General features: G+C 32.5%; 5 protein-coding genes across 12 annotated transcripts; 3 read left to right on the top strand and 2 right to left on the bottom strand.

Moving 5' to 3' along the window:
* Nucleotides 1–495: 495 nt before the first annotated feature.
* LOC108318814 (GATA transcription factor 8) lies at nucleotides 496–4,289 on the top strand. 2 transcript variants are annotated; one of them, XM_017556400.2, is made up of 3 exons: nucleotides 496–662; nucleotides 1,885–2,159; nucleotides 3,035–4,289. In XM_017556400.2, the coding sequence occupies exons 2-3, from the start codon at nucleotides 1,908–1,910 to the stop codon at nucleotides 3,842–3,844; spliced, it is 1,062 nt and encodes a 353-aa protein (XP_017411889.1). In that variant the 5' UTR covers nucleotides 496–662; nucleotides 1,885–1,907; the 3' UTR covers nucleotides 3,845–4,289. The 2 variants fall into 2 exon arrangements, with proteins under 2 accessions (XP_017411889.1, XP_017411888.1); XM_017556399.2 differs by lacking the exon at nucleotides 496–662 and adding an exon at nucleotides 766–1,226.
* Nucleotides 4,290–23,053: 18,764 nt separating this feature from the next.
* Nucleotides 23,054–26,460, top strand: LOC108324080 (auxin response factor 18). Its single transcript, XM_017556890.2, has 2 exons — nucleotides 23,054–24,564; nucleotides 25,330–26,460. The coding sequence occupies exons 1-2, from the start codon at nucleotides 23,494–23,496 to the stop codon at nucleotides 26,077–26,079; spliced, it is 1,821 nt and encodes a 606-aa protein (XP_017412379.1). The 5' UTR covers nucleotides 23,054–23,493; the 3' UTR covers nucleotides 26,080–26,460.
* A 5,579-nt stretch (nucleotides 26,461–32,039) lies between these two features.
* On the top strand, nucleotides 32,040–41,474 carry LOC108325908 (uncharacterized). 3 transcript variants are annotated; one of them, XM_017559042.2, is made up of 18 exons: nucleotides 32,040–32,340; nucleotides 32,656–32,892; nucleotides 33,158–33,230; nucleotides 34,403–34,586; nucleotides 34,705–34,757; nucleotides 36,260–36,348; nucleotides 37,037–37,273; nucleotides 37,485–37,549; nucleotides 38,879–38,939; nucleotides 39,023–39,140; nucleotides 39,222–39,303; nucleotides 39,408–39,480; nucleotides 39,633–39,694; nucleotides 40,011–40,106; nucleotides 40,473–40,627; nucleotides 40,710–40,806; nucleotides 41,007–41,084; nucleotides 41,172–41,474. In XM_017559042.2, the coding sequence occupies exons 1-18, from the start codon at nucleotides 32,334–32,336 to the stop codon at nucleotides 41,280–41,282; spliced, it is 1,878 nt and encodes a 625-aa protein (XP_017414531.1). In that variant the 5' UTR covers nucleotides 32,040–32,333; the 3' UTR covers nucleotides 41,283–41,474. The 3 variants fall into 3 exon arrangements, with proteins under 3 accessions (XP_017414531.1, XP_017414533.1, XP_017414532.1); XM_017559043.2 differs by lacking the exon at nucleotides 32,656–32,892 and having other exon boundaries at nucleotides 32,041–32,340; XM_017559044.2 differs by lacking the exons at nucleotides 34,403–34,586; nucleotides 34,705–34,757.
* Nucleotides 41,475–41,800: 326 nt separating this feature from the next.
* Nucleotides 41,801–46,679, bottom strand: LOC108325909 (uncharacterized). The gene is made up of 3 exons (XM_017559045.2): nucleotides 46,326–46,679; nucleotides 42,708–43,104; nucleotides 41,801–42,330 (listed from the first exon to the last, which is right to left on the bottom strand). Exons 1-3 carry the CDS (start codon nucleotides 46,471–46,473, stop codon nucleotides 42,054–42,056), a joined length of 822 nt encoding a protein of 273 aa, XP_017414534.1. The 5' UTR covers nucleotides 46,474–46,679; the 3' UTR covers nucleotides 41,801–42,053.
* A 1,495-nt stretch (nucleotides 46,680–48,174) lies between these two features.
* LOC108326028 (uncharacterized) lies at nucleotides 48,175–70,661 on the bottom strand. 5 transcript variants are annotated; one of them, XM_017559256.2, is made up of 14 exons: nucleotides 70,567–70,661; nucleotides 69,806–70,177; nucleotides 68,860–69,098; nucleotides 66,506–66,662; nucleotides 63,462–63,539; nucleotides 61,845–61,919; nucleotides 61,629–61,748; nucleotides 60,926–61,090; nucleotides 60,230–60,752; nucleotides 59,990–60,146; nucleotides 59,152–59,261; nucleotides 57,473–57,585; nucleotides 53,970–54,327; nucleotides 48,175–48,591 (listed from the first exon to the last, which is right to left on the bottom strand). In XM_017559256.2, the coding sequence occupies exons 2-14, from the start codon at nucleotides 70,139–70,141 to the stop codon at nucleotides 48,290–48,292; spliced, it is 2,733 nt and encodes a 910-aa protein (XP_017414745.1). In that variant the 5' UTR covers nucleotides 70,142–70,177; nucleotides 70,567–70,661; the 3' UTR covers nucleotides 48,175–48,289. The 5 variants fall into 5 exon arrangements, with proteins under 5 accessions (XP_017414745.1, XP_017414746.1, XP_017414744.1 ...); XM_017559257.1 differs by having other exon boundaries at nucleotides 69,806–70,168; nucleotides 70,567–70,641; XM_017559255.2 differs by lacking the exon at nucleotides 70,567–70,661 and having other exon boundaries at nucleotides 69,806–70,507.
* Between the last annotated feature and the right edge of the window lie 1,428 nt (nucleotides 70,662–72,089).

The raw sequence follows: 72,089 nt of genomic DNA, 5'->3' as shown, positions 1-72,089 counted from the left end.
TATTCAAAGTTGGAATTTCAAAAACTCTTCCCACACTCGCACTATTCAAATTTGTCCTGCAAGTAATTCCATCGGAATTGTCTTTTTCTTATTTTTGAAAGAATAAAAATTTCCACAAACGCAAACTTACGATTTGTCAATCATATGGTGGCAGGAATTAGGTAAACTTCAAACTTGGTAAAAACGGTAATTAATGGAAAAAAGAAGGGGATAATAGTACTGTAGTAATTTATGTTTTGAGTGGCAACGCGTAATAAATATAATTAAAATAATAAATGAGGCTATCCAAAGTGACCATATCCAGCGTGGAATACAAAAGAATCATCGGTTTCCGAACCCGTAACAAACACTTGTACAGGTCGTAATAACGCTTTCAGTGTGTCTCACGCGCTTCGAGGAAGCTCCTAAACTCTGACTTTTCAGCTTTACTACTGCAAACCCACGCAGTAATTTTCTTTTGTTTTATTTAAGAAATCAGAGACTAAGCAGAAACAAACAGTGTTTGAAACAACGGCGGTTAAAAAAAGGCTGACAAAACACAAGCTTCTCTTGTTCTATTTATGTAAAGCCTGCACCTTCTTGGTTTCTCACTTTTTTTTCCTCTCTCCGAAAGGAAGCATTGCAAATCAGAGAAACTGAGACCCAGCAGCGAAGAAGAAAAGGTAAAGAGCATGGTGTTGTATTTTGTGGTTATTGAAAATGAAAAGGCATTTACGTTTGGTGTTAATTATTTTTGAAATTTTGGTTGGGGGGTGGTATGGGAAATGGGACTGGGTAGATGGATTGAAATTGAAATGAAGATGGTTTGTGTGGGGTGGGGTGGAAGTCCGTGAATGGAGGAAAGGAGAGAGAAGGGTGGGACCCATGGTTAATCTGAGGAGAGAGATGAATGGAAAAAGGAAGAAGAGAGAAAGAAGTCTTCAACATCACGACAGTGGAGGTAGTAAAAGACAGCTAGCAATGATGAAGGAGCCTCACCTACCAGTGCCCATCACATTCTCTTTCTCTCTTCTTCTTTCTCCCTTCTTCATAACCTCCTCTTTCCATTTAAACCTTCTTCACTCTCCTCTCTCTCTTTCTCCTTTCAAAAACCCCAAACACCTCTCCACCCCCCTCACTCACTTCTTCCTCCTTGCCTCTGCTGTCCAGCTTTTCCACCTTTAAAGATTGCACCTTTTTCTTCAGTTTCATCTCAAACATACAAACATACCACTTTTACCCTTCAGGTTTGCTTTCTTTTCCTTCCCACCTTCTAATTTTCAACCTTACCATTCCAGGGAATTCAATTTCAACACTTCGCCTTTCTCTTAAACTGTTTTCAAACATTACATGATTTTGTCTTTCCCTCTTGTTTATTTCGTTTTTTCTTTCTCTGCCTGAACTTGAATTCTCAACCTGCTCTTCAATTTTCCTTAGTTGAACGAGGTTAGCTTGCTGGCCTTCTTCAACTTTACCTCAATTTTCAAAATGTTAACACTCTGTTTAATTTGGAAAAAAGAGGTAGCCGAAATAAGGTTTCGTATCTTCGATTACTTCAAAGGAAATAGAAAATACAGAGTGAAGGTTTTTCTGGATAAAATCAAAATGCCATACTGGTAACAGCTCATACTAACATGCGCCGCAGCACTCATTGCACTCACATGCTAAAATCTTCAATTTCGGATTTTCATTTCATCAAAATAAGTAATTAATAATAACAACGCATGTCAGTTACCTTTTGTTAACTTTTTTTCCCTTTCTCTCTCTAATGATTCCAAAGAAAAATATTAATTTTGATTTACGCAACAATGGCTACAATGGGCCACTATCACCCCCCTGTGATATTTTCTTTTCCATTTTCTCCTTTCACACTCTGATTTTCTATTCATTTTTTAATTTTCTCAGGGAATTTTCCACCTGCCGAGAAAATGGTTGGACCTAACTTCATGGATGAGATAGACTGCGGTAGCTTCTTTGACCACATCGACGACCTTCTCGATTTTCCTGTGGAGGAAGTTGAGGGAATCACCCCAACCTTGCCCGCCGCCGCCGCCGCCGCCGCCGGAAACTGCAACTCGTTGGCAAGCATCTGGCCCGCCGGGGCGGATTCGTTTCCCGGTTCTGACTCGGTGTTCTCCGGCAACAGCGCTTCGGACCTCTCCGCCGAGCTCTCAGTTCCGGTTAGTTGTTAGAAAAAGCTGCAGTTTTTATCCAATTTGTTGTTTTGTTGAATTTTTTGGCGCGTTCACATGAATTCCGTGAACTGCTCTGTAATTATATGTCCTTGCGTCACTGGCTTCCCATGTTGCCGTTGGATTACTTAGATTATGACATCACAGTTTCATGTACGGATCTGATTGTGTGTTTGCCGTTGCCAGCCTGACACCACGCGTATTTGATAGCATGAAATTTTGGTTCTAGTTGTGGGGAGCATTGTTAAGTGATTGTCTTCATTCCATAAATGGCGCATAATTTTTTTAAAAATAAAATCATAATTGGTAGACACTATAAAGATAATAAATTTCAAAATATCTAGACACTTGACGGAATAAAATTTTTTTGTATATATAATTTAAATTTCAATTTTTTTTAGTTTAAATTCAAGCTGGGGAGACATTATTAACTCACCATTATTATATTGTAATTTTTTAAAAAGTAATTTTAGTATTTTAAAATGACACTTAATTTTGTCGGTGACATGTGGCACAGCACATCCCCATACCTCTCCATTATTTGAACATCATTATTGGATATCATGTGATTTTGCATGTGACAATCACATGATGCAACAACAAAACACAAATAATTAGAAAAGTTGGATGATACCCTTTTCATGTTTGATGATACCCTTTTCACAGTGAGCACAAATTCGTATTCCTCATTCAATTTGAAGAGCTTGCATGTTGTTCTGTGGAATATGCTAAACATAGCACAACACGCTTTTCACGAATAGTAGTATTAATTGTATAAGAGAAAAGAAAAAAGATAGAGTAAATGCATTTGAATTTGACAAGGCAAAGATATGATTCTGATGATTGTGATGATTGCATTGCAGTATGAAGACATTGTGCAATTGGAATGGCTGTCGAACTTTGTGGAGGATTCGTTTTGTGGGGGGAGCTTGACCATGAAAAAAGTGGAAGAGCCATCGTGCATCACAAAGGAGGACTCAGTGCACAACCAATTCCACACATCAAGCCCAGTTTCTGTCCTTGAGAGCAGCAGTTCCTGCTCCGGGGGAAAGACGGTGCCGCCGCCGCCACGAAGTCCGGAGGTTTACATCCCTGTGCCATGTGGACGCGCACGCAGCAAGCGTCCACGTCCTGCTACCTTCAATCCTCGGCCAGCCATGAACCTCATTTCCCCTGCCTCGTCCTTTGTCGGGGAGAACATACAACCAAATGTAATTTCGCCGAAGACCTCTTCAGACTCTGAGAATTTTGCCGAGTCTCAACTTGTAGCAAAGATGCCAAAGCAAGTGTGTGGGGAGCCTAAGAAAAAGAAGAAAGTGAAGGTGACAGTTCCTGCAGGTGGCGGTGATAGCAATCAGAATGGATTGCAAGCGGTTAGGAAATGCATGCATTGTGAAATAACGAAGACACCACAGTGGAGAGCAGGGCCAATGGGGCCAAAAACACTGTGCAATGCATGTGGTGTTCGTTTCAAGTCTGGGAGGCTCTACCCGGAGTATCGCCCAGCTGCAAGCCCAACCTTTTGTCCATCTTTGCACTCGAATTCCCACAAGAAGGTGCTGGAAATGAGATGCAGGGGCATTGAGAAATCTGGTTTTGCGATGAATAATGTAGCTGCCTCTCCCGAACTCATTCCAAACACTAACAGCAGCCTTAGCCTGGAGTACATTTGATGTCATGTGAAGGAGCCATGATCCTTTGTTGGGACTCTCTTTCGTTGCCGTCCTCTACAGTCTTCTTGTCTTATGTTATTTCTTATTGATATTTCATTTCTTTGGTTCATTGGTTTTTGTACAGGGTTGAACTCCGGGAATAGTAGCAATAGGTGATCATCATCATCATCATATTTTTAGCTGTTAGGGGAAGATTGTAATCAGAACTGCGGAAAAAAGGGTAGACATATGCAAGTCAAAAAGGGTAGGGTCTTAGTTCTAGTTATTGTAGGTCCCTTAAGGTCATTTAGGAGTCGCTGTCTCGCTTGTTTCTTTTTTTTTTGTTCGAATTCTTTTCATTTTTTTCCCCTTTCTATATATATCCCTGTTTCTGGGAATTCTTTTTGCAGTTCATTTGTAGCAAAAACTTCGAGTTGAGTAAGAAAGTTTTCAATTTGTAATGGTACCTTGCTTTCTTCTAACCTCTAACTCCTTCTATATGAACATCTCATACGTGTGTGTGTGTGTTTGGGTGAGAGAGATATAGGTATGTTTTCAAGTAAAACTTGCAGATGAAGTTTTCTTTTGAAAGTTGGAGAGTTTCTTTATGAGATCTAAAGATGGTAGCATTGCCATATTGCTGATATTTTGTGCTTCGCAATAAAATGTTACATAAATAGGCATTGACACCAACTATTTTCCTCGAAGGACAATTTGCTCCTTCTACAAATTAGGAACTTAAAAATAGTGATGCGGAGAAGTTTTCTAGTTGAGTAAAAATTTTCTCTGTAGTGATTGCACATGCGAAGTTCGGCTGAAAAAAGAATGGGTGGTTTAAGAAAAAAGGAAAGTGGAGATTAGTTATCTTTGGTTATAAATTACTTAAGTTGGTAGATATGGTCCAAAAGTAAAAAGGTGTAGAGGGTGAAGAAATGATGATTGGTTCGTGTTTTGAAAGGAAAGGAAAATGCTTATATATAAATCTAACTACTACTTTGAGGCTCATTCTATAGGATTTGGCAACATGTCATTATCTCTCACAACTTCACAACTAACAACAAATTAAATGATAGTAATCTCGGTTGATGAATCATTTAAATTTCACTTGCTTCAACCCCTCTGGCTCATGTCTTTTTCTTTCAAAATCATATTTTTAAGATACGTTTAACTGCTAATTTCTTCATATTAATAAAAGGACCAACTTCTCCATCTTAGTTTTTTAAGCCTACTCTAACGTGACCCGTGACTGCTCTGCCTCACTCAACCCTTCATCACACACACACACACACACATTTATCTATATGAATGAAATCAATTTCAATACCAACCCCTTAGGTCTAACGAATCTATTCTAATAAAAGTTTGTTTGAAGTTCTCTATCAGATTTGGGTGGCTCTCACAAGACTGAGAGCAACTTCTTCCAACTCTTTCAATAGAAAATTGTATCTGTCCGGAGATACATACAAAGAGAGAGAGAGAGAGAGAGAGAGAGAGAGAGAGAGAGAGAGAATATTTTTAAAGTTATTGAGTCATGATTTTAACAATAATGTGGAAAAAATAATATATGAATATAATTCGTGTATTTAGGTGATGAGTCTTGCTCTAAAATCAAGAGAAATGCATAGAGCTACTAAAAAGTTAGGCATGAAGAGAAGAAATCGTGAGGAATAGCATAAATAGAAACAATCTTGTCACTCTCGAATTGTTACACCACAAATGAGTTGGTTTTGTTCAATTCATGCATCAATATAAAGATTATGAGAATCACATGCTTCTGGTTGGACAATTTACAGTCACTTATTGAAAAGGCCAATCATAACATGTCTCACACAAAGCGATGCTTCTCGCTCACCATTTAAATTAAAAGCAAATTGAAGTTAAGAATGCTTTTTTTGGGAGAAAAAGAACCATAAGTTCTAATAATAATCACAACTAAAATGAAAGGGAATAAATAAGATGAGTCTGCTAGTGTTTTTGGTTTCATTTTAAATTACTTAATTTTAAAATTTGTTAAGAAAGTTTTAGATACGTAAATTTTGCAATTATTAAAAACGTAGATACGACCTTTGAAGGAAAAATTTCATGTTGTCATTTGATTTGGCCTAAAGACTCTTGCGAGACATTTGATTAGAATCTTAAAAACATATATACCTCGGCAGATGGAAAAACATAAACTAAACAAGACACAATGGATCACGTGATAAAAATGGGCAACTACTTTTACTTGTCGTACTTCTATAGCTTCTTCATGCACCCCTATGAGTGTCATGTGCTTTCTTCATACTCATCTATGAATATATGGGAAAAATCCGATCTTCACGGCAAGAAGTCACGTGTAAGGATAACAAAAATAGACATTTTTAAAAAATATTAGGTAAAAAAATTATAAAGATACATAGGTTAATGGAGGTTGAATGTTATTATTAAATAAAAAAAGGAGGTAAAAGAAAAAGTCATGAAGAACTCGTGGAGCACCAAACTTTATCACCCCAAATTGATATAGAAGCCCATAAAAATATAAACTCTAATGCAATTAAATTAGGGGTGTTGCTCCCTCCATCACCCAAAGTGTTTTTCCACCTCCCCATTATTTTCTTTTATTCCAAAAATACTCTACATCTTTTCACTATTTTCTTTTATTCCAAAAATACCCTATACCTCCCAAATATCTTTAACAATCTTTCTCTTTCTCTCTCTGCATTAATGGAGCATATTCATATGACTTAGATTTAAACTTGTGATATATTGCAAAATATAAAATTCAGAGTAAACTTCAATATTAGTGTTTCTACCACTTTCATTTTATAAACTTAAAAGTTAGATGCAAATACAAAATAATAAACATAATAATATTAATAATAAATAATATATTATTATTATTATATACTAACTTTATAATGACGAAAGAACTAAATAAATTCCAAATCTTTAACAAATAACTTTTCTTTTATATTTTAAGTATTTAATAATATTTTTATATTATTTATCTAATAAATTAAATACTTTATTCAAGTTATTTGAATCAAACATATCAGTAAGTTAAAACATAATATAATGTTAAAAATTATAGATATTAAATGTAAAAAAAAACACACATATATAAACATTTTTCTAGAAATTTAGAACAAAATTTTACCATTTATTAAGTAATTTGAAGGAAAAAAAATATATTGAACAGTGAAAATAAGATTGAATCAAACTTATTTAAGGGAAAATGTAAATAAAATTTTACAATATATTACAAGTTTAAATCTGAGCCATGTGAATGCTCCAATTAATGTGGAGAGAGAAAAAGAAAGATTGTTGAATATAATTGGGAAGTGTAAGATATTTTTAAAATAAAAGAATTTAGTGGGGAGGTGTAAAATATTTTTAAAATAAAAGAAAATAATGGAGAGGTGCAAGAACACTTGGGGTGGTGGAGGGAGCAACACCCTTAGATTAGATTTTGGACACGAATTTAACAGGAAAGTTGATATGGTTTGTGTTGTACTTTGTTATTGCTGTAGTAGCAGTTAGGCTTCCATGACAATTAATATTAAACTGTTGCTTTCTACACCCTATCAAATTTCTCTCTCTACCCCATTAAATAATTGTCAGAAAATTTTTTCCCTATCAAGAAGAGTGATTACTTTCCATAAAAAAATTTCTAGAATTATTTATTGTATTCTGAATAAGAAATCCAGAATTAATATGATATTAGAAGAAATTTGATAGAATGTGGAAAGCAATAGATAGTCTTAATATTGCAAAGGGAACGTTAGACCTCACGAATTGGGCAATTTTGTAAGAGTGGTTGTGGGCCACTTACAATGTTTTGGGCTGGACGTCTCCTATGGCTAACAAGCGTTGGATAATTGAGGCTTATCAATTAGGTGATCTAATAAGTTTGCTATATTAATTAAGATAAAAGAGAGAATAAAAATAAATAAATACAAGGTTTTCTGATTCAATATCTAACCCGAATTTGAGTTTTAAGTACGATTTTTTGTTAAATGTTTAGAAGGAAATTTTGACTACTCGTGTTAATCTTATCCGAGTTAAGTATGATTATCTTCAAAGAAAAACTCACAGTTTCTATTACAAAATGTATGGTATACAATATGGATCGTTCGGTCCATCCAGTCAAGGTCGCTCGGTTCATCCATTTAGAGTCGTTCGGTCCATCCGTTACAACAAATGTTGGGTCATAATTGAGCCAACGTTTAAATTATTATTGGACCAATAGTCCAACAGACGATATCTGATTAGAGATATTGGTGAGCTGTTTATCAGTAACTAACCGAATTTAAAGGTAAATCTGTTTTTGTTTTATTGGATCTGTGCTAGTTTAGGATCCATGAGACACTTATAAATATAAGGTCAAGACCAAAAGGTACGTTCTACTTACGTTTGATTAGAACTCAAATACTCAAGTGTGCATTAAACTGCTTAAAACATGAGAGTCAAAACGTCTTTTGCAGGTATCTCTCCCGATCAAGAGTACAACCGATCAGAGGTACGTTTCTCGGTCCTACAAATTCCTACCGAAACACAAAATATTAAGATTTTCTTTTGAAAAAAAAGTGAGAAAATTTAAATATATAGCGAAATTTTAAAACCAAATAAATTTAGGAGAAAGTTTTTATCAAAATGTAAATACAACTATCATATTCTAATAAAACCTAACACTAATCCAAATACATTTCAAATATAATCAAATAAATTAACTTATACATAGTTTTGTTTATCATATTTTTATTTAAGAAAAATAAGCCCATAACTATAACATTTTCATTGTAAAGATGTTAAATTACTAAATACATGTGTAAAAATGAAATCTCATTATAAGATACAAATCTTATGTCAGATATTTTTATCAAAGAGTTAGTTTTCATTATCAATTGATCAATAACCTATTATATTTCTTTTGTTAAAAATATTATTCCTCATAGTTTATCTAAAAAAATAATTTAATATTAAAAATTAATTATACCAAATACAACCTAAATTAATAATCAACTTTCACTTCAAATAATTTGGTGTTTTACTCAATAAAAAAAAATACCCGATAGGAATATTATAAAAGAAAAAGTAGTTAGTTTTTCCAACTATATTAAGTAAAGTATATCACAAAATGTGTATATATTATGTAAACAGTTTATTCCTGTTTAACCTTTTGTATTTGTAGTAACTTTTCAGTTTGGTCAACCTTGTTATTTATATCCACAAAGCTAATTTAAATAGTAAACATTAAATAATCTAGTATTTGAGAGATATCCATAAATAGTTTGCAAGGCACATACATGATTCGTTAAAAAAATGGTATTATAGAATCACATCATTAATACCTCACATGCCATTGGTCCCAACCTTAAAGATGAAGGTTCTTTTGTTTTTTTTTTTTCCATTTTTTCATATATTTTATTTTTTTAAAAACTCGAAACACGACCTGTTATATTTTATATATTTTACAATAACATATACGTGAGACTTTAATTTTTATTAATAAAAAACAATTAAGAATAAAAAATCATCTATTAGTAATTAGCCGATTTTTTTTTTTAAAGTTTGGTTAAATAAAGTTATTACATACTCTTGCCCTATAACATTTTGAAAAAAAAATGCCATTTTCAAATTAAAATCAAAATTAAGAAATAAAAATGTTTTATTAATTTTCAATATACTTCCTCAAGTAGAGGGTATCAAGCGTGGAAATTTAATAGTTGGTGATACGTTTACGAATTCAGCTAATGAAAACTTTTCAATAATTTTGATATAAAATTATAAGTGACTGTAACATCATCATATTAAAATAGTAAAATTTAACTTGAACTTAATATCATAAATCAATTTAATAAAATAAAATATACTTTTATTTATATACTGATTTTATACAATGCGAGATTTTCAATACATTTGATACATGCCAGATATACGTCATGATATAAAATTATTTAGTATAAAACTACAACATATAACGAAATAAATAAAAAATATTAACAAGCAATATATATATATATATATATATATATATATATATATATATATATATATATATATATATATATATATATATATATATATATATATATATATATATATATATATATATATATATATAATCTATTCTAAGTATGGTAAATAATGTGTTCAGAGATGTCATTTTCTTCAATGTAAAAATTTATATAATTTTTTGTGTTCAATATCCAACACTCATCAAATTAGCGTCGTATGAAGATTTCCTTATAATAATTAATATATCCTAGTCCTACCCATAATCATCCAAATACTCATTAAATAGATGTTTTTTAAAAATAAAATTAACATTACATAGGTTTTGATGTGAGTTTATGAAAAATATAGAGAATAGTAATTACAAGAGGAATGGGAATAGAAAGAAAATGTATCTTTAGAAGCTGACTGAGAGTTGAAGTGAAGAATTTAATTGCACAGAATACAAAAAAATAATAAAATAAAATTATCACTTTTCCCGATCAAAGAAACAAGAGAAGCGACAGCGACGGCCACGGCCAACGGTTCGGCGTTAGAGGAGCCTCCGGCAGCGTAAAATCACGTGCGCCATTAATCAACCATTCACGTTCTTCTGCCAACCATATTTTAATCAATATTATTGGACTCCACATTCTCCTTCTTCTGTAATTGTTTTTAATATTCAAGATTAAATTTGAGTGTAATGTAGTGACATTTAAAGTTTTTATCCTGCTCATACCATATCAAAGTTAAACTTAAATCTTCTATCACAAACTAACATACAAGAGTAATAATATTTTAAACACACAAATATTTTTCATTTATCTTTTATTTTTTTAAATAAATAATAATATAATAACATATATTTATATTCACACGTTACAAAGAATAAAATAATCATAAAAGGATAAACTTTTATAACTATTTAAAATAATAATAGAAAAAAAAGTAACAAATAAATGTAAAAAATTTATATATGTTAGAGTACCATTTCTTTTTATAAATATAAAAATTTATATTTTTATTGTATAACCGACTGATCAACACATTCTTTACTCATAGAACGGTCAACTCTTACGAGAAAATGAATATTTTTCTAAATTTCGAAGCAACGAAATAATGAATACCGATCAATTACTGTTTCTATAAATGACCAATACTACACATCAAAATCATCAACAAAAATTCAACATGATTAACTTTATGCTTATGGACTCTTGGACTAACTTTAATTAAAAATTAACTTCGAAACTTATAAATATAAAACTAAAATAAAAAGGTAGATAATTACATTTATTATAAAATTAAAATTTTACTATAATAATCAATCAGATTCATTAATTACTTATGTGTTTAACAAGTACATCACTCCTTAATTTAAAAGAAAAAGACTCAGACCAATTGTGACGTAAACTAAAGACAATATTAGATGCCAAAAAATGTGAAAGAATAATCTTTCATCCACTATCCAAGACAATTTTTAAGGAAAAACTAAAGAGAGGTGATTGCGCCTTTTTATGTCTCTACAGTAGTAAAATTAAAATTTTCTTATTATTTATTGTTCATATAATATTTAAGAGATAAATTTGAGGTGTAGTGTTGGGAAATGCTATTACCATCTTCATTAAATCGGTATAAGGTTAAACAATAGTACAAATAATTTAAATATTTAGTAATGCAAATAATTGATTTTATAAATAATTTTATGATGACGGAATACGACATTCTCTTAATTATAGGAGACTCATTACATAGAAACAATTTTTTTGTCTTCAATTCTGTAGCAATTTTTTCTTCTCCCTCCATTGTTTGTATCTTCATTTCTCCACTATTTTTGTATTTATAGGCATCCATCTTTGTTTTCCGTTTGTCTGTGTTGTTCGTTTACTGCTTTGTGAGTTAATATTTATTGAAAATACAAAATAAAAACCAGAGTTATTATCAAATAAGAAATGAACTTCTCATCAAATAGGACATGAAACTTACCATTGTTCATGGTTTTTAATAAATTTTAATTGAAAAAAATTCTTTAAATTTACTAAGAGCCATTATTCATATAGGAACCTTTGAACAAAAATTTCTAAGTATAAAGTTAGTAGTAATATTTTTCCTTATAGACACAATATTTCAAATGTATAATAATTTTCATATATAACAATATTACTTGAATAACTTGAAATCACGTAAACTTTAAAATTATTTATTTATTATCTGTATTAAAAAAATAATTGATTAAATGAAAGCGTTTGATGTAATGTGAAGTACTTGATTGTTGTATCTGTGTCCACTACAACACAACATAGGTGACTCCTACTACCGAGTGAAATGTCTTACTCTGAAAAGACTGGTAGGGCATGCCATTGCAAGAGAAAATAAAGGGTATCCTCTCTCTACTCCTATATTAGCTACTCTATTCCAAACACAAACTTAATTTACTCCAAAAATTCAAATACTCATACAAAATAAATAGCCATATATGTTCCTAATATAATGGTACTGCATGCATGTGACAGCGAATGAGGAAGAAAGGAAGTGAAACATTTCCAGTTTTTACCAGACCCCGACAACGAATTCATGCCACCACAGACAAATGTCGGTTGTTTCTCCAATGATGCCTTTCGTGAACTGGTTTTCAAAACCATCCTCTCACAAAACAACGATCTTTCAACACATGTCAGACATTTCCACGTACTACTTTCTTCCTGCTTCCTTCCTTATGTTCATCTTACCACCCATTAATTATGCTGCACAATCATTTTTTAAACAACATTATTTCTCCAAATCAGATCAATTTTTTACAACTCACAAATTCGTTGTTAAATTTCAAACCGAGTTACGGTAAAATTTATAACTTAGCAGTAACTCATTCTCGTACTTATGGTAGCCACAGTTTCATTTTTCAATTTGAAAGTATATTATATTTAATTGATTCAAACGCTTAACTTTAGAATAAAGGACGATGATGTAACAGTTTAAAGTTTTGCAGAAGGAGGTTATAAAACTTGTTGTTAAAACGACTGTAATGTTATTTGTATTGTGTTGAAAGTAGGTGATGTACTTATGAGGGATGTTTGAATGCAAATCATGGTTGAGATTCTTATATAAGATATTAAATATTAACTGTAATAAGTGCTATCTTCTTCAGCTTCAGAAGCTTTTGCTGTGAGATTCTACCACTTCACTGCACACTGAGAATGATGAGAGGCTAAATTTCATACTGCAACTCATTACTCATCCTCACAAATTTATTGTGTTCCCTTAACTTTGGTGTTTTCACTGTTCATCCACAGTAGCAATGATCGAAAGTGCATGCATGGACAGTAACTGCTAAAAATAGGTAAGATTTTTTTTTAGCTTTCATATATATATATATATATATATATATATATATATATATATATATATATATATATATATATATATATATATATATAGGTAAGATTTTTTTTAACTTTCATATATATATATATATATATATATATATATATATATTTAATTTTAATTAAAAACTCATTCGGTCAATAAAATAAAAGATGCAACAAAAAAATTGTTTTAATTTTTAATTAGGTTTGTATTTTGATTTAATTAAAATCTCATCCACTAAATAAGTTTTACACTAAAAAAAGTATGAACTTTAGTTGCATCGATTTTTCATTGGACATGACAACACATATTATTCCAGCAGAATAAATTTTTAATTACTTTAAATTTTAATTAGATTTAAATTTTATTTAAACTTAATTCATTAACTAAAAAAGTTAAACTATTAGCGTGTAACGGGTAATTTAGAATAACAATTCATACAATTTTACAATTTTATTCAATATTCTCAACGATTTTACAATTTTATTTAACAATACTGACAATTTTATTATAATACAATCATGCATAATATTTAAATCGAAAATATTATATAAAGTTGTGCAACCTTACAAATTTAGAGGTTAAGTGTTGTTTCTAGCATACTTCAAGTACCAAAATTATTTACTGATTAAATCTTGATTTTAACTATAATGCTTTGAACTATCAAAACTATGAAGTGTTGTTGTAAAGTATTGTTTTAATTTTAATATTTATAATCCGAATATTCCACTTAATATAATAAATTACGTTTCTTTTTTATTCTTGTGTTAAGTACATACATTATTATAAAAACAACGATACCTTTTTACTAATTATTTCGTTGGAAAAAATATTTTATAATCTAAAATGAGAAATCTTACTTAAAATCGGCAAATTTAAATAAAATTACCTTCGAATATCTAATAATTATTTTTTTAAAAAAATACATCAAACTGATTTAAAATTCAGTTAAACTACTTTAGCAATTAACTAGGCTTCCTTTAATTTAGTCATGCACACTTGCTGTTGTGTGTGTAATTATAGGCCTAGAATTGGTAATAACTCACATTTAAGTTTCGAACTTAACTCATTGTGGCTTATTACTTACAAAATATCTCATAACAATGTTTTTTCTTTTACTATTTATATAATATATCATTCATTTTATTTAATCTATACGTTTTTCCTTTTTTTTATTATGTTAAAAAATACAGGTATAATTTCAGTAAATTTAATGCACAGATGCGACTATTTAGTAAAAAAGAGCACTAACTATACTTTTTTGAATCATTATTTAAAGAGGTGATAAATAAACAGTTAAAAAAAGTTACTGTATATTTTATTCACGATAAAATGCATAATTAATAGTCTATAAGTGTGTTTCATTCAAGTAATTTAAAAGTAAATAAACTTTTTGATATGATAATTTTCAAAAAGCAACACATAATAAGTTTTCAAGTTTAATCAACTTCTTTTTTAATAAATGTATCATAGTCAAATAAAATCATATTTATCACACCGATTAATCAATGATGTTATCTTATAATCTAGCAGTACTCATAATGTCTCTATATGTATTAGAGTTTTACTTTTAGAACCATATATGTGGTCGCATAGTTATATTATAGCTTGATATTGTTTTCTTGAATAATGATGTTAAATTTTAAACATTATTAATTAGGATTATGTTGAATTATGGTGATATGAAGAAAAGGAACATAGTTAAGAGTTAGGGCTAACATCAATAAATGTAGGAGCTAAAGAACAATAGAGAACAGATTGGCTACCAAGAACTGTTTGGAGAATATAGAAATATTACAGAAAAACCTAAAAACAAAATCATGTTCTTAGAGGACAAATATAGCATAGTGTGGCCCTTACCAATCTTTTAATGAAGACAATGAAAAGACTTAAAAAATTGTGCACCTCACACCTATAAAAGTCACATTATTTAATGTAAATGATATCATTTACACAGTCTTATTGTCCACAATATAAATACATGTACTATTTCTTTCTATTCTCACATTTCTTTACATAATATAACAATAGTTTGCATTCATGGTAGTTTTTATCACTTTAATTACATTACAATTGTATCAAAACGACTGAGAAATCACCCGTTTGATTCCATCTAATTTATAAACTAATCTATTTAGTTTTTCTCTTATTTATCTTGTAAACTTTTTACCAATATTAATTCAATTCTATCAAAGTTAATGAGTCAAATAATAAACTCTTATATGACTTTATAATCAAGAATTATAGATTATATAGATGCATACATAATAAATTAAAAATATTATGGTCACTCTTTTTACATTGAATTTCAATTTTTTTTTAATTTAATACTATTTTTGTCCATTAATTCTATTTTTTTTAAATATATAGTAACTTAAAGAATTAAAGTTTTAATTTAACATTAAATTTCTAATTGTATGGTTTTTTATTTTTTAAGTATGTTGGTGGATCAGTTCAATGCGTTACGAGTTCAATCTGATGGCGAATTTAGATTTAATTTTTTTTTATACCATATTAAAAAATTGTGTACTAATTTGTGAGTAAAGGTTAGTACATGTAGTTATAGCGACAATAGTGGTAGAAATGTGTATTTTATATTTTGAAATTCATATATTCATTTTATTATGGATTTATGTAATTTATTTTGTATGTACATGTATATAATTATATATTTATTTATTTTTTTTACTTATAACAATAAATCATCACATTAAAATTAGGATTGGAGTAAAATAAAATATTTATACACTTTTGTTAGAGGAACTAATAAGTATTACTTCGATTAAATGTATTTTTTAATAGAATTTTGTTTTCATTTTAAAACTCACAATAGTATTAACAGGTGCAGGTTCTATATATTTTTTTTGTGTTGTTTTCTTATTGTAGTTTTAAAATATATTAATTTTTAAATTTTATCTTTAAAATATATTGATTTTAATATACTACAAATAATTTATATATATATATATATATATATATATATATATATATATATATATATATATTTATTTTAAAAACACAAACAATTTGAAAAGTTCATGAGCAAAATTTAAATTTTTCGTTTTTTAATTCCTAACTATAGTATATTTAAAACACTAAAAAAACAAGAGTGGAACTTATATTAGAAAGTGTGTTTTTTTAAAACTAACTCATCCTCACAAATCGTACGTGATAGTAGAAATTGAGCGGTCCAATAACGATTCGACAACGGGTAAAAATAGAAATATCCACTTGTAAGGTGAGGTTTGCATCTCACTTATATATTATAATTTTGTCTTATCTATATATTATAATTTTGTCTTATTTCTAGTTGACGTGAGACTTTCAACAACTTAGGTTAATTATATCTTTTTTCCTTATTGAAAGTGTAAAAATTGATGATATATATTGTTTAACATTAATTATCTGGAAAGTTGAAAAAAATAATCTTAAAATGTTTGTTTGCCATAATTTAGAAATTCATATACAGTAAAACAACTAAAATATATTGATATATCGTGATCTCTGAAAAAAAAAAAGTATAATTTGTAAGAGAAGAATGAAAAGGTGATATAGAGTTAAGTATTTTTATGAGTGGGTGTATACTCAATTTTACGACCACAAGTTTGATTGTTATTGATCGACAACTAAAGTTGTTGTTGATCGAGTTGGTATGGTATCTATTTCATTATAACAAGTTTTATTGATATTTTTATTTTAGGTTCAGCCGTCAATTTCAGGTTGTTTTTCGCTGCATCTTCTTCCAGTGGTTACAATTTAATATACACGTGAACATAAAAATTCATAACATACATTTTCTCTCCAATCAAATGACATTAAATTAACCTCATCTCTCATCATTTATTTCATTAATTTCTAAGACAGATACTATGATGTGTTTTCCTGAATTCACTTAATGTACCAAATGAATATATATATATATAATAATAATAATAATAATAATAATAATAATAATAATAATAATAATAATAATAATAATAATAATAATAATAATCTTTATCCATTTCCAAATTTTAGTAAAAATTCCAATAAACATATACACACATCTTGAATTTAATAAAACATAAACATTGTTTCTGCTGAAATATAACGACATAAGCGTATGTCTGAAAGTTTTGGGTGCCGAACGTCCTTCTTGATCCTTGTTTCAGATAACCGATCGGTGTGGAGGTTGATTTACAGAATACACTCCGACATTCAAGTCATAATTTTTTTTTATAGGCCTTTTGTAATTTAACAGTAAGTCAAAGTGAGTTTACTTCGAAATTAAATCTTTATTTATATAATTTAAAAGATTCTGACTAATTAATTTACCTCTTAATGATCATTAATGCAAACCTTAACCACTTAACAGTAGCCGTTGTGATATTAATGGTGTCTTAACTCTGGTCAATGGTTGTCGGACTGATCGGTTATGAGATGCTTTCTGGCACGTCAACCGCTCGATCATTTCCAACCATTTTGCCACTTACCCGATCGTGAGATGTAAGCCACAATAACAAACATATATAAATCTAGCTATTAAATTATAAATTATTTTACACACACTTATAATAAAGCACAAAAAATGAAAATGAATCGTTACATTATGCCAAATGATTAAAAAAGAAGAAGAAAATAATGAATATTTTTTACTTGTAATTTTTTTTATACTGAATAAATCTAATTGTTATACTTAAGTTAATATATGGGTTAAATATGTTTTTCGTCCCTTAAGTATCACACGATTTTGGGTTTAGTCCCTACTCGAAACTTTGATGGTTTTTAGTTCTCATTGTTTTAAAACTCTTACTATTAGTCCTTAAAATTGGACAACGTTAACTTTTAGTAGATGTGGCAAATGGGGAGGCCACATCTTATGTCAGCTTGCCTCTTCACTCTCTGTCACGTTGCTTGCGCTTGAGAACTTCATTCGTCTTCTCCGACAGAGCTTAGCCTCCACCGGACCAGCCGTCGTGCTGGACCTTCCGCTTAGTCCAAGGCGTCGCCGGCGACACCAATCGCCACCAGGGCCATTGTCGGCCGCGGCGTCGATTTCTCCCTCCTTGCCTTTTCTCCGCGCGCGAGAGAGAAGCTCTCTCGTTCCTCCGCCAATCGCCTCCTAAGAGAGCCCAACCTCCGCGAGCCACAAACCAAGATGGTCACTGCCGACACCGTCCTCGAGAACCACGCCCAAGCGAAATCCTAAATCGCGAGTGCTGCGGTGAACCCTAAATCGCCTAAGTCTCTCCGCCATCGCGCCTTCATCTCGCAAGCTCCCCTGCAGCGACGCCATCCTCCATCAATGCCACCTTCAACGCGCAAAATTTTTGCAAGCCGCGACATCTTTTCTCGCGTCATCACCGTCATCCAGAGGCGCCATCACCTGCAACAGACCTGCAAATCCAAAAACACAGCAGAAACTCCATTCGCCACCTGTAAGAGAGCAACACTTCCCTTCTTGTGTTCTTGGCTCATGACGACATAAGATAGAAGAGCAAAATCGTGACGGAGGTGCAGGTGCAAGTTTCCTCAATCTGGCAAACCCTAATTTGGGGTGGAAGGGAGCTGACACGTGTCAGATTCTTATTGGCTAGATAAAAAGAAAAGCAACGTGGCAGAGAGTGAAGAGGCAAGCTGGCATAAAACGTGGCATCGCCGTTTGTCACATTTACTAAAAGTTAACGCCGTTTATTTTAAGGACTAATAATAAGAGTTTCAAAATTATGAGAACTAAAAATCATCAAAGTTTCGAGTAAAGATTAAAACCAAATTCGTGTGATCCTTAACGTACGAAAAACATATTTAATCCTTAATATATAAACTTCTTATTAGTTCTTCGTAAATTTTGAAGACACGTCGAAATAAGGAAAAGTAGTAATTCAGACTAAGAAGCTTAGGTTTTACTTATCTCAATTAAATTTTATCTCAAACTATTAAATCTATCACCGACAAAAAATAACCGTTAAAGAAACATCTCAACTAAAATTATTGAAATTTACTACACTTTAATCTACAATACGTGTTTTATTTTTAATATATAACACTTTAGAACCTTCTTAATTTCATTTTGAGAAAAATAAAATTAGATTATTACTTAATTTTGCTTTCATTTATTTAAAATTTCAAGTTTTATAAATTTGCAGAAAAAAAAATTGTTCCAACCTAAATTGCTTAAAACAACTGTCATGACCACTTTATTTCTGAAGAAATGTTTATTTTGAATTTCTGGACTCGACTCAATCACATTACGATAAATATAAATAAAAGAAAGAGTGAAAATATTATTTTGATTAAGCACATAAAAAAAAAGAGAGATGAATGTAATTTTTCTATAATTAAGTATTTTGACATTTCTTAGGAAGAAGAGAGAAGTGACAAGAGCATGGCCTGGGTGTGGAAAAAATTGTAGCATTTGATAATACAAAGTGTCTTTTCTACTTTGTTTTGTGTTCGAAAGCAGGCCTACCTCAGTAACTCACCGTATATTTTGGCTTTTGCATGCAACTCTAGTTCCTGTCTTACAAACATTATTTATTCCTTAACATACAAACATTCAAATTACTACTACACTCATTTAAATAACTTCTTTCAAAAATCATAATCTACCATATTAATACTATTTTCAATACAAATTCAATTTTTATTCTTCAATTCTTTCCAATACTTTTCGTTTTTATTTTTTAATAAATCTAAATATTTTTTATCCACAGGACAACGTTAAATTTATTTATTTAATTGAAGAAGAATACGAAACTTTTATTTCAAAAAATTGGTAAAATTTATTATATTTTATTTTTCCCTTTGCCGCTCCTCATATTATGGGTCTAGGAATCACACCCCACTTTTATTATTGTGTTAGGCCTTAGCCTTAGGGTAGGGCCGAAGAGGTAGAGCCTCCCCTTAATGCATCTCTTTTTTGTTTTCCTATTTTCACCATTCACATATAATATTAATTTTTATAAGTAGGAAAAATTTTTATCAATATTGAGAAATGTAAGATAAATGATAAAAAAAAAAAAGGCCGTTGCAAGAGGGAGAAATTTTCAGGATTGAATAATTTAAAATTCTTTTAACTAATTAATTTTTTGGTTATGAAGTATTCTTTTAAAGAAATTGAGTGAGAAAGTTCGTAAATTATCTTAATTTGAGATATATTTGAATCTCCTTTGTTTCTTAAGATACATATTTCATAAACCTTTTTTCAATCTGCGACCAGTATAATCACTTGCCATGCTAAATGTTCGTACAGAAATTCTTGGATGTTTCTGTTCTCTGATATTGTTTGAAATTATTTAATATTCTCTCTGTGTATTTATTTATTTATGTATTATTTTTTTGGTTGTGTTTTGTGAGTAGAGCTGGATTCCCTTTTGACCTCATTAATTTTCGTGATTTCACATTAAAGGCTTCCTTTTTCTTATTATACGATCTGCTGCATGTGTTCCATTTAAAGTTTGATGTTTTGATAAGTATTGGCATTAAATAGAAGTGGTAGTATCAATATTCGCAACTTTAGGTCATGCCTTTATTTGCATGTGGTCTCTTATCGTGGTAGGAGCGTCTCTGCTTTATTTATTGCACCATTTTACATTGCTAATTTCTGCTTAACGATATCAGCAATTAAAAATTTAAATATTCAAAATATCACATTAAATGTTTTTTATTTTTTTATTAGTTTTAATAAAATTATGCACTGCATTTTATTAACTGTGTTTAAAAGGTAAATATTGTATTTTTTAAAATATTGTTAACTAATATAGGAAGCGTCGTTGCGAAAAAAAAGGGGTGTTTCTTTTAAGATGAAAATAGTGATATTCTTGAAAAAGTCAAAATTATATATCTTAAAATATTACTCATATGTTGACGAACATTGACAAAAGATTTTTCATCGCTTAAGCTTTTATTTCGGGTACATTCATTTAAAAAATAAAATTAAATAACAGTTTAAATATATATATATATACATATATATATATATATATATATATATATACATATATATATATATATATATATATATATATATATATATATATATATATATATATTCCTCACTTAATTATATAAAAACACCTTTTAAAGACTTAACATAATTCCCGAAGAAAATTCAATTCTAAAAAAAATTGTAATTCGCGACTTACATAGGTTAAAAGTCAAACTTAGGTAGTTTCTAAAGACGAGGCAAGGCAATAATCATAAAAACAGTTAAGTAAGCATAGGAACGGAGTTTGCCAATTTAGTTACATAAAACAGAACTTAAACAAAAAAAACAATTACATAATTAAATGTCTCATTCAAGAATTAAGAGAAATATTATATCACTCAATAATTAAATTCAAAATTGATGATATTTTAATTTAATGGTTAAAAATTGGATTTAAATAAAATATTGACCAAACTCAATGATCGCACCAAAAACCTTCGTGCATTTTATTAACGCCTAATTAAAATTCAGAAACTTCTGTAATTTAATAAAAATGGATTAAAACTGTATTGGTAAGGTTTTGTGATTTTATTATTTTTCAAATAGTTGTATAAAATGATTTATCGGTGATGATTAAATTTATAACATATTTCATTTCAAACTTATTCAATATTAGGTTCGATGTAGTTTATATGTTTGATATCTATGGCGTAGATAGTAAATAGAATTGTATTTTGAGTATTTGGCTGGAAAAAAAAATTACAAAATTTAAAAACACGAAGGGGGTGTGAGCTTAGAAAGATAGAAGTGTTATTTGGAATATTTATTCTTTTTTAATCATGAAAACGAGTTCAGATTATCAAATTTTTTTATACTGTCTTTTTATTGTACATTTAAAATACATTGATTTAAATATATTAAAAATATTTAATACATTTTAAAACATCCTAAGTGTACTTCAATATATTTTAAAGATAGAATATAAGGACAATATAAAAAATCAACAATAAAATCTAAATTCCAAAATATATTACCTATATTTTCACCTTTTCATCTTCCTTGATTTCCATTCTTCTTTCTCTATAATTTTGCATGTAAGTTTTTAGGGTTTTTTAGGCATTGATAGAAATTAAAGTTTTGAATTAATTACTAAGGGTGTTTAATGTTTAGGACTTGATTTTGAATTGCTTGAGGAATTGTTGAGGTGTGTGCTTCGTTTTCTTCAATCCTTAAAGTAATAAAAACTAGTTCATTGGATTTTATTCTATATTTCATATTTAATAATATATATATATATATATATATATATATATTCATAATTATATATATTCATAATTAAGCTAACAACTGTTCAAGAATTAAATAACTTCCTTTTCTTGTTATCAATTTATATTAATTTATTATATAAAATATTGATAATATAATTAAGTAAACTTAACAATTTTATACTGTAAGAATAAAAATTGTATGCAACATACAGGCACAAATATATCTCTTTTAATATTTTAAAAAACATACGGATAAGATACACATCTAATACAAATTTATATAAAAATTACAGAGATTAAAATTATTGATTTTAATAAAGAAAATTGAAAACTAAAAGAAGAAAAAGAGAATAAATTTATTAAGAAAGAAAAAGAGTTGGTTTGGTTAAGGAGATTTCATAATTAATCACGGCCCGTTTCTTCATAATTTTTAAATAAAAATAAATCAGTATTAAAAATAATAATCATATGATAAAAATAAGTTAGAAAATAAATTTTTATATGTATGTATTTCAATCAAATAACTATTATATTATTTTCTCTACTAAAGAAAATAAATATATATATTTATATATATAATTTGATAGTGACATAAAAAAATATATTATTATATGTTTTTATCATTTACGAGTACGTGAGTTGTAAACTGTAATGTCGATTTTCAATTCATGTTTGTGTTATGGTCGGCAACTGAGAGAACCACATACGCGTGTGACAGTGAGATAGAGATAGAAAGAGAGAGAGAGAGAGCAGTGTGTGTCTTTATGTACTTCCAACATCCCACTCTCTCTCACTCCCCACTCTTCTTTTCGCTTCTCTTCTCTTCTTCCACATCACACATTCTCTCTCTACTTTTTCTTCATCCACCAATCAGCAACACATTCACCTTTCTCTTTATTTACAACAATCTTCTTCTCCTTCCTTCATCAACCGTCACAATCTAGCCACCTTCTTTCTCTCCATCTCACTAACCATATCACATACTTCATTCAAACAACCCTGTTCTCCTCTTTGCATCTCTATCCTTTCTCCTTCCATATACCTTCATCTGTTATTATTCTTCTTGGCCACAGAAGAAGACACACCTTATTTCCTTCAAACCTTTTCTCTGGGTTGTCTTTTCTCGTGAAAAGCGAGGATATTTAATATTTTACATTGAGATGTTCAAGGTTATAGAAAACATGGAGAGGGGTTCAGAAAGGTGCTTAGATTCTCAACTGTGGCATGCCTGTGCTGGTGCCATGGTTCAAATGCCACCTCTTAACACAAAAGTCTTCTACTTTCCCCAGGGCCACGCGGAGCACGCTAATGGGAAAGTAGATTTTGGCCAAACCAGGGTTCCACCACTCGTCCCTTGCAGACTCTCTGCCATGAAATACATGGCAGACCCTGACACAGATGAGGTGTATGTCAAAATGAGGCTGATCCCTTTGAGAGAACATGAATTGGATTTGGAGGATGATTGTTTCTTGGGGAACACTGTGGAGGGTCAAGAGAAACCTCCTACCTCTTTTGCCAAGACACTCACACAATCTGATGCCAACAATGGTGGAGGGTTTTCTGTGCCTCGTTACTGTGCAGAAACCATCTTCCCGAGGTTGGACTATTCAGCCGAGCCTCCAGTTCAGACAATCATCGCCAAGGATATGCATGGACAGTGCTGGAAGTTTAGGCATATCTATAGAGGGACGCCTAGGAGGCATCTTTTGACCACTGGATGGAGCAATTTTGTGAATCAGAAGAGGCTTGTTGCTGGGGACTCCATTGTGTTTCTGAGGGCAGAAAACGGGGATCTTTGTGTTGGGATAAGGAGGGCTAAGAAGGGGATTGGTGGAGGGTCTGAGTTCTCTTCCGGATGGAACCCTCTCTTTGGTGGGGGTTCTGGATTCTTGTGTGGGAGTGAGAGCAACTTGGTGGGTGGTGCAAAAGGCGGTGGTGACGAGATGGTAGGAAGAGTGGCTGCTGAATCTGTTGTTGAGGCCGTAGCTTGTGCTGTTAATGGTAGGCCCTTCGAGGTTGTGTACTATCCAAGAGCTAGTTCCCCTGAGTTTTGTGTCAAGGCTTCTGTTGTGAAGGCTGCAATGCAAATTCAGTGGTGTTCTGGGATGAGATTCAAAATGCCCTTCGAAACTGAGGATTCTTCTAGGATTAGCTGGTTCATGGGCACCATTTCTTCTGTTCAGGTTGCAGATCCCATTCGTTGGCCTGATTCTCCTTGGCGTCTTCTGCAGGTACAGTACACCCCATTATGGATTTCCTTTTACTATTGCATTAACATGATAACTTGTTCAGATCCCCTTCCTCAACTTGTCTTTGCTCAGAGGCTATACTTTTATTCTCTCAGTGTGGTACTGATTTGACCAACAGTGACACTGCTTCGTCAATGGTGAAACTATTCATTGGATTTCCAGTTTACTCCTTTTCAACCTCATCCTAAAACTGTTCAATGCTTAAAAAAGATGTAGCACAGTTTACACTTTGTCAGACAAGATGATTATTTCCTGATGCAATGTTTTTGTTTATCTTTCTTATTTATGTGTTGTGCGCCTTTCCTATTAAATAGTTGCTGAATCATACTCTGACCTGTGCAAATTGTATGTTCTGTGTTCAGTGGCATTTTTATTTACAATATATTTGTTTTCTATAAATGGATTTTCTGAATGTTCTAGGTCCATTTCAATTAAAAAATAGCGGTCAATAGTAATAACTGTTGAACTACAGGAAAGTAGCAAATCGTTTTTCATCATTTTAAGCGTGTCTGTTCAGTGCTGACAATTCTTTCTAGCAAGTACAAATGGTTGCTTCAATTAGGCACTGTCTCCATAGAGTGCTTTTGATGATTGAGCTTTACTTTTGGAAGTTCGAGTTACCTTTACCTTTTAACAATACTATGGCAGGATGTTTGTCTTCAGTTATTTTTTGTTGGTTGGTACTCTTTTGGCTTAAAGTATGGTTAAACATGAAAATAATCTATAATTTGTGATGTCACGTTTCAGGTGGTATGGGATGAACCAGATTTACTTCAGAATGTGAAGTGTGTAAACCCTTGGCTGGTTGAACTAGTCTCTAACATGCCCACCTTCAATCTCTCTGCATACTCACCTCCTAGAAAGAAACAACGCTTCCTGCATGACCCATATTTTCAAGTCATCAACCAACTCCCAATGCCATCATTTTCTAGCAATCTTCTGAATTATACCAACTCTCTTTGTAACATTGAAAATAATAGTTCTGCAGGCATACAGGGAGCCAGGCATGCTCAATTTGGACTATCTCCATCTGATTTTCCCTTCAACAAGCTCCCAACAGACATGCTTCTAGGTGGGTTCTCTAGGCTCGACCATGCAACAAAACCTGTTAGGCCTCCTTGCGGAACCTATAAAAACAGCACTTCTAATACTACTACTAAGACCAATGTTGACATATCTTGCCTGTTGACTGTGGGAAATCCCATCCCGAATTTTAAGGAATCGAATGCAACAAAAGCACCCCACATCTTGTTATTTGGAAAACTTATTCACACTGAGCAAAAGAGTTCAAACACCAGCTCTGCAAGTACAACTGGGAATAGTGTGTCTGAGGGGAATTCACTCAAGACATCTAATGCTTCTGATGGCCTAGGTTCTGCTTTGCACCAAAATAGCCCAATTGAGAATAATTCTGATGGAGGGTCTCCCTGGTACAAGGATCAGCACAAGGCTGATCTGGGATCCGACAACGTTAACACGTTATGCATTGCTTTGTAACAGATCAACTTATTTTCAGTTGCTGCGCCAGTGAGTTCTTGAGGAAATCGTGCGGCTAACTATTTTTAACATATTTCAACAGCTTTAGTGCTTCCTTTGTTGTATAGGCGTTGTTTTTCCTTCGGCATAATTGTACTTAGGTGCAAGTTAACAAAAATATTACCCATTCGATTCAAAAACATCATAATTATTATGAGTTGTTATTTCCAACTGAGTAATCATGAAAACTAGAGGGGTAATATTTTTGTTAACTTTCACTCACTTAAGTTTCCTCTCTTGCTACATTTCTTATATGAGGGAGAATCCCTCTTCCAATTATGGGATATGATGTAACTCATCATAGAGATTGTCTTCTTCATTTAATATTCAAGTTTCCATAAACTTCTCTAGGTGATCTTTATCCAAAATTATCAATTCCTTTCTGTTTCGACACTTTTATCATTTCTGAAAAACCAAAATCCCCAGTCAGAGTAGTTGTCCTACGTAAAGCTTGAGGATTGTAACGGTCCGCAAAAAACGTAAATGACGGTGTTTGAATTTGACAATTGAAACTTACTGCAAGCCAAATCGCTTGTCCCTATTTCTTAGGAGTATTTCCTAAATTAAACCTTAACATGAGTTAGGAAAACAAACCATCTAAAGTGAAGATATTTGGCATATAAACAGTGATAAGTATCTACAAGACTTCTCTTTCTGGATGCATTGATTAGTTTTACCAAGCAAGACGAAGAAGTTGTCAATTAATTAGTTTCCTATTTGTAGTTACTTTAGGGGACAATAAACTAATCAACAACTGCAGTCCCAATAAAACAAAAAACTTCTTTTTTATTTGAATTTCACAGAGGTATGGCCCACGTATAGGTGGTGATCTCAGGATGAAGATACACATACACTCACTGCACACCAAGTTTTCTGGGACATTGGTGCATTAAGACAAGGATATCAACTCTCAATATAAAATGGCAAATACAGAGATCGGGTGAATAACATTATCAAGTTGAAGTTGATAATCACAATGCAGGCAACATCAGCCATTTTTTGTGCTTAAAGATATACCAAATAGCAGGGTCTCCTCAAGTACGGAACAGCACCTTGTTGTAGACTCCGTTTGCCGTTTTACCCCACAATTGGACAATAAACCGTGTGCCTTAGGTGGAAAAGTATCTACTTCACCAAGATTCTCCATAACCCTTTCTCCCAAAAATAAAAAACAAACACAGAAAATGATGATGTTACGTGGTAACAACTGCCAAATATTTCCAACACCAATCATGTTGGGAATAATTAAAAAACAAACACAGTTGTCTCACATCAGCAAATATATTCATTTAAATGGATCTCAACAAGGTAAACAAGTCAATCATACCAAAAATTACTATGTAGATATATATGAATAACTCACAAAAACACAAGACTTTAAGATTTCACTTTTGTTGTTTGTTTGTCTTTTTTACCATTGGATACCCAATTTTTTTATGGCTTAACTCATTTTTTATTTTTGTCTATTCTCTTCTCAAAAGGCAAGCACACGCTTTTTAAAAACTGCTTTAAAAACATTATGAACAAGTTCATATATAACACTCGGAACAAATTGAATCTAAACAATGCAAACATTTTTCCTCCAGAAATATAGCTTAAAGCATAACACTTATATATTCTTGACTATTGTATCAGCAGCACTAAAACTACCAGTAGAAGTTTTTTTCTCTGCACCAATTTAATATGGCAAAACTATTGCCATCAATAATAGTTATGTTGTTCGTCTTTTTCGATAAATATCCTAGTGGTGATGCAATAGTTAATCCTACTACTGTTATCATGTGAAGCAACCTGCATCTAATTTCCCAACCATCGGTTAGTATATAAGATAAGGTTGACTCTGATGGGCTGGCATTATAAACTCATTCTACAAATTCTTATAATATTTTTCTTTATTTACCAAACAAATAAAGTATTAAATGTTTTTTATGTTTTACGATAAAAAACACATCAATTTCAATTTTCTATTTCTTATAATAATGAAAGACATAAGAAAAAAAATTCTAAGAAGATACAGCATTTCTCAATTCACAAATCATCATCACAGATCTAGCAATGAAATCAATATTTAAAGTGTATTGTAATCGAATTTCCCCTCCACTGTGTATCTCCTCTTCAACATATGGGTGTCACCCGCCATTAATTAAATCTATAATTCATTCACATAATGGTTGTTGCGATTGAAGGATCAGTCTTTGATTATGGGCCTCGTTAGATTTTTATTTCTACAAAGGAAAAACATATAAACTACAAGGTCGTTGAATGTGAAAGAAAAATTGGCAAAATTCATTAATAATTAAATTCAGTCTATTATGTGAACTATGTTAGCTACTTGTGACGTGCAATAGGTTCATCATATAATATATATATTGTGTGTTAGCTGGATGGTATACCTAAAAAGTCTACTAGAGAAGAAAGTGGTATAATATGGTACAATATGAAACAAAAGACATTAATTTGGAGAGAAAAATGCACGTGAGCCTCTTCTTTTGAGAATTAAAAAGAGTTGGATGGAAATGGCGTTGTTTAATTGTTAACGTTGGACATGCTTTATATAATTGAATGACCCTAAATAATTGGTAGTTTAGTATTTATAAATGACTTGTGTAAGACATCTGTATGAAACACTGTATTAACTTCTAACCTAATTTTCTTTTCGGTGTATAAATATGTAGGGCTGTTTCATTATAAAATTGTCTTAGGTGCTTATATATGGTAAGATTATTAAACTTTTACACAGAAAGTTCAGTTTAAGTGTTGATTAACATACTGTAAATGATGAAGTCAGAAAAGATAATTTTAAGTAAATAAATAGTGGTGTTTGGACATGGTTAATCTGCATATTGGTATCAATGACATTGACCAGTAATTATACTGCAAAACGTTGGTTACATTTCATTTTTCTGTAAGTTGCTATAATCAATGGAAACCAATAAAGAAATGGCATGCAGATGATAAGAATATAGAAAAATAAAAAGCTAATGTTCCGCCTATAAAATGGCGAAACGTATAGCTTAGTAATCCACATTACGATCCCCAAGTATGACGAAGTTGCAGGAAAAAGAGTAAATGATCTCTTGGGATCCCAGTTATATGAATTTTTTTGCCCTCACATGAACTTGAGATTATGACTTACTCAACTCTGTGTGGGTGCGTGTGATGTTGTTAGTATAATATATAGTTGTTTTTTTCCCAAGCAAAGAAAGATATAGAAAGGTCAAGAAACACAGCTCAATTCAAGTATTTCATGCCCCCAACATCGGCACAAAGTGTGTTTTTGTGTTGGACAAAGATTATGTATGTACACTTGTTTAATAATTTAATATAAGAGTGTAGGGTTTGCATGTGAAGGTTAATGAAGGTTTATTATAATGGCTGGAAATAGTTGGCTAACCCTGCCATGTTAATTTTTTGGGATGAATCACAGATCCCAAGAGGTTTCTTCTTAAGTCAACTAATGTATCAGATTTCCCACATGGGGATTGTGGATTGTCCATTGTCAACTTTATCTGCTTCCATGTCTTGTTCGACCATAAATTTTGTATTGCTTTTAAAACATGATTTAGACATATGGAACATCGAAATTGAACAAGCTGGTTCTATTCGTGAGTCAGAAAGTTGGTATTCCAACATTAAAAAGTCAAAAGCACCATTTTCAAACATGGATGTGATTGTGAAATTGCCCTAGTTGTCATCTGTCTATGGAGTTGACTGTATCTAAGCGAGTGATCAAAGTGAGAACGTGACTCTAAGATATGAACTTCAATTATTGCAAAACTTCCTTCATGCAGTGATTTCTACACACTCCAGATGCTCAAAGTTATGCACATTCAATCTTTTATTAGTCATATTCAAATTTACTAGCAATGAAATCTTTGTATAGTACCTTTTTTTTTTTCATGAATGATATCATATAAGAACAATTTGTATCAAAATCAAATAAAATCCTTCAATCTGAGTCTTAGACTCTGATCTTTTCTGGGATTTTGGACTGAATTGTTTACCTTTTTAGAAGATTGCACCTTACTACAGACCAAATATATAGAGATTCGTTTTGAAGTATTTTGTACGTAGTCGATCTAGTTTGAAGTCCTACGTTATATCCAGCCATTATAATTCTTTTTGGATTACATTGATTCTATAAATCTAAATCAAATTCAAACTAAATGAATTAAATTGCTTTATATTATTTGGAGTAATTGAATTATTTTACTTTAAATCAAACTATAACTAGTTTGGTTTTTGAATTAATAGTTTTGAACTCATAATATTTTTTCTTAAAGAAAAAACTTTTACAGACAATTAATATTTTAGTATTTTAAACTTGAAAAATGATTATTTGGCACTCACATTTTTCTCTTACTTCCACTTTATAACCCATTATATATCATAATATGTATTAGAATTTTATATATATTGAAAAATAAAACAAATATAATTAAAATAGTATTATATTGAGCTGTCAAATGTGAAAATAACACCACCCTTTAAACTTATCTGCTTTTTTCTTTTCATTTTTCGTTTCCGTTAAATTTTTATCCGGTGTTCCTAAATGTATTTGGTTATGTTTAGTATCGAAATTCTTTAAGAGATTGCAGGTGAAGTAAATCAATGTATAAAATCGTAGCTATATAAATGTTGTATATTAATTGAAAATAATATTAATAATTCAAATCGCGTAATTATTGTTAAAAATTATTAAAGAATACAAAACATTTTACAGTAATATTAATTTGAAAATTTATATTGTAAGTAAAGCATAAAATAGAATTTTAAAAATGTAATAATTTTTTAAGCTAACCCAGTGACTTCAAACGAATCAACACAATTTTAGTCAGATAAGTGCAATTTGAACTATCTAATTTTTATATGGAAAAAAATTAATGAAGCGAATCTAATTAAATTTGATCAGTTTAAATTTTATTTTAAAGTAGAAAAAACCATCTAAGTTATAAACAACCTCCCATTAATTTGTTTTTTGTTGGGGTTGATTTTCAGTCAAGGCATGGGTTTGTCTAATCGGAGCCCAAAAAGTTAAACTAGGCCGAACGTGATTGTTTTCTATAAGGAATATCTTTCTGCACCCCATGTTTTTGTTTCCCGTATCTCATAATTTTTAAAATTCTAACTATACCTCTTCTATAATTATGTTTTGGATTGTCCAATCCGTAAATATTTTAACTTACATAATCCAAAATTCAAAAATACTATTTTTATATCTTTGAAATTATATAATTTGAAATACATGTTTACGAAGAAAAGGACGTTGCAGTAAAATAAAGGAGAGAAGAAAAATATATGATGGGCCGCAGAATGATGTGTGCACCCCATCGAAATGTAATCCATTTTTTCTCATTGCACCACTAGTTCTCCACTCCACTACACTCTTTTAGAAGGAGAGAGAGAGAGAGCACTTATTCTATAAAAAAAAAATTGATTTTGAAATTTATCATTATTTATGTTCTAAAATTTATTTTATAGAAACTATAGTTATTTGATGTTATGAAAATATAATTTTAGAAGGTAATCTGAAAATTACTGATGCAGTTAAAAATTATGTTGGTGCATGAAGAAAATGCCCTTATGAGAATACCTTGTACTGGAAACTGAGCTAATACCCAGAACACAACTTGCTAATTTCCATTTCCCTCTTTCCTTTCACACCACAAACTCAATTTTTTCTTTTTTTTGGAAACTGAGCATCAAATATCCTAAACTTATACCTTTTTAACAAATAGACACCACAAATTATCATTTAATCTTCATTAGAATTTAAAAATTTATTATTGTTTCAATAAAATTAATTTTCATTCTATATGAGAAGTTTGTGTTTGATATTTATCTTTTGAATAAAATTTATATTTTTATTTACCTAACATGAATAAGATAAATTAGTTTTTGGGCGAGAGTGGATGAGGATGCTAGGGTGCAGTTTATCTGATGATGGTGCAAGACAAAGAGCCAATCTTTGTCCCTGTTTGTTGTACACAAAACTTTAAAACTAAAAGAATAAGAAGAAAATTGGAATAGTGAGATGGGTAGCATGAAGTCACGTGTGCGAGGTTTGTTTGTTGTAAAGCGCAGTAGGTGGAACTGAACTAAGCTGAAGTGGAAGAAGGTCACAGAAATATTCAAAACACAACAAGGTTCTCACTTCTCTCTAATTCTCCGTCACGGCAATTCAAGCACCCTCTCTGCAACTTTCATCACATCACATGGCAGGTCTCATTCCATTTCAACCCTTTTCTTTTTTCCTTCCTTCTGTTCATCCATTCAATTCAATTACGTCCCATCGTTCGTAAGTTGCTCATCGAATTAATTATTCAATACTTGACGATAATAGTGATGATGATAATAATTGGAATCGGAACGTGTTGGTGTTCGTACAATCCAAGTTTCATGAAATTTTGCTGTGAACAACTAGAGATAGAGAAATAATTCACCCCACATGATGACCAGAAAGATGTAATCGGTGGAGAGTTTTTGTTTACCTGGAAATCTGAATGATCTGATAAAGGTGTGAATGTTTATATGCAGCGACATCAGGGAAGATTGTCCAAAATGTTTTTGTGTCACACAGCTTCCAACAGAATACACAGTTGTTCGCTTCACAGTCACAGGGTCGAAGGGACTATTATTTTTCCCCTTATCCCCGCAACTCAAACCTTCCCTCTCCGCTAGGGAAGTTGGCATGGACTGCCTCTTCCATTCAATTGCGCACTTTATACAAACCCCAGAATCATTTTAGTATCCAGAGAAATTTTCACTGCAATGGTCTGTTCTAGATTCTAATTATACTGGTTCATATGAAGCCAAAATACTCATACATTTAAACACATTTAAAATTATGCTCTTTTTAACCTTTCTTTTACAGGCTTCTTCGATGTAAGAATATTGTGTTAGTATCTGCATATAGGCATACATTTCGCCTGTGTTTTTTACAGAATTTGCTTTACATTCAACCTTTCGTTGGGTTTTAACTAGCGTGTTTTCTAATGGATGCTTGTTCCTTCCATTTCATTTGGACTTCTGGTTGCAGCTTCTTCATCTGTTTCTGCTACTGCTTTGCCATATCTAGACAAGACAGATTTTCTAAAGCTTCAGAATGGCAGGTGAAGATAACTTTATTAAAGCAATCTAGCTAATAAGTGTATATTGGTACAAAACCTACTTCTTCAGCGTACTATCTGCCCCCTCCTTTTTTTCATCATAATAGAAATTTGTTCAGGCCATCGTGTTTTCTTTCCATACCTTATTTTAGTCGAAGGATGGTGATTCTGTTAATTATGTGGAGAGAGAGATACTAAGTGAAAAGGAAGAGATGAAAACATCAAAACAGGAAGCAAAGTACTCTGTAAAGGTTCTGAGTGGTAAAAAGAGGAAAGGAGATGAACATGGAATATAGTTGAATCCTCTTTGCTCCTTTCCTTTCCATTACCTTTTTAATTGCTGCTTTTCTGTACACAGTCTATGTTGTGTATGTCTAGGCATTTAGATAAAATAGAAAAAAAATAAAACTTATAGTATTCTATTTATTTCTTAAGACCTTATTTTGCCACTTAACCCAAAAATTAAAAGTTAGTTATTTCATGTAAAATATTTTGTAATTGCTATATAATCTTTTCACGTTCAGTATAATAATGACTGTAATCTTGTACTTTATTTAAAGAAAGCTTGTAGCTAAAATATCCCATCTTCCTTTTTATTAAGATGGCTAGCAATTTTACATTTGAAGATGAACTCTTGGGTGTTATTAAGGCTTTTGATATCACCCTTCAAAAAGGTTGAGAGCTCTTTGGGTGGAGATCGATTTTTTGCTAAATGTGAAAGCTTCTTCTGATACTTCTCGAGTTCCTTGGAAGTTAAGGAACAGATATAGTAATGTTTTTGGAGTCTATTAAGAATATACAATCTAGATTTTCACACATTTTTTGGGAGGAAAATAGGCCTATGGATTGTTTAGCTGCTTATGCTTTTAGAGTTTTAATTTTTACCGGGTGAGATGAAGTACCTTTATGATTGTCTCTGAATTTCGTACACATTTCGGATTCCTTTAGTGGCTTTTGGTTTGGTCCCCCACTTTTGTATTTCTTTTTTCTATTAATTGTATAACAAATGCTGCATATGATTGGTGGAGGTTGTAGCGCTAACCTGGTTTGGATTGTAACCTGTATGGTGATGCAATAGCATTCTTTCCTTTTGATTAAAAAAAGATGCACTAGCATTTATTGGGCTTACATCCACACTGACTCATATAAACTTATAAATGAAATTAACTTAACAGTGACATACGTGGTGTGGCTATTGATGGTGTCGAGGGAGAGAAAGTTAACCTCACTGAACCTGTTGCTGAGGCAATAGGAGCTGCTTTTGCTGCATGGTTAATGGAGAAGAAAAAAGCTGACTCTTCCCAGCATTTGAGAGTTTCTATTGGCCATGATACCCGAATATCAGCCAAATTATTACAGGTTTAGATTGTTCTGTATAACATTTTTTTTAACACCCACCTTTAAATAAACTGATTGTTGATTGTGTTAAAACTCTGATGGTTATGAAACTAAATGTTTGTCCATTGTCAAATTTTAGAATGCAATTTCTCGAGGTCTCGCTGGTGCTGGCCTAGAATTTGTCCACTACGGGTGGGTGATATCAATTTTTTCTTGAAAAATATTTGCATTTTTTGTTTGCATGATAAAGTGTATTATTGGTTTTAAAACCCCAATGTCTGCAATTACTGTTCAAGCATATACCATACACTGATACTCTTGTTTCAAGATAATATAATCAGATTTGAGCATGGATATTCAGTTAATTTGATCAAACTATGCAGAAAGTTTTGGTTTGAAGCTACAACCTCTGAAGAAGGTGAACGACAAGCTCTTAGTACATTATAATTTGGGGATGGCAATAGTGATGGGTTTACTTGCTGAGAAAAACTAAAGTTAGTGGGAGACATGCTAGAGTTTATAGTGAGCTTGTACCCAAAAATGGGATGAAATTTGTAACGAGATACAGCACATGCATTTTATAATTCTTATGTTAGTAAAGTGGTTTTGAGTGTTAGCACTGGACTGGTAACGAACTTCTGGCACTGAAGTAAGATAACCAATAAAGATTCCGTTGCTTATGTTAAGGTATTGGGGAAAATAGCAAGATGTTAGCGCTAAAAAACAAGATCGAGTTGTTTGGAAATAATTAAAAGTTGCTTACTAGTAACTATTGTGTTAATGAGTTCACTGTTGATCAGCCAAAAACTCAAAATAATTACTTAGTTTTTGGGACTTCTTGTGCTATTTACTAAGAAATTACTAATCGAATTGCAAATTAAAGGCTAAGGAATTACTTAGTTTTTTAATGTACTTCTATATTGTTGAGCCTGGTTTTTAGCTGCCTATCTGGTTATTTTATTGTCTAATCACCTGTAGGAAAACTAACTTGAGTGTATAAGCCGTAACTATTAAGCTGCTATTGTAATTTGCATATCATAAGATTATTGATAATGACTAGTTCATCTGCTTCTTGGTTGCATCTTATATGCATAGCCATTTGATTAGCTCATTTTTTCTGATATGATCATGCTTCCCTGTGTTTCTGTTTCAGCATATGTTATTTTGTTTGATAAATTTTACCATGGATATTTGGTATTATAAACTTAAATATGCTTCTAGTCTCTGCAAAATTAGTGCTTTTGATTTTAATTCTTAAAAATTGTTGAAAATCATATTTCCAGTCCCTACTGTTATGTGACACTCTTCAATTACGTATGTTCAACAGAAATTGACTATCCCAAGTAATACTTGCTAGTGCTTGAAGTACAATGTCTATCTCTAAATTTTTTTCTAAACCCCTCAATTAAATGTTATTTATATACCTTCACACGAACTTTAGAGACAAAAAGCGATTTCATATTTTGGAGACAAAAATATTTAATAAAGATTAAAATCAAGACTTTTTTATTCTGTATAGGGACTAAAATCAATTATTTAAAATTCTAGGAGATGGTAAGCAAAGAAAATATTACATTAGGAAAAAAGTCAAAAACATGTTTATTTTGTAGGAATTAAAAGCAAATTTCAGCCTAATATTATTACCCAATTGTTTTCATGGCCTAATGTATTTAATACTGTCTTTTCATTTCTAGATTAGCATCAACACCGGCCATGTTCAATTGCACACTCACAAAGGATGAAGCATTTTTGTGTCCTGCTGATGGATCTATTATGATTACAGGTACATTATAAAGCTTTAAATGACATTGTTTTAACTTTTAAGATTTCGCCAACTTGGCCATTTATGCAAAAGTCATTTTGGATTGATCTATAGAGTATGGTATCAAATTTCATCTTAAAACCAATTGGTGTTAAGTGAAGCTGTCCAACTAATATTAAGCCACACTCCAAGAATTGAGGCAGACCATTTGAGACTTCCCAACACCCCATTCTGCAGATATCTACCAAACTAGGCCAGTCTATCAAAATAGGCAATTACCAAAATGAGTTGTAGGCTCTGATACCACTTCGGATTTCATCTTAAAATCAATTGGAATTAAGTGATATTGTCTAACAGATATATAAGCCATACCTCAAAAATTGAGGCAGAATATGTAAGACTTCCCCATGTGTGGACATAGCACAACCTCCTTTTACTAAAAGTTTAACGAATCAAGTAGAATAGATTTACTTGAAAGCTGAGACACTGAATACCAACAGCTTTGGTTTTCATGTGTATCCATTTTATTTTGTACGGTATTCACTTATTATTTTGCATTTATTGTTTGTTAATGTCCATGAATTGTGAATGCTGTGTTTTTTTTTATGTTCCAATTTGACTTTGATAATTCATAAATTTATTTTTCGTAGATAAATGAAATTGGATGCTAGTTTGTCTACTAACTATGAAATGTCCCGTATGTGAACAGCAAGTCATCTGCCTTTCAACAGAAATGGATTCAAATTTTTCACTAATGCTGGTGGGCTTGGGAAGGTTGACATCAAAGATATCTTAGAGAGGGCTGCAGACATATACAATCAATTTACCCCAGAAAGTTTGAAGAATTCAGAGCAAAAAGCTTTATTAACTTTTAAGAAAGTGGATTACATGATTGCTTATACATCTGATCTGGTAAAAGCGGTTCGCAAGGCTGCTGGAAACATAGGCATGACTTCACTTAAGTATTTATACAATAGTCAATATGTTTGGGGATATAATTAATGCATTGTTCCCTAAATGAAGAGGAAGAATAATGCAACTCTAATTAGAGACCTGTTTTTATTATTCAAGTTTTTTCTGTAAAATTTATAGTTTTTCCTTTTGTTTTTGATTTCCTGATCTTGTTTGCTAAAGTTTATTGCACTGTTTATACACAGAGAAACCATTGGATGGTTTTCATATAGTTGTTGACGCTGGCAATGGAGCAGGAGGTTTTTTTGCAGTAAGTTCTATTTAATCTCCTTAATTTTTTTTTCTGTTAATAACTTTCTAGTATTATGAATTTCACTTAAAATATCTATATAAATTATTGTGAACATTGTACTCTTCTAAAGTGAGAAATGTTCTCTAAAGGGTAAACTAAAGGGCAAATCTATAACCGCTGATTAAAAAAAAATCAATTGTTAAGATTATGGTAAAATACATTCACATGTGTAACAAACTGTGATTTTCTATCCAATGGGTATATCCACAATTACACTTGAAAAACTTCTATCAAGCTTTTTCTTTTTTGACAAACTTCTTTGCTTAATAAGTACATATAATCGTGTCTTAATAAGTCTTCTATGAGCTGTCCTTTTTTATATGATTTACCATGGGCCAATATGCATGAATAATATAATTTAGTTTTCTTTTGGTTTCTGGCTCATCTCATGTGAAATCATAAAAATTATTTTTCCCTAATTACAAAAATTATTGTATTGACTATGTACGGGTATAAAGATGGGTAATACCCAAATTTTTTAAGTGGGTACAATAACAAAGATGAGTATGTACACGTATTGTTTTAAATTATTAAAATATCTATAATTTATTATGTAACCTGAAAAACTTATATTAACTTTTCTTTTCTCCTTAATTTTGTAACTTATTTCTAAGATAAATATTTGATCATTTTTATTATTTTCTATACTTATTTGACCTCATCTAATTGTTATTGGTAGATACTCTTATTTGATATTTATATAATTATAATTTCTTTCTTGATATTTGATATTAGATAAAAAAATATGTATCCTTTTAACATTAAATACTTGAAGATGAGACAAAAACTTCATACTTATTGGATATGGACATGAGATAGTTAAACCCACATTTGTCCCATTCTGTTACCATCCCTAGTTACAAACATATGCACACTGTCTGAAACTGCTTTAGAAGTATAGCAGGTAATTTACAGTGAAAATAGATCTATTGGTAATGTTTACAACTTTGATATTTTTACTGAGTTCTGGAAGACTGAAACTGACGTACATGGTATTTTTATAGGATCTTTAAAATAAAATCAGCTGAGAAAATTGTTGATGATGACCTTTTTATAATTTTATATTATGCATTTGGTAAGATAATAATTTTTCTAGATAGAATCTTAGTAGTTTTTCTGAAATTTCTAATTTCTTTACACCGGGGAAAACTAGTTCATAAATTAATTAATGGATTAGATTATTGTGTATAATTTGAAATCATTCAGAATTTTAGAATGTTTTTATCTGGTTAAGGTTTTTGGCTTTTGCATCAAACTTGATATTTGATATTACTTTTCGGTAAATAGGAAAAGGTTTTGAAACCTCTGGGGGCAATAACTTCTGGTAGTCAATTTTTGGAGCCTGATGGTAATAACTTCTTCTGGAGGAGTGATTTCAGCTGGTTATGGTACATGCACTCATAGTAATAGATGGATTTTGTATTCGTTCAGGCTTGTTTCCAAATCACATCCCAAATCCTGAGGATAAGACAGCAATGAAAGCTATAACCCAAGCAGTCCTCGACAACAAAGCTGATCTTGGAATTATCTTTGATACTGATGTGGACAGGTAAGATTCTTATTACTAATAGATTGCACAGAAACGCTACCGTTTTCAAATTTATTGAGCATCAACCACTTTCATATGTAGATCTGCTGCTGTGGATTTCACTGGTCGTGAATTTAATCGGAATCGTTTGATTGCCTTAATGGCAGCTATTGTTCTTGAGGAAGTAAGGTTTTTAACTTTAGCTTATTGCAGACCTGGTTTCTTAACCTCACATTTCCCTGTATCAATTATTTCTCATCAGTCTTTTCCTTCTCTCATTTTCTGTAGCATCCTGGAACAACTATTGTCACAGACAGTGTGACTTCCGATGGGCTTACTACCTTTATCGAGAAGAAACTGGGTAGGAATCTAAACTGCCATGACCTTTTAGTTGGCCTTTCTCACCTTCTTTTAAGATTTCATCATGAACTAGAGTATTTTTCATTGAATTCGAATAGAAAATTACTTGAAAACAGATTAGAGTTAATAACTTGCTGGTACTGTTTTTCTTAGGTGGCAAACACCATCGGTTCAAGAGAGGCTACAAAAATGTGATTGATGAAGCTATTCGTTTGGTATGATGAGAGCTTGCCCATAATTCAATAAATTATGGATCAAATTAGTTATGCCTGGTGGCCTGTGCTTGTCTGTGCCAGTATTTCAAATTGAAGCTTGCACATTTTAGCTAAATTTATAAAAATGAGTCCTAGTAGTAACACCTGGCTAAAATGCAAAACGAAAGCAATTTAAGAAATAATTTGTGTTTAGATACCTAGCTTCCATTGTGCATTTTTCATCTTGTTTCTTTTAATGTATATATTTTTAAAAAAATTTCAATTTCATATTTTCATGTGTTAAATATTTGACTTGTGGTACTAATATTGCCGACAGAATTCTATAGGAGAGGAGTCACATTTGGCAATTGAAACCAGTGGACATGGGGCTCTCAAGGAGAATCACTGGCTGGATGATGGTGCATACCTAATGGTATATTATGTAGTCACATTAAGTAAACGAAATAATCACCCTATTATTTGCTCTTCATTAATCAATTATTGATATTATACGTACCCAGGAGTTGAACCGTTCAACTATATGATGAAGATATTAGTAGAGGACCATAGGCAAAGAATATGTACACTTCTTACTTGAACTAAATTTCCCATGACTTGACACTACGCTGCATTAGATTGTGAATATAACTGTGTTGTAGAATCAAAAAATAGATCAGATTAGGTGAGAAGAGGTTCCAATGATATGTTATCATACTTCTGTACCGAGCTAAGCAGGATCCAAGATTAGTTTTAATATTCAAATTATGACAAAGGCCTTCATATGACATTTATTCTGCAGGTTAAGATCTTAAATAAACTTGCTTCTGCAAGAGCTTCTGGAAATGGTGGTGGAAGCAAGGTTTTGACTGATTTAATAGAAGGGCTTGAGGAACCTGCTTTTGCTACAGAACTGAGATTAAAGATAAACCAATTCCATCCAGATCTTAAAGAGGGGTAAGCTAGTGTATAAAGGTTCTCTATTTGTGTGCATCCATCCATTATTGTCATTAATTCACTGACATGTCTGAGCTTTTAGATCTTTTCGGGAATACGGAGAAGCTGTGCTGAAACAATTGGAGAATTCAATTGGCTCTGATCCAAGTTTGCACAAGGCTCCCGTGAACTACGAAGGGGTATGTTTGTCCCTGCTTATTGCTAAATTGTAAGCCTGTTTAGTTAGTATTGACGATGAAATTGTCAGTGACAAATTATGGAGACAATTAGGACTAACATGTTCCAAAATTGGAATTTGCATACAATTCTACATTGATTGGTTTTCTGACTTTCTGCTCCCAAAATAATTTATTGCTTGTCTGATCTAATCCTCAACCAGGTCCGAGTTTCTGGCTATGGGGGATGGTTCCTTCTGCGATTATCACTCCATGATCCTGTACTTCCCCTTAACATTGAGGTAAAGGCCCGCACAGCACGTATTGTGGAGTTTATATGCAACCTTTAAGTAATGCAACTAAATCAGAATTAACATAATTCACTGTAGGCACCTAGTAATGACGATGCTGTGAAGCTCGGACTTGCTGTGCTTGAAGCTGTAAAGGGATTTGGAGGTTTAGATACATCGGCCTTGAAGAAGTTTGTTGGAGCATCATAATTCAATGCTTCGTACAAGAATTGAGTTGGGTGATAGAAATGCTTTCGCTTCTATGTTTTCAGTTATACAAAGAGGTTCCCTATACTTGCATCAGCGGCAACAGAGGGTGAATTAAATTATTGTCATGAGAATGGTGTGTTGTCTTGTGAATTAGAAATATCAGAGATATCTATAAAAAAGAAATTTTAATGACATCAAGATCTACGGTATAATTTTTTTGTGCTTTGCATTTAACATTATTGACATTTTTTTGATATACTTTTGGACCAGTAAACAGACAGGTGCCGCCTTTCCATTTTTCTGAAGGAATCATCCATTGACATCAACTTCTCGTGACAAGAAAAAAACGAAAAGAAAGTGAAAAATGAGAAAACATAAAAAATTAAAAAGAAAAATGGACGGACAGTCCCTCTGACTATTAAAGTTTAATCCATAATCGGTAAAACAACTCTTAAGACCTTGACAACGTGTCTTTTATGTAAAATTTAATAGAAGGAGCTAATTATTTGCCATAAGTGTGGGGTTGGACAATTTTAACTCCAATTCTGCATTTAGATACAAAAGAATGCCAAGTGATATACAAATGTCTGCTATTGGAGCAATCTAAAAGGTTCTCAAGTGATTTTTTCTCTAATTCTTTGGTTTTTTTTCATGTACACATTTCAATAGCAGACTGCTTTTTCCGTGTGCATTTTTTTTCTTAAAAACATTATGTTTTTCAGAACATAAATATTGCCCACTACGCAATGTCTAATTTGATTTAGAAGCAGCTTAGTTGTTGAGAAGCTTCATCATGAAGTTGAACTTTATATCTGGTGAGGTCTTTGGCTGTGGCCAGTTAGCTCCTTCTGGAACCTTGATACACCTGAAACCTTGGCCTTGATATAACTTCGTGGCAGCAGGATTTTTGAAATCACAGTGTAATGCAATTGCACGACAGCCCCAGCTTCTGGCTTGTGATTCTGCCTTTGCTACCAAGAGTTTAGCTATTCCCTTTCGCCTAAATTTTTCCCGGACTGCCACATTTGATATGTATGCAATTCCAGTCCTAGCATTATTTTAAAACAACAGAAATTACAAACATCAGCAGAAATTCAGCGGTAAAGTGATGTGTCAGTCAAGAATATCATGATCCCAGCAGCATGCACATAATTAGAAAAATCAGAAGCTAACCATTTTGAAGGGTTCAAGTTTTCAAATAGAAAAAGATAGAAACGCTAGTAACACATTTTCTAATATGTTTTTTTAACAGTCTTTTAAGTAAAAATTAAGAACAATATTCATATAAGCCACAAGACGGAGAAGCATGAACAATGAAAGACACTCTCACAAGTCAAAGGTTGACAACATTATATCGACCACATACATGATGCAAATAAAAAAATACAGAAAACTACGTTGGAGAATCAAGCTTCTTGAACTCACCTTTTCTGTCGCAAAGGCCCCTTCCTAGGTAGAAAGTCAGCAACAGTATCTACTGTTAATATACCAGCCACATACCCCTTGTTGAGGCTGAATTTCCCATCAAAACCACCAACCTTGAAATCATCACTTCCAAACAAGAAAGTTTCACTGAGTGAGTTGCCAATAACAGCAACCAAACAGGTTCTCTTGCAACCGTTTGGTAATGTAAATCCTGCCAACATGGCCACCAATCTGTCCATCCTCAGCACAAAATCTAATGGGAAGGAATATTCGGGGAAGAAGGAGCTGCAGTGAGTCTCTGCCACTTCCCAACAGTCCTCCAACCTGGCCTCACGCACAATGATTTCAGGAGACACAGTTGGGAACAAATCAGCTACTTGACTTGCTCTACATGTTCCTACATCCAAACGTCACACCCTCAGTTCCTAATTCCTCTCCAACTTTAGCATTACAGAATATAACAAGTATCAAGGATCTAACTCTTCTAAAACTACAATATATATATATATATATATATATATATATATATATATATATACCCTTGATTTGAAGAGCATTAAATCTGCGAGACACATTCAAATCAAGAGTGAATATGTAGAAAAATAAACGTGACACACAAGTTATTGCACTGTAAATTTTTGTGTTACTTTGATAGAGAAAAACTATTAAATAGCCGTCAAAGGCCTTGGGCCTGTTACATTAGTGCACAACAACTGAAATAAATAATACTGAAAAACAAACTAGCGGAAAGCTCTACAAAATAAAACCAGCCACTAATTATTGGGCTGTTACAGTGAATAAAGAAACTGACGAATAAAAACTGAAGCAGCCAATGCGGTACAAGGCAACTCTGGAAAAATAAAACATCACTCTAAATTATAAAACTACCGTTCATAATTTAAGTTTATTAATTAAAGTTTATTTAACATAATACACCCTTTAGACATCTGGTATGGTCATCCGATCTTCATTCTGCATCCCATATGTGATTTCCGGATATCTGGTATTATCATCCGAGCTCCGGTTAACCATTTCCATGTTCTCTTATAGCCAAATAAACCTAGATCAAGAAAGCTTCTCTAGGATCATGGACCTGCAATGCTCAGTTCTCAGTGCAGCTGGGGTCAGCTGAACTGGAAGTGACACACCTTTGGTCTTCATTGCTTCCTTCACTTTCTCCAACATAATACCAGCTTCATATTCTGATATAATAGGCTTGTTAAGCCAGTCTAGGAGTGAGGACATGGAAGATGAGGCTTTACATGAGCTAGCAACACCACGTCCTAAAGGTGGCAGGAGGCCCAAGTTCCTATTGATTCTGTCCAGAAATGCTTGTGCAGATTCCCGACTCAGTGCTGACCGTGGCTTTGGTCCCTTTGCAGCATCCAATATGGTCTTGTTCATTACATCCTTTGCCTGCATATCACTGCAATTCTTCTTAGCCATATGTTCGGCCAAAGTTTTATCCAGCTTTGCTATTCTTTGCTTAATGTCTGTGTTCTCATTCGTTAATGCTGATATAAGTCCCCTAAGTACTTCTATCTCACGGCTCATAATGTTTAGGCCCTTCTGCACAGCTTCATTTGACGGTGGAGATACCAGGACATACTCTCTGTCCTGCTCCATAGCTTCTTCTGCTTGGGTCGCCTCATGTTGGTCAATATTGTCCACGGGGGGAATTCTCGTTAGTAGCAATGTGACCAGGTTTACCATATTTGCAGCACTTCTTCGATCTGCATTCGTTTGCATAGTGGCCATGTTTGCCACATTTGAAGCACTCCACACTTGTCTTAGACCATCCTCCACGGCCCCTTGCACGACCATGGCCACACCAATCTTGCTGTCCGGTCTCATGTGTGCAAAACTCATTATCACCTCGTCTACTTCCACCTCGTCCTCGGCCTACTCGTCCTCTACCTCCAAGACTTCGACTCTGAGTATTTTGAGTTCCATTTGAGTCGAACTGTGCATGTAGTGCTCGATCATCGAGTTCCTTCCTTTTCTTTTTCTTGATCAGTTCGTGGGCCTTTAATAACCCTTTTCTTTTTCTTGATCAGTTCGTGGGCCTTTAATAACCCAACTAACTCATCTAGTGTGAGAGTTGATAGATCATGTGTGTCTTTAATAGTGACCACGATACTTTCATAATCATTGGTAAGATTTTTTAAGATCTTTTCCGAAACCCGGTTAGGAGGCATCTCTTCTCCATTCATTCCGAGTTGCTTTTGCACTCGAGCTATAAACTCGACAACTCCTTCCTTTTCATCCATCTCCATATGTTCAAACTCTCTTATCAGAGCTTGTACTCGGACCTACCTCGCGTGAGCCTCCAAAATTTTCCATTGCTGACTTCGCATTAGTTATTTATGGGTTATTGTCTGATGTTCATCCTCTGCAGGTTCATTGTACCCGTCCTCCACTATATCCCATAAATCTTGAGATCCAAGAAGAACCTTCATCTGCAGACAGCAATTGTCGTAATTGATTTTTTCCGACAATTGTGGCACACTCGTTCCATTGACTACCTTTGTCATTTCTCTCACAAAACACTAACGATTTCCCTCACAAAGTTTGACTCTCCCTTCTCTTTTTTTTTTTCCTCTAGGTACCCAGAGGATAAAACTCTGATATCACTTTGTAGAAAAATAAACGTGATACACACTAAAGATATTCATTCAAGTGTAAATTTTTGTGTTACTTTCATTGATACAGAAAAACTATTAAATAGCCATCAAAGGCCTTGGGCCTTTTACATTGGTGCATATCAACTGAAATAAATAAGAACTGAAAAACAAACTAGCGGAAAGCTCACAAAATAAAACCAGCCACTAACTATTGGGCTGTTACAGTGAATAAAAAAACTGACGAATAAAAACTGAGTAACCAATGCGGTACAATAAATCCGCAACTCTGGAAAAATAAAACATAACTCTAAATTATAAAACTACCTTTCATAACTTAAGTTTATTAATTTAAGTTTATTTAAGAGAACACCCTTTAGACAAAATGGATCCAATGAATATGAAAAATTTCACCCCTCTTTGACTACCACACCAAAACAGTAATAGTTCTGTATAAGGTGAAATAAAAATCCATAGTACTGAAAAGGCTAACCGAGAAAAGAGTTTATCCATGTTTATATACGATGTTCCTCATTGATGATCAAGGTATAATTTAGGAGTAAGGATTACGAGAACTTAATGAAGGGTAATTCCAAATAACTTTGAAGAATGGCATTACCTCTTTCTTGTGCTTAAAATTACATTAAATATTGTTTTAAAAAAGCATTTTTTACAATCATGTTTTCCCAGATTACTCACAGAAAATCATTTAGCTTAATCCTCCTCCGATCACTTGTCTTCATTTTCCCCACAAATTTCTATATCCGGCCTTCCTAAGACAAGTTGACTAAATTGTCAGACATCATCAGCTTTTCAAGAATTGGATAAAATTAAAAAAACCCATTAATCCACTTCATATAATAAAAATTAGGGTTTGACACAGACGTGCTAATACATCAAATTCAACAACCTATCTACTGAATTCCTTAAAAAAAAATCAAGCATCCATAATCCAGCAGTGAAACAGAGAATTTACAAAGAGCGAGAAACTAGGCACCTGATTGTGAAAGAGAGAATTCGTGAGGAGAAGTTGAACCCCAATATGGAAAAGTGGGTGATTTCTTGAAATTAATGTTGAAAGGTGATATTTTTGAGGTGTTTATAGGAGTAGGAGATAGTGAAGTTCCCAGAGGAAATGACCGCATTTCTTGGAGGGGTGTCTTGCTCACTCAAAGAATCCAAAGATTCTCTGTGAGATTGAATCATCACATAACATGAGAGGGTGAGTGAACAATTTGGTATAACAAAGCTGTGCTTACAAGACTTTCAAAACTTGTGGGGGCCACCTGATTCTGACAACCAAACTCACACAGATTAGAGTTAAATGTTTGTCTTCAATTTCCATCCATGTCTTTCAGATTTTTTTTTTCTTGCATCTGATATATACAAAGGTTTAGTTTTTAGATAAACTTCACTTTTTATTCTGTAATCCTTTTTGTTCAAAATTATCTTTGATTAAGTGATTTGGAAAAAAATGTTGCTTTAAATAAATAAAAAAAGTAAAAAACCAACAAAAACACGAGATGGAGTGGTTGGTTTTATTGCCAAACATGTGTTCCTGGGTGACTGCGTTTTTGTTTTGTTTTTTTTTACAAAGGTAATTGAAATTGGAACAAGACATGTTGCGTGGAAGAAGAAACACCTCTCGTTTCTTACTTCAGTGGATGGTGGCTGAAAAAGAAGTGCATGTGCTTTATTATCAGTGCAAGAATTTCAAATATTCTAGTATTCTAAAGTTGTGTGCTAACTAAACCAATGTACAAGTTTAACAAATCATCCATAGCTCTAAGTTAAGTGAAGATTATTTAATTCTATATGAGCGAAAATTTGGACTTCATTATTAGAAACATTGACAGATTAAACCCCAAGAGAAACCGTGCATATTTAATTTGATTGAAGTTGTATTTTATGCTGTAATTTTTTATTGTAATTCAGAATGTGTTCATAATACACCCTTTTTTATATATAAAAGATAACAACTCACTCTTTAATACACTTTTTTAATTAATTAAAATTTATTATATGAAAAGTGAAACTCACAAATTTTTATAATTTCTAATAAATTTCAATTTATAACAGAAGGTATATTTAAAAGATTATATTTCGAAAATATTTGTTCACATTTCTCCTTACTGTGTTAAAATTATTTGATTACAGGAGGAATAACAGCATCCTTTCCTAACCTCCAGGGCTTAGCTTTTTTAATCAAAAGTTAAAAACTAATTAATCGATGAAGGGAAGGATTAGATATAATTCTGATAAAAACCCGGGTTAGTTATTTTCATTTACATATGTTAGTCTTCAAACTCCAAACATTTTGGGTACCATGCTAAGGAGCACAGACTAGGCTTCACTCACTGGTTCCATAGCCAAAATATAAGCTTTTTCTCTGTATCATTTTAAGTTTCAACATAAAATGAATTACTTCTTGACTAATAGATCTTGTGCATCGTGTCCAAATTTATACCATTACTCTCAAAACATAATCATATAATTATTTGAATTTGAAAGGAATAACGTCCAGCATTTGTTCATTTGGTTGGATAGAAAAAGTACAAAGAAAAATTAAACAAATTTGGATAAAATGTTATTTTCTTTCAATTTTGATTAGTTTATTTTGCACGTGTGTGTATATATATATATATAAGTTTTTATCTACTAATTAATGGTCTCAAATAAAGTACAAATTCACAATTCAATTACTTACACACTGAGCCGAGTCCAATTAGTTTTTTTTTTCAGGTAGAAAAACATTATTCTTCTCAAATGAAACATAGGCCTGAATTTTTTTGTGGCCGCTTCCTGTTAGCAAAATTACCGGGAATAACAGAGATATCAAGAACACGTTGGAAAAAAAATATATACTTAGCTATTAGCTATTGAGCTAAGAATTGTTTAATAAATTCTACATTAGTTTAAGATTTTAAGACTTATTCTATAAAAGGTCACAGTTTCAAGTAACTAAAAATTAACATACAGATTTCTCAAGAAAGCAAAGGTATACGGAGATGTAGACTTTCCAAACAAAGAACACCAACGAGGAAGCTTCTTAAGGACTCGTTCGGTTATTGGTGTTAATCTGTCCACATCAGTTCTAAGCTTAAGAATAGGAGTATCAGATTTATGAGTTGAACCTGACCTCCAGTAAAGAGTCAGATCAAACAACTTGGGTGCATTTTTTCCTCCAGAAAACTGAATAATATGCCAACCATCCACACCATTCTTTTTGCCAACTGAAATCAATTCTTCAGAATCCCTTGCATCTGAGGTTGAGTCAGAAAAACAACACTTTAGATAATGAAATATCATAATATCAACATTGGGAAACAAGCATCAAGAACGATCATTTTAATCAACGCATGTATCCATCTCCACAAGGCAAGTTTGTAATAGAATGTGTAAAATATGATCTTTTACTCACGCCACTTTAAGTAAAATGCAAGGCAAGAGTTATCGCGGTTTACTACCTTAACAATTTCATTTCCATACTTTATATACGTTAATTTCATTCATGTCTAGATACTCTACAACCCCAATAATTTTACCTTCTGGTAAACAAACATATTAGGCATGTTAACGAAGACGATGATGATGTTTACTATCAATGTTGGTACAAAACCATTTACCTAAAGCTTAGGCCTTATAAGGATAATTGGTTTGCGCTGATAGATTGATATATAAAAAGTATTAAGAAGACTCAAACAACAATTGGTATCAAGAGCAAAAAGGATCTTACGGGATCTGTGATATAACCCACAAACACTTACAACCACCAAATAGCCACCACACATAAGATGGAATCTCAAACATCCTTTACTACCGTTTCTGTACCTGTATTTGATGGACAAAACTATCAAATGTGGGCTGTCAAAATGGAAGCATATCTAGATGCTAACGATGTATGGGAAGCAGTAGAAGAGGACTACGAAGTGTCTCCCTTGCCAGATAATCCTACGGTTGCTCAAATGAAAAATCACAAAGAAAGGAGGCTTCAAAAATCCAAAGCCAAATCAATTTTGTTCACAGCTATATCTCCAGTCATTTTCAACAGAATAATGACGTTGAAAATGGCATATGAAATCTGGAAGTTTTTGAAGGAAGAGTATGAAGGCAGTGAGAGAATCAAAGGAATGCAAGCTTTGAATCTGTCTTGAGAACTTGAGATGCAGAGGATGAAAGATTCGGAGACAATAAAAGATTATGCGGACAAGCTTCTCGGCATTGCAAACAAAATACATCCTCTTGGCACTAAGATTCTTGATTCTAGAATTGTTCAAAAAATACTTGTAACAATTCTAGAAAGATATGAAGCCACATTGACTTCCTTGGAGAACTCAAAAGATCTTTCTACTATTACCTTGTCAGAACTTTTGACCGCACTTCAGGCTCCAAAATAAAGAAGACTCATGAGAGAAGAAGGTCATATTGAAGGAGCTTGGACAGCTAAATTGCTGGAAAAAAAAGGGCAAGTCAGGAAGTTTCAACCACAAAAATGAAAGCAAATCCTCTCATGTTTTTCCATCATGTCCTTTTTGTAAGAAAAAAATCATCCACATACAAAGTGTTGGTGGAGGCCAGATGTGAAATGCCATAAATGTAGACAATTAGGGCATGTAGAGAAAATCTGCAAGTCAACAAAAACATAAGAGAATGTACAAGCTGCTGTTGAAGAGGGTGAAGAAGAAGAACTTTTTGTTGTTTCTTGCTTTGCTACTTCAAGATCAACAGAAAGTTGGCTAATTGATAGTGGTTGCACGAACCACATGACTTACGATCAAGAATTATTCAAAGATCTTGATGCAACATACAACACAAATGTCAGAATTGGAAACAGAGCAAAAATAGCAGTGAAGGGCAAAGGAATCATCGCGATCAAAAGTTGCACAGGTTTGAAATTAATTACTGATGTTTTATACGTTCCTGAAATTAACCAAAACTAGTTGAGTGTTGTCCAACTTCTAGAGAAAGGCTATAAAGTTCTATTTGAAGATAAAACCTGCATGAATAAAGATTCAGATAATAAAGAATTATTCAGAGTTCAAATGAAAGGCAAGAGCTTTGCCTTGAATTTGATTGATGAAGAGCAGTTTGATGTGTGCAAGGTTGAAGACAATATGCAAGTACAAAAGCTGCCTAAATTGGAAGAGAAATCACTCGTATGCGTAGCTTTGCAATATGAAAAACAAACAAGGTTTTCTTTTCCAAAAGACAAATCTTGGAGAGCAAAAAACAAACTACAGTTAATACATACGGATGTCGTAGGACCTAAAAAACCCCATCTCTGAATGGCAAAAAAGTAGAGCTAGTGGGTGTTAAAGTTGGTGAAAGTCAAAATGAACTAGAAAAATTAGAGGAAGAAGAGCAGCCTAAGACAACTCTTCCCGAAGCAAAAGCTGAAAATGCAGAAAAGCCAAGAGAACAACTACAAATAGAAAGGAAGTTGTGGAAGATTGTAAGGACGTGAAGACTAAGCAAGAAATTGTGACCGAGACTTCCAAAACTGAAGGAACTTTAGATGATACGGTCAAGGACGAAAAAACTTAGTGTATGCTAACTGTGAGTCAAGGAGGAAATTGTTGGAATTTTGTGACTCAAACAGCATTTGGTTGAAGGAGTCAAATAAGTTAGATAAAAATATATTCCTATCCTATTTTTTAGGAGGATTTTATATTGGGTTTTAAAGTATAAGAGGCAAAAGAATGAAAGGGAAATTGATATCTTTTATTGAGCATAAGCAGTAAATATTTAAACTACAAGATTTGTAACCAACTTTGAGAAATATCTAATAAATCTAATTAATTAAATAATGCATAAAATCCTCCTAAAAAATAGGATAGGGATATATTTTTATTTAACTTATTTGACTCCTTCAACCAAATGTTGTTTGAATCACAAAATTACAACAATCTCCTCCTTGACTCAAAGTCAGCATATGCTAAGTTTTTTCGTCCTTGATCGTATCATCTAAAGTTCCTTCACGTTTGGAAGTCCCGATCACAATTTCTTGCTTAGTCTTCACGTCTTTACAATCTTCTGCAATTTTCTCATCTATTTGTAGTTGCTCTTTTGGATTTTCCGCATTTTCAGCTTCTGCTTCGGGAAGAGTTGTCTTAGGATGTTTTTCTTCCTCTAATTTTTCTGGTTTAATTTGACTTTCACGAACTTTAGTACCCACTAGCTCTATTTTCTTGTCATTCAGAGATGGGGTTCTTTTAGGTCCTCTAACATCCTGCAGTTTCTTTGTTGCTTTCCAAGATTTGTCTTTTGGAAAAAGTAACCTTGTTTGTTTTTCATATTGCAAAGTTGCGCATACGGGTGATTTCTCCTCAAATTCAAGTAGCCCTTGTACCTGCATGTTGTCTTCAACTTTGAGCACATCAAACTGCTCTTTATCAATCAAATTCAAGGCAAAGCTCTTGCCTTTCATTTGAACTCTCAATAATTCTTTATTATCTAAATCTTTAATCATGCAGGTTTTATCTTCAAATAGAACTTTATAGCCTTTCTCTAGAAGTTGGCCAACACTCAACAAGTTTTGGTCAATTTCAGGAACGTATAGAACATCAGTAATCAATTTCAAACATGTGCAACCTTTGATCGCGATGGTTCCTTTGCCCTTCACTGCTATTTTTGCTCCGTTTCCAATTCTGACATTTGTGTTGTAGGTTGCATCAAGATCTTTGAATAATTCTTTATTGTAAGTCATGTGTTTCGTGCAACCACTATCAATTAGCCAACTTTTTGTTGATCTTGCAGTAGCAAAGCAAGAAACAACAAAAATTTCTTCTTCATCTTCTTCAACAACAGCTTGTACATTCTCTTGTGTTTTTGATGACTTGCAGATTTTCTCCACATGCCCTAATTGTCCACATTTATGGCATTTCACATCTGGTCTCCACCAACACTTTGTATGTGGATGATTGTTTTTCTTACAAAAAGGACATGATGGAAAAACATAAGAGGATTTACTATCATTTTTGTGGTTGAAACTTACTGACTTACCCTTTTTTTTCATAAATTTAGCTATCAAAGCCCCTTCAATATGACTTTCTTCTCTCATGAGTCTTCTTTGTTCTGGAGCCTGAAGTGCGGTCAAAAGTTCTGCCAAGGTAATAGTAGAAAGATCTTTTGAGTTTTCCAAGGAAGTCAATGTGGCTTCATATCTTTCTGAAATTGTTACAAGTATTTTTTGAACAATTCGAGAATCAGGAATATCAATGCCAAGAAGACGTATTTTGTTTGCAATGCCAAGAAGCTTGTCCGCATAATCTTTGATTGTCTCCGAATCTTTCATCCTCTACATCTCAAGTTCTCGAACCAGATTCAAAGCTTGCATTCCTTTGATTCGCTCACTGCCTTCGTACTCTTCCTTCAAAAACTTCCAGATTTCATATGCCGTTTGCAACGTCATTATTTTGTTGAAAATGATTGGAGATACGGCTGTGAACAAAATTGATTTGGCTTTGGATTTTCGAAACCTCTTTTCCTTGTGACTTTTCATCTGAGCAACCGTAGGATTATTTGGAAAGGGAGGCACTTCATAATCCTCTTCTACTGCTTCCCATACATCGTTAGCATCTAGATATGCTTCCATTTTGACAACCATATTTGATAGTTTTGTCCATCAAATACAGGTACAGAAACGGTAGTAAAGGATGTTTGAGATTCCATCTTATGTGTGGTAGCTATTTTGTGGTTGTAGGTGTTTGTGGGTTATATCATAGATCCCGTAAGATCCTTTATGCTCTGATACCAATTTGTTGGGTTTTAAAGTATAAGAGGCAAAAGAATGAAAGGAAAACTGATATCTTTTATTGAGCATAAGCATTAAATATTTAAACTACAAGATTTGTAACCAACTTTGAGAAATATGTACTAAATCTAATTAATTAAATAATGCATAAAATCCTCCTAAAAAATAGGATAGGGATATATTTTTATTTAACTTATTTGACTCCTTCAACCAAAGGTTGTTTGAGTCACAAAATTCCAACATTTTATGCATTATTTAATTAATTAAATTTAGTAGATATTTCTCAAAGTCGATTACAAATTTTGTATATTTATATACAAAATTTGTAACCGACTTTGAAAAATATCTACTAAACTTAATTAATTAAATAATGCATAAAATCCTCCTAAAAAATAGGATAGGAATATATTTTTATTTAACTTATTTGACTCTTTCAACCAAATGTTGTTTGAGTCACAAAATTCCAACATTGACCAGCATGGTGTCAGCCAATTTTTGAAAACTCATGCTGATACAACATGCATTCAGGAGAATAATGGATCAATTGAAGCTAACAATCCAAGTGTTAGTGCTAGGCCCAAAAGAAATATTATGAGGCCCGCAGATTGGTATGATTATGTGTATTGAGAGAGAGTATTATGATTGTTTTGTGGGGATCTTTCTGGTAGAACTCTTTTGTATTGTTTTTACGTGGTTACCATGATATACGAGTAAACCATTAGTATATGCAATGAATATAAGCATTGCAATGAACTTTTGGGGGATAAGAATACTATTCACTAATTTTTTTTTCCTCCCTGGAGGCCTGGTACCTCGAATACTAGATTTTTAACTCTAACACCTATCACATGCTCAAACTGATGATTATTTAGAAACACAACTCGATACCTTTAAGTTCAAAATCTTCTATTTCTTCTGTGTTGATTGCAAGAACCCAACGGATAGAACCCTTTGTATCAATTGAAACTTCTGTTATTCTTCCATTTCCTTTAGCATCACCAAGGACATGCATTGTAGGAATATCCATCTCAGACCAGCCACTAACGGTGTCATTATAAGCCCAACAACCGTATTTGACCAAGAAAGTCACAAAATCAACTGTTTTGTCTCTACCACATACAAAACTTTCATTAATCTCTTGAACCTCCTTGTTCAAATTTCCAGGAGTAGTAGAAAATAAAGATAAATATGATTTAAGATTTTGTCCTTCTTCGGGTTTTCCTGTGGCATCAACAACATGTACAACCTGAAAATAAAGAGAAATTTTTAGTTGTTATGCTAGCTGTACTTGGTAATTGTCAAAATAAATGGTTATGATAGGGAAGGAGAAAGACAAATAAATAAAATAATAGGATTAATGACATTATATTCATATGGTGTATAATAATGTGTTGCAATATACAGACTTTTACTAAAAGGTCAAATAAAGTAGTATCGCTATTACAAGCCCAATCCCTAGTATGGTAAGAAAATTAAGACTAAAAATGAAAAAATAAATAAATAAGCATTATGAATAGCAAACAACTCATAATATTACATCCTCAATTAGATGACAAGTTGATTCTAAACCAACAGAATATATTTTATAAATATTTTAGGATATTCAATAAGATGAAGTGGATGTATTGACAGTAAACAACATAAGAATATCAGGAATCACCATTCTCCATAGTAAGTACAAAGGCCAACGTTCAATGATAATTATAATTACAGGTAATGATTGCCAGGGCAATGAATAGGTAAAGAATCATCTTTGTTGCCACTTTCAGATCAAATATCTTGCAGACTACAACATTTCTTCAGGATAGAGGTGGCACAATCCAAGAACATTATTGTGATCTGCCAAATAAAATATGTGATGGGCATCCAAGAGAATACATGATTGATGAATGCTAAACCTGGTGATTCTCCTATCCTATGAATCCTAATGCCAATCTTCTGTGAAGATAAGCGAGTCATTTTCACACCCTTAAAGGAACAAAAGACCAGTTGGGAAACCAAACTGTTTGATTGTCATTTGTCCAGGCATCTCCTTTGCATTCAGTGTAGCAAGTCAATTTCTTAGCTCTCCATGTGAAGAACCCAGAGGTGCAGTAGTGCACAACTTGAAGTATATTGAAGGAGGTCTAAGAAAAGATTCTTTATACAAAGACAAAGGCTGTATTTAGACTGCGGGATATGGGTGACCGTTCAATCTTTATTGGTGATAATCTGATTTTGAGGAAAAGCAAGGAATCAAATATAGTTGCTAGACCTAATGCAAAAATGGAGTATCGAGTCAAAACTTAGACCACTTGAGAGCTTATCTGGCTCAATGAGTTGCTCAAAGAGATTTGTGGAGGTTACACAAATGGCACTCATGTGATAATCAAGAACCTTGCATGTTTCCTCAAATATAGAGATAAATTTCCATTTAATTAGAGAGGAAATATTATCCCAAGACATCACCACTAGCTTTGTCAATCCAAAAGACCAAGGTTGGCTGTTTCAACTAAGTCATTATGAAGTCCTTAATATTGTTATATGTGACAAGCTTGGTGATACAGCCCAAATACCTGATAAGATAAGTGACGCACGCCCCTTTCACGTGCTCCCCCTGATCCCTTATCATTTGCACCACTCTTCCAGTTTGGGCCTGACCCATTACTCCAACCCTTAGACCCATACCCTTTTTGACCCACTCGTCCTATTATGTTGGATCCAGTTTTGTGACCCGAATTGTCACCTCCTATTACCTGTGCTTCGTTCTGCCTATGCCACCCTCTGCTTCGTCCCGACACCTCCAGGTCAACAGCACGAGCAACGTTCATCAAACATCCCCTGGTTAGAGGGTTTGCGATATGTAAGCTTCGCACCTTCGCTCGGACCTCCTCCCTGAGCCCATGGGTAAAATATGAAAAATATTGTTCATCGTGGAGCTTAGGAATTTGGGCGATCAGGCATTCAAATCGTCCAATATATTCATCCATGTTCCCTGTTTGGTTCAGCGTCGTCAGTTGATCATATACACTCCCTTCCCCCATTCCTCCGTAATGTTCAAGCAACTCCCTCTTCAAATTATCCCATGACAACACCTCATAATCGTTTAACAACGAATTGAAAAAATGGATTGTCCCTCCTTCCATGCACAAATGAGCCAGATGTACTTTCACCATCTCGCTGGTCTCCTGGACCTTGAAGTAAATCTCCGCTCTCGAAATCCACCCAGCCGGATCCTCGCCCGTGAATGCTGGTAATTCAATCCTTTTTACTGATTGTTGAAACTCTGCCAAAGCATCCCCTTCTAGGGCTGTAAAACTCGCTCCACCCTTGGTATTTTCCTTAGTCTCTGTTTTTTTGTTTCCCACAAAACCTTCACCCTCTTCATATATTCTCTTTTCAAAACTCCTCGTCATCAACTCCATCATTTTTGTTTGATTTTCTACAGCTTCTTTTCTCGTCTCTTCTAGTGCTGAGTAATTTTGAGTTGCTTGCAGACGCAACTCTTCCATGATTGCTTTCATTCGAATAACTTCTTCTTCTACATACCCTACCCTCTCCTCCATTTTTCCTGAAACCACTGGTTCTCCTTGTTTTCTGCTGTCTGCTCGAGTGTTAACCATTCACCCTCTAATGAAGTTATCCGGCAGGTCGGACCAAAATTGTTAGGAAACCACAGAACAAGAAATGAACTAAAAGGAAAAGATAGTATAAGAAAGGATCATAGATCCTGTTTCATTGAAATAAAGGCCAAAAACAGAAGGAATAACCTACTATCCAGAGCTAGGCTCCTTAAGAGACCAAAACGGTACTCTCCATATATTTCATTCAACAACCGAATCCCCTCCCCCACACACACTGTCCTGACAATATAAAGGTAATAACGAAAAGGTAAATCTTCCTAGGATCCTCCAATTCTCTCTCTCTAACTAATTTTGTCCACCTCGGCCCCTTTATTTTGTTTTCTCCTGCTATAAACTTGTCCCCACTTCTTTTGCTCTTTTGTTTCTTTGTCCAATATATTGTGTGGCCCAACAGGTATTTGGGCTGTATCACTTGGTGAATATGGTTTATATGTTCCAACCTGAGGAAGAGAGTTAAAAATATGTAATTATAGTAATATTGTAAATACATCACATCATATTCTAGTGATTATTTCTAGCTATCCTTGTATTTAGTAATATTGTAAATACATCACATCCCAAGTGCTTCATTCATTTATAATTTTTCTCTTGCTGATAAAAAAAATAAAAAACAAACAATATAAACTACACTACTAGTAGACAAACATAATTCAAACCAGGGAAGAGAAGTTCTATGTGTATTCATACTATATGAGGTAGAATAAGTGCTTCTGTTAGCTATTAAGTGACAAAAAAGACTGTAAAATTTATATGCAAATAAAAACTTACATTCACAGCTCTAGCAATGTCTTCTGAAAAAGGAGGAACGACACCCGATAATACAATTGCAAGTGATGAAGCAAATAACATTAGGGTAGCTAGGATGATAGCCTTTTTAGAACCTGGACATCAAATTACCAATACAAGAAAGAACATCATGGAATACTAAGTTTCAAAATGCTTAAAAAACATTCCTTAATATTTTACAAAATGTATCATTTAATTATACTTCAAACTTATAGAGTCAACAATTCCTCAATAAGCAACAATTATGTGTGAAGACCAGACCTTTGAATTATTAACTCAAATACCTAAAAGTTTTGATCCTTGATGTTTGTTTTTGAGGGTATAAACATGATCAAGCCAAATATGTTCAAATTGATAGACATTTCATAAAGGAGAAGGCCAACACCGGCCTAATTTGCATTCCTTTTGTTCCTACTTCACAACAAGTAGTTGACATTCTTACTAAAGGATTGTTTAAGCCCAACTTTGAGTTTCTTGTAAGCAAGTGGGGTATGTTGGACATCTGTGGACTAACTTGACATGGAGTGTTGATATATCAAAATTAATTAGACATTTGGAGAGAGAGAGACCATGATATGATCCATAGGGAATCAATATCATTTTGAGTGTCCTTGGTAATATTTATTACGTTTTTTTAATTAAGTGGCTGAATTGTCACATGGGAAGATCAAAAACCATAAGGGAAGATGGGAACTAATGATGCATATAGTAGGAATTATAGGCAGCACTAGTAGGAATTAATTGCCAATGGACATTAAAAACTACTTGGTAAGAATTAAGTGGAATTTAGTGGGCCTTTTTATGGTTGTCTAGAGTGGCATATAATTTTGTCTATACAAGGATGTATTTTTAATGCAATAGGAGATATATGAATTCTGAAAGAAAATTAAGTTTTCTTTTTGTGACAATATTAAGTTTTGTCTTTGTCAGAAATTTATAGAGTTCTGGGCTATAAGATCCCAAATTTTGATCCAAGATAATATGTGACAATCAACCCTAGAACTTATCCCTTACCTGTTCATCTTTCTTAAATGTTGCGACAATATCCTTTCCCAAATTGAATATTAGAATGGTCCCCTTTCGTTTTCTCATCGGCCAGGAAGGACATTAGAAGATTTGGTCAATATGGATCTTAAGGTAAATAATATGTTTGAAACTTTGATCTTTAATTGAGTTGAATGGCATCATGTGATCTATGTAATTGACGGCACCTAGCGGGGTAAGACTTTGCTGTTGCTATTGCAGATTTGAATGGTACACTAGTACCATTTTGTAAAACCAAATAGTTGAAACATGCTCATTTCATTCACCCCACATGAATATTGTGGTTCATATGTCCCTCTATTTCTTTCTCATTTCGTATGATGGGTCTAGATACTTAAATTGTGAGACTTGTGCTAAAATATGTTCTTAAAACCTCTAACCAAGAGTAATTTTGTGGCTTTAACTAAATTTATATTTCATATAACTCCCACTTAAACAAAAAAAGTCTAAGGAAAAAAGAAAAAATACATGTCAAATTTTTATGAGGTTCAAATACGATGTCAGGTGACAATAAGTTTTTTAAAAATTGGCATCCATTTATTAAAACAAGCAAGTAGCATCCCCAGTATATAGTAAGACTAAAGCATTGCTTGGAAAAGAACATACAGTAAGCAAACCTGAAAGATGGACATATGAAAGAAGGTACACCAAGGTCAAAGATAGAAGAGAAGCAATAAAAGCAGCAATCACAAAACCTCCCAGCCATTCAGGAGTACCACCAGGATTCCTGTATGGTAAAGAAAAGTAAATTAGATGTTAACTGTAAAAGTGAAAATTGACCTGTGAAAAAGATTAATGGTGTTAATAGGAGTAGTGCGTCTAAAGACAATGCCATTTGCAACAATAGACAAGTGAGGATGTATGCAACTGACTGAAGGAGGCAATCTGATATCAAATCAGTGATTAAGTGTATTTTAGAAGGAAGTAATTGGGCCACAGCTAAATGGGCCCATTAACACTTCCAATCATGACTCCTATCCTAACACATCAATGATACCAATAAATAATCAAACAATTCTTATTGGACTTCCTTTTCATGAAAGATTTCTTATTTCCTTTTTACAATTCAATTTTCTTCATCAACAAAATTTATTTTATACCAACAAATGCTAGTAAATTTGCATAAGAATAGCCTCCAACATAATTAAAAGATGACTAAAAATAGAAATTCCATTTTAAAGTTCAATTTCAGCACTGGTATAGCCCACTAAAAGGTAAAACGTTTTCAGATCTTTCTTGATCTGTTTATCTCCTTCCATGATTTGCCTTTAATGTTTCTATTCTTATCCCCTGCAGCAGACCATTGTAGAATACAAACATGTAAAACAAAAACAGGCAGTAACACCCACAGCACACCAAAAAATGAAAATAAGCATCATTACCAAAGCACTAAGCAATAGACTTAGCTCATTACAGGTCAGTCCACATATACTGATTAGGGGGAAAATGATTTACCTATCAAATCGAACCATACCCCCTATGAGTGTGGCCGCAAGCCGAATAAATATGCCTGCAGAGAATAAAATTGGTGTGGCTAACCCCAGAATTAGTGTTATCAGTTTGAGTGGCTTTGGTAACCTTTCTGAGGTTAATGTTGCTTCAAAAAAACCATCTGGATAATTCAACCAAAATTTAGTAGCATGAAAAAAAAAAATGTTGTTCTAACAGAGGAAAATATAAGGTAGTGATAGTTACATGCAAATGCCGGAGAAACTAACCAAACAAGAGCCAAGTAAGAAGAGCCAATTTTAAAATAGTTTCCCAAAATGAGAAGTATAAGCCATTGAAAGGATCCAGCTTTAAAGAGCCATCTTTCAGCCTCCAGCTTGACAACAGCAGCTTTAATAATGAGGGGCAATTGCCTTCTCTTTGAGTGTGCATTCAGAAGATATTTTTGAAGTAGAAGAAAACCCAAATGTTGACCAATCAATGCTCCAAGAAAAGCTGGTGCACCAAATAATCCAACCACCAATAATGGGCTTGAAACATATGGTACTGGTGATGAAGATATGAAAGGAAGGAGAAATGCACCAAGGAAGGAGAAACTTAAGGCAAACACCCACATAAGGAGAACACTCAAAAACGACAAAGCCAATGAAACTACAGCTGGTATACCACCCATAATTAAGGATGTAGTCCATATTAGAAGTGACTGCATTATCACTGAATTATGGAGCATATTAGCAAACTTTTGACGGTATACAACCATATACATTCCCTGGAAAAATACGACATTTACAACATATCAGAGGCTAATGGTATGACAGTAGCATACTACGCTACTACCACTGTTATATTGAAAATAGTACATGATTGTACACACTATAGCATAGAATTGGAATATGATTCGCAAATCAGAATGACCAAATTTTCTTTCCAGTAATAACTTACCAAAATGTCAAAATATATGGCACTGTTCTTTCTTATATCCTCCTCTGCTTCAGTTGAATTGCCTTCTGGAATATGAGAAGATGCCCCAATATGAAGCAAGAAAGCAAGCATATTTTCCCCCAGATGTTGAAGAGATCCAGTCTTCAAAAGCTCTAGTTTATCATTCTGCACAAGGAAAAACATAACATTATTATTGTCATTGGATACGAAAACAGTTTAATAAACTCCTTATTTCTCTCACGATATCCATTCACTTCAACCACTCATGATGTCATTCAATATTGTATCAGAGTCAACACATTGTAGGCTATAAAACCATTATTTATTTTCAGAATTTAGGATTTGATCTAACTCATCCTTACAGAACAAGCAGTAAGATGAGAGTCACTTCCTACATATACACTATTTTGTCCTTATCATTAATTGAAGTGGGACTTAAGATTTTACCATATTAGCTACAGATACGGCAAATACACAAGTGAGGAACAAGCATCATCTCATAAGTCGCAAATCGGTTTTATATGATTAAATTAAACACACTCAAATTCTAAGAAATTACTATTGCTCTAAACGCTATCTTGAAGAGTTGTTATGTTAAGTCTCATTCTTTCCACAAAACACAATGAATTTTCATGGTTAGAAATAAAATGTAGAACAAAAAGCAGTCCAAGTATTTCATAAAAAAGTAAGGACAGAAGGAAACCTTGGTATGATATACAGCAGTGTTATCTAAAAATGCAAAATCAAGCCCAGAAAGGCCAGCAACTTCTTTGTACACTTGGAAATCAGTTGCAGATTTTATAGCCCCAGAAGCAAACAAATCCTGTAGGACAAATATCGGTAGATTTGAGTGATTATTCAAAAAATAACAATATAAAATAGGTAAAGGTCAAACGTTCAATTAAAGAAACCAACAAACCTGTGCAATAACTTGACCAGATGGGTATTTTGCTACTAAAGCAAAGTTCTCAGCAGCCCAAGGATGAGGTCCAGCCTACTAAATGCAAAGCCATTAAAAAGAGACATGAACTTGTTAGAAGAATTAATAAACTGCAGAAAGAAAAGATTCAGATACTAAATAACTGGATAATATTTCTATCTTAAAAGTTTCTAGACAAGATTGAATAATAGTTTTTAAGGTTCAATATTAAACATAATACACGAGAAACCACCAAAAAAAGGGATGACTTGTCAATGGAAGAATGGAAATTATTTTTCACTTGATTGTGTTATTAAAATCACGTGAAAATGAGCAATTGCTAATAACTCAAGTCTATGGACGTACAGAAAAGGCAAACAAGACCATTAAAAGTTCCAGTTAAAATGAACTCATCAAAGAATGAAGAATCTTGGAAATTTGGGACAAGACAGCACAGGAAAGTATAAGTTTTTGTAAAACAACTCTATTTCCAATAAAACAAGCACGGTATGAATAATTTTGCAATTCATTTTTAATATATTTGTTTTAATAGAAAAAACATTAATTTTCAGAACAGTAAACATGCGGCAATGACAAGTAGAAATAATTATTTTGATTAAATAAGGCATCTAAATAGAAGTAACAAGGACCTGGGACTAAGCTGCGCAACTTCTGCTACTGTCAAAAGTTATTTTAAACCTTAAATGGTTGAAGAAATTTATTTGATATCAAGCACTTACAGGGTGTCAATAAACAATGCTCCAAAAAGTTACGTAGATATGTTAATGCACAGATTGATTTTATTCCTAACTCACCCCCCTCACATGAGAGCCCTTTGGTCTTGAAGCACGGCCATACTCATGCCAACTCAACATTGTTTTGAAATTCAAATTTATTTAGAGGGAGGACAACGAAGATTGAATTTAGGACCATTCGGTCTACAAAGGCAAAAGATTACAATTACTAGGACCAGGTACAAGCAAAAGAGACTGAGATAAACAATGTTCATACCAACGAAGGTAGAAGATTGCTTTTATTCCTAAGACAGGGAAGATTTTATATTCATTATGGTCCAACTGAGACAGCTATGACAGCATTAACATGTGATCTCTATTCCATCTATTTCAATAACCAAAGACGCAGAAAAAATTTGCCAACAAACAAAACTAAGGGCATGTTTGATTTGAGAAAATGTTATATGTTTCATTTTCTGTAATTCACTTCTATTGACAAGATTATGACCCTATTTTCATTTTGTTACGCATTAATAGAAAAACAGAGAGTAGATGTCCACCAAGAAAAAGTATTTCTTAAAAGTTACTTACAAATAGAAAAGATACAACTATTTATAGAAGATAGTTATCCTCAACAGGAAACATAAACAAAAGTAACTCCAGTAAAAAACATACAGGCCGTAACAAGTAACAGTCTATCTTCAAAACGAAATAACTGTCTGTTAAATAACTATATTCGTACCACGAGAATTCAGTACTCTAATACCAAAAGAAAACAAGATAAAAACAATGTAGCAATTTGGTAATTTAAAGTGGAAACATAGAAACATTTTCACAAAGAACACACTACAATTTCATAAAAAATTAAGTTATCAATAAACACCTGGAAAATGCTAGACTTCCCTCCAATGCCCATGGCCTCCAAATCAATAGCCATTCGAACAGTTTTGCTCCAAGGATGCTGCATCAAAAATTTCATTTATTAGTGATAATGATTCTATACAACAAGTGTATCTTAGATACCAATAAAAATACATTCCAACATTTTGTAACAGCTTGAGAGAACTTCTAATGCTAACAGATTCTGAAGAAAAAGAGGAAACAACGCATTTCAGGCCTCACTAGGCAGAAAGTACAAGATTTTTCAAGCATCTATGCTTTCATGCAGTAAGGTCAAAACCCACAACGGATAACAAAGTACAGCAGAAACTACAGCCAAATAATGGAGAAAACAATATTACAAGGGATTTTGAGGATGAGGGGCCCTACTTAACAAAGAGGGAAAACAAGAACAACAAAGAAAATAGAGAACATCAATGAAGCACGGTGTGTGATTACTCTGCGAATATTTTAGATAAACCTTCACGAACAGACCATGTGCTTTACACCAAATACAATTCTACAGCCAAAATACAAGAGGCATACTCCGATGCAATGCACCAAATAAAAGCACAGGTACAGCATATAATTGCTAACTTAAAACCTTAAACAATATTAAAGTGTCATTCCAATTAAAATATGTGCTTAAAAATTGAGTAAATTACACTCTCCTCTTTAGACTAAAATATGAAGTGTAAACTCTCATCATCTGACAAGTTCTTTACTCTGTTTTAAATTTCACAATAAAATTGTTAGCTTCTGCTAAAAAACTACTATCAAATTATTACCATCGCCTAACAAACACCACCTTCCCTCTTTTGTTGTAATCTTCCCTTGACAAATATATTAAACTTTATTCTCTTTTTAAATTTTCATTAAAATTAATTTTATGACTAAATATATAGTTACATTTACTACTACAAAATGTAAATATTACTTTTCTGTTTTCATATTTTAAAATATATAGTTTTCTCTTTTAATTGATTAGAACACACCACTCTTTTTTACAATTTCTATATTTTCTACAAACAGTCTATTAATCTTCACTAAAGATTATTTATAACTAAATATTTTCTATTAAAAATATATGATACTAAGCTACTTGTTTCATATAATACATTTTCAGTAATATTTTTTTTTCTTCATTAAGCGTCATTTCTAGCCATTTATAGACTACAAACAACAAATTTGGTTAAATTAAAGGTTTTGTCACTCTCAAAGCAGTTTTACTTTGCCTGCAATCCATTACAAAGAGAAGCTATAGGGCATGAAATGACTAAAGGCTAGCTTGGCAAATTATAAATATTTTAGCATATTTTAAAGAATATTCTTTTTATGGTGTTAATTTAAATGCAGTAAACTATATATTTCAACATAAGAGAGGATGATAACGTTAATATTCACATTTATTCGGAAAAATAAGTGTAATTACTTTAACAATATTAACTTAAAAGGAGACTAAACTACATATTTCAACATATGAAAGGAGAACAATCTAATATTCACATCTCTTAGGAGAAGAAACCTGATTTACTCTGGAAAAATTATAATAGTTCCATAAGCAAATAACAGAAACCTTAAAAAAGTTGAATTAGTGTTTTTCTCAAAAGCTAAGAATAATTGTTGGGGGGGGGGGCAGGGAATACTCTACAAAAATGCTGCATAATAGAATCATTTTTTTTTAAGCTTAAATATATAGGTCCTAATTCTTTTTAATTGATAGTTTGTGCTCTCTTCGTGTATGAGCAAATGCATAATAACAATACCTTAGCAATCCAGTCACAATAAACCCACCAGAAACTGATATTCCTAATAGAAGTTTAAAAAATGTCATCATAGAGAAACGCAATGAAGTTCTAGATTTGGTATTTTCTTAGCATACTCCTAAGTTTGATATTGTTGGTAAGAAAATTGTCACACTTCTAATATAAAGAATTTGAAAGTCAAAGTATGCATTATGATAATCACTGGTCAGATAAGTTGATAGGTTTAGGTCTGGGAAACGAAGAAGGTGTTAAACGGTACTTGGGTTTTGCCTACTATGATAGACTTTGATTTTTTTCATAATAGGACTATTCTTCCTATGTTCAAATTTGTATAGGTTTTCTTGGCAGTTTTTTTTATTTGTTTTTTCTTCCCATATTCAGAATTGTACAGGCTTTTTGGAAAGTTGTTCATCTGTTTTACACGAGTTTGGTCCCCATACTTTTTGTTTATTCGTTTTTTCTTTTATTTAATAAATTTTCACATGATAACAAATGATTGATGTTCTTTGGAATATCAACATAACTGAGATGTCAAAGTACATAGTGATACCTAACATAAGTTTTATGAAAAAAAAAAAAGTCTGCAGTATGATAATAACAAATGAACCATGTGATTAGATAAACATAGACATGGCAAACCGTTTTGTAGTCTACTATACTTTTTGTTTATTTTAATTTGCATTAATGATAAATAAAAATGATAATTAAAGTTTTGTATTAAAATGCTTTCAAAACTTTTGAAGCTTGCATAATAGAGATGCTTGCTTCATTTGAAAATAAATTTTAGGAATTATTTTAAAAGAATAATGATGATATTAGAATATACTAAATGCCAATGTTTTTCACTAAAATTTGGGAAAAAATATCTTTAAATAATGCAAGAAAAAATCTTGAAATTACCTAATATGTTTTCCAAAAATTAAGAATGAAAATGCAATGTAAATCCTAATATGACAAAAAATAAAATAGTATATTTTCAATTCACTTTAAGCATATCTTTCAAATAAGCAAGGGGAAAATTATAATCATTAATAACATCACATGTTCCAGGCCAAATAGATGAGGCAGATCAAAATTGAAGGGCTCAATTGAAAATTGAAATATAGTCCATTATCATTTTTCCAATAGATATAACCAATAAATCTTTATAATTTAGATTTCTTCTAATCCCAATATCAGTCCTATAATCTGCAAATTTAAAAACCATATTTTCAAAACAGACGAGAAACAAGAGAACTACTAAATATAAGGATGCATTAACAAATGGCAAACAATTCCATACCTGAGTTACGAAGCTATGAGCACCATTAAGACCCTCCTCCTCACCTGTATTAAATAAGAATATAACAGCTCTCTTAAATCCATGAGCCCATTGAGAAATCCCACGAGCAAGTTCCAGCATAACACCTACACATGAACTGCAGTCTCCGGCCCCTGCCCTGTTAAATCAGTGCTATATTTTTAGCAGAAAATAATGAAGTGCACTTAACTGATTCAAAATTTTCAAATATTCAAATGAAAAGCAGAAAAATTTAGAGCTGTCACTTTGCATGCTTGCTAGGAAATGCAGAAGCATAGCACCAAGCAATAGCATAAAGAGAATCTAATGGAAAATTCTAAAAAATTGATGTTTACTAAAAATGTTTGAATGCAAATATTCTCAATATATGAAGAATTCTTATCGATGTCCCCTTTACAATTTCCAACTAGTAGAAAAACGCCACTTCTCAAATGTCCTTCTAAGACCATTATGCTCCTATTTTCATAATGTTATTACTCAATGAGTTTAATTTTGATCCACAATCACTGTTATAAACTTCTTTGCAGTTCCACATCCAACCACGTGTTGCCAAATCTACTAAAATTTTGGCCTCTAATGCAGCACCACATGCTTGGAAATATGCGAGTTTAATTTTGACAAACTGATAATAAACAGACTCTTATTAAACAGTATTCAACTACATATGATGTACAAAAGATGTGAAAAGTCACTTAAGTTTAACTAGCATAAAACAATATAATCAGCATATCAAAGCAAGAACTGAAAAACATTACTCTATAACCAGATTCATTTAATTTTTAAGCCAAAGATGTGATCACTTTTTTGTATTAGATCCCTAGCTTGTATTCAAAAGCCAATTTGGACCTTAACTAATTTGAGACCAATTAAGAGGGGCCATGTATAGGGAAAAAGCTCTTCTACTTCAGATAATAGGAATCTGAGATACTGGCTAAGGGGAACCAAGCTCCCTGCCTCATATCCACAAACACTACGATGCAATGTAATGACCAGAACAACAATAATAAATGAATGCAATGACAATAATAAACAGCAACAATAATATGCCAAAACATTCATTTTATAACATATAAGAATGGTCCAATGTCCAACCATATCATATCATCAGCCATGCTTAAATGTAACCATATTACAATTTCAATTTATAAGTCCATGATCGTCTACAAAAAGTATGCCATTTTGTTGTTCCAAGGAGAAAAAAGTTTTCACAAAAATAGTATTTTACCATTGACCTATAGATGTAAATTATAATCACATCAAACTAAAAGGAGCTGCATCTTGCGCCATCTTAATGCAGCGTGTCAAGTCCCACCAGATCATTATTTCCTTTAATGCATAGAAAAAGTATACAGTTATGCATCAGCTATATCCGCCCCAGGCTGCCAGCTGAGTTGTTGTTAGCTCTCTATATAAGAACTTGACAATAACATCACAAATTGGCATCAGAGATTCTTTTACTGATAAGTCTAGTCTGGTTCCCAACATGTACGAGAAAAAGCATTCAATAACCATTTCTTCTTGTTGAGATCTTACATCAACTAAACATATGGTCAATTTATAATATATAAGCTGATACAAATCTTTATAAACAAGTTGATTTTATGAAGTTAAGTTAAGCACTTCTAAGATAGTAGAATTTATCCTAAAACAGTTTGTTGGGTCTATATTGTCACTCACTATTAGGTCCTCCACTATTCTCAACCTCAATGTTCAGTTCTTAGCATGAAAGGATATGTTGGAAATCTCACATCCATTAGATATAAGTAGATGTGAATCTCATCTTATAAGTTGGTTTTGAGATTTATTTAGCTTAAAGTCTACCTTCTAAGCCAATTAAACCCAAAATTTTAAATGTGCTGCACCACCTCTAGTAGTGATGCAAGTTACTTATTGCTGACTAATTAAGCAATGAAAAGAGCATTATCAACAGGAATATTTTAAAATTCATGACAGTTGTGAGGATCTGATTAATAATTAGAAGAAGATAGTGTTTTTCTCCAGCCAATACCGGGGTTCCTGTATAATTATTGTCCTGCTCTTACTGAACAAAGAACTTAGTGTTCTTTTATTTAGAACTAATGCGAGGTTATTTTAAAAAAGCCAGGTGTGCCCCACAATGAAATTACCCTCTCCAGCAGCACACTAAGCAGAGTCTTATACTAGTGGTCCTTCATAGACCATAGATTTACAAAATTACACACACACACAAACCCCCTCGTACAACACATTTATGATACCATATCAGGCCACAATGACAAGTGCGTAGTAATAAAAAAGACAAAAACAATGATTGATTAAAACAGAAGTGTGAAAACAAATAGATTAAGAGAACATACGTTGAAAAAACAGTATCAATATGAGAAGAGACCAGAATAGATTGCTCTCTTGCTTCAGATACATATTTCGGCAAGATTCTTACTACGACATGGTTCAGATCTGAATAAACAAGTGTTCTCCCAGAAAGCAAGCCACTACCGAGATTATTTGCACCAGACTTTGCATGAAAAATATCCACTTCAACATCTACCTCCCAGAGAGCTGTTTTCTTAATATTTTGACATGCTGTCAAAACGTACTGCAGTAGGAAGCTTATCAAAGTAAACATATAATAAACAGAACAGGCTAATAAATTACCACAATCAGTTGTATAGGTTGTTTGTACTCCTTTTGTTCATTATAAATATAGTGAATATTAATATCAAACCACACATGTAATAACCTATCATGAACTTAAAATTACATAAAGAATGTTTACATCCAGAACATAAGCATGTTTGAGACAATGTAATTATAGCGCAAAGGACTCAGCAAGGAACAGGGAGGAGGATGCATACCCAATGGGTGGTGGATATTATAATACCCAGCCCATGGATATTTGTTTATTTACAGAATTTGGATGAGATAAAAAAAAAAAAAAAAAAGTCATCATTTCCATAATGTTTTTTTGTCAGAGAATAAGCACATAACAACATTAGATGATGCTAATATAACATTGAAATCCCATATACTCCCGGGTCTCAGATTCTCGCTACCCTATTGGATACCTGCTAACATAAATGGGGACGGATAGAGGGAAAGTACTTCTCACACCCTCCCCACCCTACTGGCTTCCCTACACAATTAATTGATTGCCATATTTCCTTTTATTTATTTCCTATGGAAGAAAAATCGTGTAATCCACAACATCTTACTCTTGATACTTGTGATACAAAGAAACAAGGATAACAAAGAAGTGAGAACAACAACAATGAAGGAAAAGATTAACAAAGTTAAAGAGTTGACCTGCACAGCAAGATGCAGAGCTTCAGAACCAACTGGATGAGGCCCCACCTCAGTTAAGGCCTTGACATGCTTGAATGCTTCGATCTCCGAAAATCCCCTCTTGCCAGCTTCATCTGCTGTAAGAGGCACTGGCATGCTCTGAAACTGATAATGGTAAATGGATGAACAGCAATAAATGATAATCAGCAACAAGGCCAGCCACACAAATGAAGACCTCCTTGGATTTCCAATATGAACAGCGGTTCTGCTTTCAGCGCCCTCACCGGACTCTTCACTTTCTTCTCCACCGATTGACCCTTTAGATGCAGCTGAAGCAGTTTCACGCCTTTGCCTCATCTTGAACAAACTCTATGGTTCAATTACCTGCTCAAGCTTGTTTGTGAAAAGGCAAATGCCAAATCATCAATACAAAGTTACAGTACAACAGCTCCCCGCAAAAAAGAACAAATTTAAGATGGCAACAACTAACTAAAAGGAGACTTAGTTGGGTTTCTCAAATTAAAGCCTAATTGCACAAGACCCAAAGTGCAATTTTAAAGCAAATAAGATTATCCGATTGGTCAAACACAAAATAGCTGCAGACAAATTTCACAACCCAGAGGAAAAAATATAAACTTGATCCCGTGTATATGTTTATTTATAATTCCAAAATGTACTCATTATCAGGCAACGATTTAGGCAGATAAAGTAAGGAGAAAAAACATGATATCTATCGTAACATTTATATTGACAAGAAAAGTAAAGATGAAGTGAGCAAGAACCTGTGTAGGTGGATGTAACAAGAAAATTGAAAAAACATTCGGCGGAGAAATCAATAATCTGTGTTTGGTACAAATGAGACGGAAGTAAAGAAAAGAAAATAAAAATAACGGTTTTTCGTTATAAAAAGTAAAATAATAATTATTATTAATAATTTTATTTATTTTTCTAATAGTATATTTTAATCTTTTATTACTATCTATACTGGATACTGCACTGAATATGAAAAGGATATTTTTTGTATAGATAAATTCTATTCGTATTTTATCTTTGTAATATAATTATTAACTGATTTTTTATACATAATTGTTATCTTAATTCAATTAATTTACATATATATTATTAACTTATAATATAATATAAATATTTAAAAAATGGAGACACAAATACACTTTACACTGATTATTCTAAAGTGAGAAAAATATTTCTAATGGAACACAAAAAATATTTAAACTGACCCAGAGAGAGACAAAGTAACACCAAGATGAAACCAACAATTCTACAAGTGTGTGTCACGGCTGACTTTCTCATAGTTGAACTGAAATATCTTCTGAACATAGAAAAAATGTTACCTAGGGACAAAAATAAATTAAAAGAAAAAGAATGAGGAAAATATTAGAAGTGGAGAAAAACAATAGAGAAAAGAAAAAGATAAAATAATAGAAGAACAATAAAATTAGAAGAAAAATAAACTAATACATTACACATGAGATTGAGTAATGGTAAAGGTTGTTGTAGTATATATAATAGGTGGAGGGACACTGAAAAAAAAGTTTAAATATTGCTAGCCTGTGTAATTTTTTTTTTAGTTTTAAATTATGAGAAGATCCATTGTTAATCGTATCAGCAAATCTAAATAATTTATTTTAAATTTTATAACTTAAATAATTGCTTTAAAATATTAATTTACACCATGACCACCGTTTTCATAGTATAAAAAAATCTCATTCAGTTAACACCTGTAAATAGCGCATGAGCCAACCCATTAAAGATATCATACGTCCACAATTTAATGGACTAGTCCGTATAATAAAGATAAGTAATAGAATATTTCTTTTTGCACCCATGTTTTTCTTCTGCATCACCAGGAATAACAAAATCTCTACTTTGCCATTCTGCTTTATGATAAAATGATTTTTGCATTTTTTTAATTCATAAGTCATTTTTTATGGGAAAAAAATATACTATACAATCTAAAATTCAACTTTTCATAAAAAAAAGTTCTGAATTGTGTATTATGCGACAAGTTGTTGTTCTTAGAAATAGTTTAGTTAGAATGAAAATAAAAAACAACAAAATGATAATAATTCATTTTAGCCAGTGTATTGGGCCTCCATGTGTATCGAGTTATGGGCTTTCCAAAACAATAAGGGTGTTACTCCCTACACCACCACAACTTGCTTCCTCCACCACCCCATTCCTTTCTTACCCTTTTCTTTATTTTTTCATTTCTATTTTACCCTTATTAAAATTTTATGGTTAATATTATTTAAAATCTCATATGAACATTCATTCTCTTTATCAT

The sequence above is a fragment of the Vigna angularis genome, chromosome 3 (assembly GCF_016808095.1).
Source record: "Vigna angularis cultivar LongXiaoDou No.4 chromosome 3, ASM1680809v1, whole genome shotgun sequence".
Classification (NCBI taxonomy): Eukaryota; Viridiplantae; Streptophyta; class Magnoliopsida; order Fabales; family Fabaceae; genus Vigna; species Vigna angularis.
The sequence above is the reverse complement of the archived record's forward strand: the minus strand, read 5'-3'. Positions and strand labels throughout refer to the sequence as shown.

Bases quoted from the DNA above. Each gene is read 5' to 3' on its own strand.
- LOC108318814 (XM_017556400.2), top strand. From the start codon at position 1,908: ATGGTTGGACCTAACTTCATGGATGAGATAGACTGCGGTAGCTTCTTT. The intron at 2,160-3,034 runs GTTAGTTGTTAG...ATTGCATTGCAG, and splicing joins CCGCCGAGCTCTCAGTTCCG to TATGAAGACATTGTGCAATT.
- LOC108324080 (XM_017556890.2), top strand. From the start codon at position 23,494: ATGTTCAAGGTTATAGAAAACATGGAGAGGGGTTCAGAAAGGTGCTTA. The intron at 24,565-25,329 runs GTACAGTACACC...GTCACGTTTCAG, and splicing joins CTCCTTGGCGTCTTCTGCAG to GTGGTATGGGATGAACCAGA.
- LOC108325908 (XM_017559042.2), top strand. The intron at 39,481-39,632 runs GTAGGAATCTAA...TGTTTTTCTTAG, and splicing joins CTTTATCGAGAAGAAACTGG to GTGGCAAACACCATCGGTTC. The intron at 41,085-41,171 runs GTAAAGGCCCGC...AATTCACTGTAG, and splicing joins TACTTCCCCTTAACATTGAG to GCACCTAGTAATGACGATGC.
- LOC108325909 (XM_017559045.2), bottom strand. From the start codon at position 46,473: ATGCGGTCATTTCCTCTGGGAACTTCACTATCTCCTACTCCTATAAAC. The intron at 43,105-46,325 runs GTGCCTAGTTTC...GTTTGGATGTAG, and splicing joins ATTCTCTCTTTCACAATCAG to GAACATGTAGAGCAAGTCAA. The intron at 42,331-42,707 runs GTGAGTTCAAGA...AAATAATGCTAG, and splicing joins GGGCCTTTGCGACAGAAAAG to GACTGGAATTGCATACATAT.
- LOC108326028 (XM_017559256.2), bottom strand. From the start codon at position 70,141: ATGAGGCAAAGGCGTGAAACTGCTTCAGCTGCATCTAAAGGGTCAATC. The intron at 60,753-60,925 runs GTAAGTTATTAC...GTATTTTTCCAG, and splicing joins CCATATATTTTGACATTTTG to GGAATGTATATGGTTGTATA. The intron at 54,328-57,472 runs GTAAGTTTTTAT...CTTTATTTTCAG, and splicing joins ACATTGCTAGAGCTGTGAAT to GTTGTACATGTTGTTGATGC.